General features: G+C 47.6%; 2 protein-coding genes and 6 non-coding genes across 8 annotated transcripts; 2 read left to right on the plus strand and 6 right to left on the minus strand.

Annotated features, from left to right (window-relative positions):
* Positions 1–1,493: 1,493 nt before the first annotated feature.
* Positions 1,494–15,153, minus strand: SNAPC2 (small nuclear RNA activating complex polypeptide 2). The gene is made up of 6 exons (XM_075855523.1): positions 15,106–15,153; positions 4,960–5,152; positions 4,475–4,594; positions 3,702–3,770; positions 3,136–3,403; positions 1,494–2,012 (listed from the first exon to the last, which is right to left on the minus strand). The coding sequence occupies exons 2-6, from the start codon at positions 5,140–5,142 to the stop codon at positions 1,759–1,761; spliced, it is 894 nt and encodes a 297-aa protein (XP_075711638.1). The 5' UTR covers positions 5,143–5,152; positions 15,106–15,153; the 3' UTR covers positions 1,494–1,758.
* A 211-nt stretch (positions 15,154–15,364) lies between these two features.
* Positions 15,365–15,446, minus strand: TRNAL-AAG (transfer RNA leucine (anticodon AAG)). The gene has a single exon. It is a non-coding gene; the product is annotated as a tRNA-Leu (tRNA).
* A 356-nt stretch (positions 15,447–15,802) lies between these two features.
* TRNAW-CCA (transfer RNA tryptophan (anticodon CCA)) lies at positions 15,803–15,874 on the minus strand. Its single transcript has one exon. It is a non-coding gene; the product is annotated as a tRNA-Trp (tRNA).
* A 3,404-nt stretch (positions 15,875–19,278) lies between these two features.
* TRNAW-CCA (transfer RNA tryptophan (anticodon CCA)) lies at positions 19,279–19,350 on the minus strand. The gene has a single exon. It is a non-coding gene; the product is annotated as a tRNA-Trp (tRNA).
* Positions 19,351–19,549: 199 nt separating this feature from the next.
* Positions 19,550–19,621, minus strand: TRNAP-CGG (transfer RNA proline (anticodon CGG)). The gene has a single exon. It is a non-coding gene; the product is annotated as a tRNA-Pro (tRNA).
* Positions 19,622–58,886: 39,265 nt separating this feature from the next.
* TRNAS-GCU (transfer RNA serine (anticodon GCU)) lies at positions 58,887–58,968 on the minus strand. Its single transcript has one exon. It is a non-coding gene; the product is annotated as a tRNA-Ser (tRNA).
* A 480-nt stretch (positions 58,969–59,448) lies between these two features.
* On the plus strand, positions 59,449–59,583 carry LOC142751351 (U8 small nucleolar RNA). The gene has a single exon (XR_012882898.1). It is a non-coding gene; the product is annotated as a U8 small nucleolar RNA (small nucleolar RNA).
* A 160-nt stretch (positions 59,584–59,743) lies between these two features.
* Positions 59,744–70,392, plus strand: AURKB (aurora kinase B). Its single transcript, XM_075859223.1, has 9 exons — positions 59,744–60,166; positions 62,104–62,140; positions 62,257–62,332; positions 63,765–63,810; positions 64,556–64,753; positions 65,512–65,650; positions 69,022–69,170; positions 69,247–69,421; positions 69,507–70,392. Exons 2-9 carry the CDS (start codon positions 62,105–62,107, stop codon positions 69,678–69,680), a joined length of 993 nt encoding a protein of 330 aa, XP_075715338.1. The 5' UTR covers positions 59,744–60,166; position 62,104; the 3' UTR covers positions 69,681–70,392.
* Positions 70,393–72,089: the final 1,697 nt, after the last annotated feature.

Genomic DNA, 72,089 nt, shown 5'->3' on the forward strand with positions numbered 1-72,089 from the left:
AATCCACAGAGGGCACTGCAGCAGCACCTCCGGAGGGCACTGCGGCAGCACCTCCGGAGGGCACTGCGGCACCTCCGGAGGGCACTGCGGCAGCACCTCATTTAGCACTGCATTTAGCGACACTTAAACTGGAAAGCTGGATGCGGCCCGTCAACTTCCCATTTTTTCTATATGCAGCCCACTTACCAGGCCGAGTTTGAGACCCCTGCCTTAGAGGAAAGTCGGCCAAACTGACGATTTCATCAGACTCATCCGTATGGGGGTGTCCGGACTCTCCACTGAAGCAGATATCGGGGGAAAGAAGGATCGGTATGTTGGATTTCAACAGGCCCGATTCCTTGTTTCCACAGGAGATAAGCCTTAGGCTATGTTCACACGCTAAACAAAATATGGCTGTAAAATACGGAGCTGTTTTGAGGGAAAACAGCCTCTGATTTTCACCCGTTTTTTTAAGAATCAACCGTTTTATGATGCGTTTTTTTGCGGATGTTTTTGTAGCAGCTGAGTAAAAAAAACGCACCATCGAAACGCAGTTTTTCCCATTGAAATCAATGGCCAGATGTTTGGAGGCGTTCAGCCTCCGTATTTTCAGGCATTCTCCGGGGCGTACATATGCATTCTTGGCCAAACCAAGTGTGCGCATGTATGTTGGAGTCGAGAAGAACAGATGTCAGCCGGACGAGCATTGGGCCATTGTAGGTGTATGGACGCCATAAAGGGGTTTGCCAGATTGTGTTGTAGACACTTTTTGCGCCTTACTAGACGGTTTTGAAAAGTGTCTAGAACAAGGGGCATGGCTTAAAAATGTGACAAAATATTGGTCTAAAGTAAGCCAACGAAGAGCTGGCGTAAGGAAAAGTGTAACCGGTCTAGCAAGATGCGCCAAATTTATCATACAGCCTGATCCACTGTGATAAATTTGGCGCATCTTCCGCCTGCCTGGTGTAGTTTTAAAAAGGACCTGTGACCTCTCCTGACAGGTCTATTTTAGTTAATAATTGTATTCCCCATCAAATAACAATTCCGGATCATATTTTCTTAGAACTCTGTGATGTTCCATTCCTCTGTTATTCCTCCTAGAAATGTATGAATTGATAACTGGGTGTTACCATTCCTTGTCAAAGGGGCGTGTCCCTACAGTCTGTCAGCACTGATTGGACATTGTCAGTCTGTGTGGGGACACACCCCCAACTGGTAACACCCAGTTGTCAATTTCTAAGCTATCTAGGAGGAATAACAGAGGAACAGCACACAGAGTTTTAAGAAAAGATGCTGCAGGATTGTTATTTCGTGGGGAATACAATGATTTACTGAAACAGACATGTCAGGAGATGTGACCGGTCCACTTAATGGGTACCACTGCCCGCCATGTAACCCGGATATTAATATATCGCAGGATTTTCAGTAATACAGGTGGAACACATGCATACAGCAACAGAACAGTGCCCCTAGTGGTCAAAGTCTGACATCCGTGCAATCCTAAATAAAAACACTTTTTCCTTTTGAAAATATTTTTATATTGTCCATAGACAATTAATAGAGAAAAATATATTTATACTGACAATGATTAACAATCGCTGCGGAGCGTCATAAATAAAATATTAGTAAATGCTGAGCGGTAAATTGTATTTCTTGTGACCTGGAACCAACGGTCCCGGGATGACTAGTACCAGAGCAATGGAGGGGTTCCTTCTTGCCTGTGATCTGTACGCAGATAGGGGGCAGTAAAGAGCTTAACATGGAGGGGTACATTATATATCACGGAGGCGTTGCTTGCTCTGCTTTTTGCCGCAACAGTTCCAGAGGCATCATGAAGGGGTTAAGGGGGCAGAACCCCAGTTCCTTCCAGCTTAGCGCTTGAGATTCGCTTTGTGCCTCCTCTGTGACCGGAGATTGGAGTTGTGTGGTCAGAAAAGTGTAAGTGTCGTAGAGATACAAGCCGATCTGTGGAGTGTCCAGGCAGCGGATCTGGTCCGGGATACAGTGGAGGAGGTGAAGGACGACTGCAGATTCTAAATACAGAAACAAATACAGGCATTACAGCGCAATTCTGGAAAATGCACTAATCCATACAGAGGCTCCGCCCACACTGAGCCCCACAGAGGCTCCGCCCACACTGAGCCCCACAGAGGCTCCGCCCACACTGAGCCCCACAGAGGCTCCGCCCACACTGAGCCCCACAGAGGCTCCGCCCACACTGAGCCCCACAGAGGCTCCGCCCACACTGATCACAATAGAGGCTCCACCCACACTGATCCCTATAGAGGCTCCACCCACACTGATCCCTATAGAGGCTCTGCTGATCATTTTATTTAAAAAAAAGTATATGTAATGTGAAGTAACTCTGTCATTACTTTGTTATGATGTCTTAAACTCCAATCACATCTAAAGCTGCATTCGTAGTTCGGCTAGTTTCCTGCGTTCCCAGTCTGCAGAACCTCACATCACACTGCCACTCAGGGTTTGTACAGAGTACGCTCTGCTGTGATGCACATAGGGAGATGTAGTGTTTATACCAGGCCCTGGTCAGTAATTTCATGAAAGAAAAAGTTACATCTCCTAAAACGCAACACAACTAGTGTATTATGCGATGTCAGCTAAGCAGCTACTGTGTGTGTGTCAGTCAGCAGTGCTTATGCATTCTAAAATCGGTAGCCAGAAACATTGTGAATGCAGCTCTGGATGTGACTGGAGTAGAACACATACTAATGCTTATATGAAGAATTAAACTAAAATAATGGAAGATAATGAAAACAATGGGACTGATATACCACCTCAAAAGAAACAAAGGCAAATTCTAGTATAGGAATATTAAATGCATAAGAATGAGAAAGCTAAATAAATAAGATAATAACTAAAAAATATATATAGATTGTACTCCCGTTTTCTGCAGACCCTAAATGTCAAATCTTTATTGGTTTACATGATTACACTCTCCCCCCACCCCCACCTGCTTCTACTATTCTACTACACTGTGTGTCAGTCTTCACTGAAATTCTGCATTTTATTCATGAACCAGGAAAGTGTTGTAGATCCCTCCTACACACGCGATTGGTCCAGAGCATGGAAATATGGGGACGACACAGAAAAGATGAACACGACGAACAGCCACCCAGTCCTTCCAAGACTACATACCCAAATCAGACAGCTTTGGAAGCTTCTCTCCCTTCACAGCTTTCGACAGATATTTATAAATGTTCTCAAAGTCCAAACTGTTCCACCCATCAGCTTGATTATTTGTAGTTGGCTCCTCCCCTGAAGCGTTAAGCTCCTCCTCTGAGGAGCCTTTGTGCGGATGGCTTTTTCCACCAGGGGAGGACGTTTGGGCAGATATTGCTGGAGGTTCCTTGCAGGGGATTGAGTGACGGAGAGTCACAGGTTCCGTTGCCGCAATGGTCAACATCTATAAACAGGGAAGGTCACTAAAAAAAAACAATAGACAATACAACCGACTACTGCTGCGAATAAGAGCAATTCTAAAATATATTTATTTGCAAAAGTTTGGGCACCCCTTGTCACAATGATCCAGCAGAAATACAGAGACGCTGGCTACAAGAAACGTACGAGGGTTGTAAGGAGGTGTTACAGAGTACTGACTGACAGGGTGCCAAAACTTTTGCACATGTCAAATTTTCATTCGACAAGGGGTGCCTAAACTTTTGCATACAGCTGTCTATCATTAAATCGGTTGTAAAATGTACCTGTGAAAAAGCTGCAGACATGGCTTCTTCCGTGGTGCTGCAAATCCTGCCCGCCAAGTCCGTCCACAGCTTTCCGGGATGAATAAGAAAAGAATGGAAGGTCAACCCCGGTCACGGTATAATAACCTCTATTCATTATAACATGCCGAAGGTCATGTATTTTAATATAGAAACCGACATAAACAAATTTTAAAGGGGGTTTCCGGTACTTTATGTTTCAGTTCCTCACCATTTTCAAAAAGTCTTGCTTGCTGTCAGTGAATGGGAACATTCTGGTTTATATCCAGAGGCTTAAAAAAAACACCCTCTTAATTTAGTACTTCTCACAGCTGATGGTTTGTTACAGTACTATCTAGTCTAGACAAAGCTCTGTGAGCTAAACACATCATCAGCACAAATCTCTCTCCTATCCTGTTTGCTACAATGTATCAGTACAGGTAAAATGTGTCGGCATAGCGGAGAGGATTATGGTCTACACCTGATATAAGTGTACAGGTTTTTGCCTCTGAATTACTGACAGCAAGCAGAGATCTTGAAAACGGTGAGAGGATGAGCCTCAATACATTCAAAGCTCCTCATCCATGTGCGGCCCCTACGTGAGGTACGCGGATGTAACCCCATCATCCTTTTCGGGTTTCTTCATGGTTGGAGCATTGAATAAACAATGGAGGATTTTGGACCAGTAAGAATTAGAAAATTAGAGACTTGTCGGCCAATAGGAACAGTAGGCGGGTCTGTGACAACTTTATGTACGGTCTTCCCTGTACATTTACCTCAATGGGTGCTGGATCCTGAATGTCTTGGATCTTTTTCTGACGAACCATCCTTCCATATTCAGTCTGCACCGCCTCTCGAGCGGCACGACCGCGGAGCCAAGAGAAGTAGGAAGACACCTGAAATACAGTACATGCCATTATAAACAACATGGATCCTAACTAAAAGGACCTTCAAGGGCAAGTTCAGGTCTAGTTTCAGCCACTGGATGTAAACAGGAATGTTGCCATTTACTGACAGCAAGCAGAGATCATGGAAACGGTGAAGTTGAAGTCGTTGCCCATGGCAACCAATTAGGTTTCTGCTTTCATTTTCCAAAAGGACCTCTGCAAAATGAAAGGTGGGATCTGATTGGTTGCTATGGGAACTGCTCCACTTTCCATTGCTGCTGCTTATGGCCGCCTGTATTCTGAGAGTGAAGGGAGACCGCATGCCTCAGGCCTTATAGGAAGCGTAGACGTCATGGCGACTGACAACTTCTTACCTCTACCACATTTCGCCCTTGAACGTTCACTACTGGGGCTTTTTCGCCGAGCTGGGACTTCATGCTCCTCAGCAGCTCCTTTTTTTCCCTGGTCGTCCACGCCTGACGAAGTTGCGAACCACTGGCGGCCTCCGGAGTCTCATAGCGTCGAGGAGCCGCGCGTCTTCGTGTGGGAGGCTTCATTATCCCCGGCCTGTGATATGGATGAAGATTATGAAGCGTCTGTGAATACGGCACCACACCTGGGAGTAGGGATGTCACGATACCAGAATTTGGACCTCGATGCCGATACTTCGTGTAGTATTTGCGATTTCGAGACCAAAACGATACTTTTGCCAACAATAATAAAAAAAAAAGTTCTTCCGTTTTCTGATGTGAGGCGCGAGGTGCGATGATGAATTTAACCTCCATGTTCCTCACATTAATAGTAATTAACCCCATCATGTTTCTCAGTCATAATGGGTTAATGTGTAAGGTACATGATGGGGTTAATTACTATTAATGTGAGGAACATGGAGGTTAAATTCATCATCGCACCTCGTGCCTCACAATAAGTGATAGAAAGCAGTTTTTTTACAGCGTACACATCATAAATGACGCAATAAAAATTGGGGTGCTGGTTATTACGGCCGCGCCAATACCGAATACGTGTATATTTTATGTATTGAGACTTATTTTAATGTTTATTGTAAAAAAAATTAAAAAAAAGGCGTATATGTGTATTTTTTTAAATTTAATATTACTTTATTTTTAAGCTTTAATGTACTGGCATACATCAGATATATGCCAGTACATTAGCCTGTGTACACAGCCAGTTGTTAGGACATACCTAAGTATACCCTAACAGGAAATATGGTAAGACAGCCCTGGGGTCCTTCAATAGACCATGGGCTGTCTGCCCATATATGGTATCGCCCTCGATCGCATCACAGGAGTTCCCTTTGATGCGATCCAGGGGCATCCCCCCCTTCTCACTTCCTCTTGAATACTGCGGTGGTGGTCAGCTTTGATCGCAGCATTCAGGAGAATAACGGCGGAGATGAGAGATTTCCTTGATCTCCGCCATTATAGAGCGGGGCTGCGGCTGTGTAATACAGCCATTGCCCCGCTCCTGACAGGAAGTGCACACGGTCAGCCTGAGGTGATGCGGCCAGCGCTGCATTAATAAGCGGCGGTTCAGGCACTGAGCAGAGAACATGGGGGTGTTTTGCAGTGCGCCCGCCATGTTCTGTCTTCAGTGCCGCCGCTCATTAGTGCAGCGTTGGCCGCATCGCATCATCCTGACGGCGCGCACTTGTCAGGATTCAGGAGCGGGGCAATGACTGTATCACACACCCGCAGCCCCGCACTCATACATTCATGTGTTACTATACTGAGGTGTCCGGCCACAGCCCCGCTCTCATACATTCATGTGTTACTATACTGAGGTGTGCGGCCGCAGCCCCGCACTCATACATTCATGTGTTACTATACTGCGGCCGCAGCCCCGCTCTCATACATTCATGTGTTACTATACTTCGGCCGCAGCCCCGCTCTCATACATTCATGTGTTACTATACTGAGGTGTGGGGCCGCAGCCCCGCTCTCATACATTCATGTGTTACTATACTGAGGTGTGCGGCCGCAGCCCCGCTCTCATACATTCATGTGTTACTATACTGCGACCGCAGCCCCGCACTCATACATTCATGTGTTACTATACTGAGGTGTGCGGCCGCAGCCCCGCACTCATACATTCATGTGTTACTATACTGAGGTGTGCGGCCCCAGCCCCGCTCTCATACATTCATGTGTTACTATACTGAGGTGTGCGGCCGCAGCCCCGCTCTCATACATTCATGTGTTACTATACTTCGGCCGCAGCCCCGCTCTCATACATTCATGTGTTACTATACTGAGGTGTGGGGCCGCAGCCCCGCTCTCATACATTCATGTGTTACTATACTGAGGTGTGCGGCCGCAGCCCCGCTCTCATACATTCATGTGTTACTATACTGCGACCGCAGCCCCGCACTCATACATTCATGTGTTACTATACTGAGGTGTGCGGCCGCAGCCCCGCACTCATACATTCATGTGTTACTATACTGAGGTGTGCGGCCCCAGCCCCGCTCTCATACATTCATGTGTTACTATACTGAGGTGTGCGGCCGCAGCCCCGCTCTCATACATTCATGTGTTACTATACTGCGGCCGCAGCCCCGCTCTCATACATTCATGTGTTACTATACTGAGGTGTGCGGCCGCAGCCCCGCTCTCATACATTCATGTGTTACTATACTGCGGCCGCAGCCCCGCTCTCATACATTCATGTGTTACTATACTGAGCTGAGCAGCCGCAGCCCCGCACTCATACATTCATGTATTGCTATACTGAGGTGTGCAGCCGCAGCCCTGCACTCATACATTCATGTGTTACTATACTGAGCTGTGCAACCGCAGCCCCGCTCTCATACATTCATGTGTTACTATAATGCGGCCGCAGCCCCGCTCTCATACATTCATGTGTTACAATACGGAGCTGTGCAGCCGCAGCCGCAGCCGCGCTCCCACACATTCATGTGTTACTATACTCAGCTGTGCAGCCGCAGCCCCGCACTCATACATTCATGTGTTACTATACTGAGCTGTGCGGCCGCAGCCCCGCTCTCATACATTCATGTGTTACTATACCGAGCTGTGCGGACGCAGCCCCGCTCTCATACATTCATGTGTTACTATACTGAGGTGTGCAGCCGCAGCCCCGCTCTCATACATTCATGTGTTACTATACTGAGCTGTGCAGCCGCAGCCCCGCTATCATACATTCATGTGTTACTATACTGAGCTGTGCAGCAGCAGCCCCGCTATCATACATTCATGTGTTACTATACCGAGCTGTGCAGCCGCAGCCACGCTCTCATACATTCATGTGTTACTATACTGAGGTGTGCAGCCGCAGCCCCGCTCTCATACATTCATGTGTTACTATACTGAGCTGTGCAGCCGCAGCCCCGCTCTCATACATTCATGTGTTACTATACGGAGCTGTGCAGCCGCAGCCCCGCTCTCATACATTCATGTGTTACTATACTGAGCTGTGCGGCCGCAGCCCCGCTCTCATACATTCATGTGTTACTATACTGCGGCCGCAGCCCCGCTCTCATACATTCATGTGTTACTATACTGCGGCCGCAGCCCCGCTCTCATACATTCATGTGTTACTATACTGAGCTGAGCAGCCGCAGCCCCGCACTCATACATTCATGTATTACTATAATGAGGTGTGCAGCCGCAGCCCTGCACTCATACATTCATGTGTTACTATACTGAGCTGTGCAACCGCAGCCCCGCTCTCATACATTCATGTGTTACTATAATGCGGCCGCAGCCCCGCTCTCATACATTCATGTGTTACTATAATGCGGCCGCAGCCCCGCTCTCATACATTCATGTGTTACAATACGGAGCTGTGCAGCCGCAGCCGCGCTCCCACACATTCATGTGTTACTATACTCAGCTGTGCAGCCGCAGCCCCGCACTCATACATTCATGTGTTACTATACTGAGCTGTGCGGCCGCAGCCCCGCTCTCATACATTCATGTGTTACTATACCGAGCTGTGCGGACGCAGCCCCGCTCTCATACATTCATGTGTTACTATACTGAGCTGTGCAGCCGCAGCCCCGCTCTCATACATTTATGTGTTACTATACTGAGCTGTGCAGCCGCAGCCCCGCTATCATACATTCATGTGTTACTATACTGAGCTGTGCAGCAGCAGCCCCGCTATCATACATTCATGTGTTACTATACCGAGCTGTGCAGCCGCAGCCACGCTCTCATACATTCATGTGTTACTATACTGAGGTGTGCAGCCGCAGCCCCGCTCTCATACATTCATGTGTTACTATACTGAGCTGTGCAGCCGCAGCCCCGCTCTCATACATTCATGTGTTACTATACGGAGCTGTGCAGCCGCAGCCCCGCTCTCATACATTCATGTGTTACTATACTGAGCTGTGCAGCCGCAGCCCCGCTCTCATACATTCATGTGTTACTATACTGAGCTGTGCAGCCGCAGCCCCGCTCTCATACATTCATGTGTTACTATACTGAGCTGGGCGGACGCAGCCTCGCTCTCATACATTCATGTGTTACTATACTGAGCTGTGCAGCCGCAGCCCCGCTCTCATATATTCATGTGTTACTATACAGAGGTGTGCAGCCGCAGCCTCGCTCTCATACATTCATGTGTTACTATACTGAGCTGTGCAGCCACAGCCCCGCTCTCATACATTCATGTGTTACTATACTGAGGTGTGCAGCCGCAGCCCCGCTCTTATATTCATGTGTTACTATACTGAGGTGTGCGACCGCAGCCCCGCTCTCATACATTCATGTGTTACTATACTGAGCTGTGCGGCCGCAGCCCCGCTCTCATACATTCATGTGTTACTATACTGAGGTGTGTGGCCGCAGCCCCGCTCTCATACATTCATGTTATTATACTGAGGTGTGCGGCCGCAGCCCCGCACTCATACATTCATGTGTTACTATACTGAGGTGTGCGGCCGCAGCCCCGCTCTCATACATTCATGTGTTACTATACTGAGGTGTGCGGCCGCAGCCCCGCTCTCATACATTCATGTGTTACTATACTGAGCTGTGCAGCCGCAGCCCCGCTATCATGCATTCATGTGTTACTATACTGAGCTGTGCAGCCGCAGCCCCGCTCTCATACATTCATGTGTTACTATACTGAGGTGTGCGGCCGCAGCCTCGCTCTCATACATTCATGTGTTACTATACTGAGGTGTGCGGCCGCAGCCCCGCTCTCATACATTCATGTGTTACTATACTGAGCTGTGCAGCCACAGCCCCGCTCTCATACATTCATGTGTTACTATACTGAGCTGTGCAGCCGCAGCCCCGCTCTCATACATTCATGTTACTATACTGAGGTGTGCAGCCGCAGCCCCGCTCTCATACATTCATGTTATTATACTGAGCTGTGCGGCCGCAGCCCCGCACTCATACATTCATGTGTTACTATACTGAGCTGTGCGGCCCAAGCCCCGCTCTCATACATTCATGTGTTACTATACTGAGGTGTGCGGCCGCAGCCCCGCTCTCATACATTCATGTTACTACACTGAGGTGTGCGGCCGCAGCCCCGCTCTCATACATTCATGTGTTACTATACTGAGCTGTGCAGCCGCAGCCCCCCTCACATACATTCATGCTTTACTATACTGAGGTGTGCAGCCGCAGCCCCGCTCTCATACATTCATGTTACAATACTGAGGTGTGCGGCCGCAGCCCCGCTCTCATACATTCATGTTACTATACTGAGGTGTGCAGCCGCAGCCCCGCACTCATACATTCATGTGTTACTATACTGAGCTGTGCAGCCGCAGCCCCGCTCTCATATATTCATGTGTTACTATACTGAGGTGTGCGGCCGCAGCCCCGCTCTCATACATTCATGTGTTACTATACTGAGCTGTGCAGCCGCAGCCTCGCTCTCATACATTCATGTGTTACTATACTGAGCTGTGCAGCCACAGCCCCGCTCTCATACATTCATGTGTTACTATACTGAGGTGTGCAGCCGCAGCCCCGCTCTTATATTCATGTGTTACTATACTGAGGTGTGCGACCGCAGCCCCGCTCTCATACATTCATGTGTTACTATACTGAGCTGTGCGGCCGCAGCCCCGCTCTCATACATTCATGTGTTACTATACTGAGGTGTGTGGCCGCAGCCCCGCTCTCATACATTCATGTTATTATACTGAGGTGTGCGGCCGCAGCCCCGCACTCATACATTCATGTGTTACTATACTGAGGTGTGCGGCCGCAGCCCCGCTCTCATACATTCATGTGTTACTATACTGAGGTGTGCGGCCGCAGCCCCGCTCTCATACATTCATGTGTTACTATACTGAGCTGTGCAGCCGCAGCCCCGCTATCATGCATTCATGTGTTACTATACTGAGCTGTGCAGCCGCAGCCCCGCTCTCATACATTCATGTGTTACTATACTGAGGTGTGCGGCCGCAGCCTCGCTCTCATACATTCATGTGTTACTATACTGAGGTGTGCGGCCGCAGCCCCGCTCTCATACATTCATGTGTTACTATACTGAGCTGTGCAGCCGCAGCCCCGCTCTCATACATTCATGTGTTACTATACTGAGCTGTGCAGCCGCAGCCCCGCTCTCATACATTCATGTTACTATACTGAGGTGTGCAGCCGCAGCCCCGCTCTCATACATTCATGTTATTATACTGAGCTGTGCGGCCGCAGCCCCGCACTCATACATTCATGTGTTACTATACTGAGCTGTGCGGCCCAAGCCCCGCTCTCATACATTCATGTGTTACTATACTGAGGTGTGCGGCCGCAGCCCCGCTCTCATACATTCATGTGTTACTATACTGAGCTGTGCAGCCGCAGCCCCCCTCACATACATTCATGCTTTACTATACTGAGGTGTGCAGCCGCAGCCCCGCTCTCATACATTCATGTTACAATACTGAGGTGTGCGGCCGCAGCCCCGCTCTCATACATTCATGTTACTATACTGAGGTGTGCAGCCGCAGCCCCGCACTCATACATTCATGTGTTACTACACTGAGCTGTGCGGCCGCAGCCCCGCTCTCATACATTCATGTGTTACTATACTGAGGTGTGCAGCCGCAGCCCCGCACTCATACATTCATGTGTTACTACACTGAGCTGTGCGGCCGCAGCCCCGCTCTCATACATTCATGTGTTACTATACTGAGCTGTGCAGCCGCAGCCCCGCTCTCATACATTCATGTGTTACTATACTGAGGTGTGCGGCCGCAGCCCCGCTCTCATACATTCATGTGTTACTATACTGAGCTGGGCGGCCGCAGCCTCGCTCTCATACATTCATGTGTTACTATACTGAGGTGTGCAGCCACAGCCCCGCTCTCATACATTCATGTGTTACTATACTGAGCTGTGCGGCCGCAGCCCTGCTCTCATACATTCATGTGTTACTATCCTGAGCTGTGCAGCCGCAGCCCCGCTCATACATTCATGTGTTACTATACTGAGGTGTGCGGCCGCAGCCCCGCTCTCATACATTCATGTGTTACTATACTGCGGCCGCAGCCCCGCTCTCATACATTCATGTGTTACTATACTGAGGTGTGCGACCGCAGCCCCGCTCTCATACATTCATGTTATTATACTGAGGTGTGCGGCCGCAGCCCCGCACTCATACATTCATGTGTTACTATACTGAGCTGTGCAGCCGCAGCCCCGCTCTCATACATTCATGTGTTACTATACTGAGGTGTGCGGCCGCAGCCCCGCTCTCATACATTCATGTTACTACACTGAGGTGTGCGGCCGCAGCCCCGCTCTCATACATTCATGTGTTACTATACTGAGCGGTGCGGCCGCAGCCCCGCTCTCATACATTCATGTGTTACTATACTGAGGTGTGCGGCCGCAGCCCCGCTCTCATACATTCATGTTACTACACTGAGGTGTGCGGCCGCAGCCCCGCTCTCATACATTCATGTGTTACTATACTGAGCTGTGCAGCCGCAGCCCCGCTCTCATACATTCATGTGTTACTATACAGAGGTGTGCGGCCGCAGCCCCGCTCCCATACATTCATGTGTTACTATACTGAGCTGTGCGGCCGCAGCCCCGCTCTCATACATTCATGTGTTACTATACTGAGCTGTGCAGCCGCAGCCCCGCACTCATACATTCATGTGTTACTATACTGCGGCTGCAGCCCCGCTCTCATACATTCATGTGTTACTATACTGAGCTGTGCAGCCGCAGCCCCGCTCTCATACATTCATGTGTTACTATACTGAGGTGTGCAGCCGCAGCCCCGCTCTCATACATTCATGTGTTACTATACTGAGGTGTGCGGACGCAGCCCCGCTCTCATACATTCATGTGTTACTATACTGAGCTGTGCGGCCGCAGCCCTGCTCTCATACATTCATGTGTTACTATACTGAGGTGTGCGACCGCAGCCCCGCTCTCATACATTCATGTGTTACTATACTGCGGCCGCAGCCCCGCTCTCATACATTCATGTGTTACTATACTGAGGTGTGCGGCCGCAGCCCCGCTCTCATACATTCATGTGTTACTATACTGAGGTGTGCGGCCGCAGCCCCGCTCTCATACATTCATGTGTTACTATACTGAGCTGTGCAGCCGCAGCCCCGCTCTCATACATTCATGTGTTACTATACGGAGCTGTGCAGCCGCAGCCGCAGCCCCGCTCTCATACATTCATGTTATTATACTGAGGTGTGCGGCCGCAGCCCCGCTCTCATACATTCATGTGTTACTATACTGAGCTGTGCGGCCGCAGCCCCGCTCTCATACATTCATGTGTTACTATACTGAGGTGTGCAGCCGCAGCCGCAGCCCCGCTCTCATACATTCATGTGTTAATATACTGAGGTGTGCAGCCGCAGCCCCGCTCTCATACATTCATGTGTTACTATACTGAGGTGTGCGGCCGCAGCCCCGCTCTCATACATTCATGTGTTACTATACTGCGGCCGCAGCCCCGCTCTCATACATTCATGCTTTACTATACTGAGGTGTGCGGCCGCGCAGCTTAGTATCTAAACACATGAAATAACGGTATCGAACCGTTTGGGGGTGCAGAGTATCGAAACAGTATTGAAGTTTCCATGCATCGTGCATCCCTACCTGAGAGTCTAATACTCTATTACGTTATAGTCCATTATAACACCACCGTACGCTGTAATCCTAGTTCACACGGCGTGTATTTTGGTGCGTTTTTACAATGCGTTTTTTTTATATGAGTGTATTTAAAGAACGCGTCTTGTATAAAAAAAAAAAGCGTCAGGACAATTTTCGCGGAAAACGAGCCGAAAACGCATCAAATGTTCCATAGTCAATGGGAGTCCTAATTTCGCGCCACAAAACACGCAAAGAGCGCACACAAAACGCCTGTATTTTAAAAAGCGCTTTACAAGACACGCGAGCGTTTACACGTCGTCTTTTTTTTAGCGCCGTGTGAACTCGTCCTTATACATAATTCTCCTTTACTGACAACAAGACTCGGTACACAGGGCGACGCCACAATGCCCGGTGCTTTACACCAGTCATGTGAACGAGCGCCACCACAGACTGGGAACCGATCTGTGCCCTAATCTTAACCCTTTAATGACCAGGTCACTTTTAGTTTATTCATTTTCGTGGAGGGGGGTGGAAAAAACACTTTCCAAATAATTTCTTCGGTTTCATTATTACGGCGTTCACCCGAAATGTTAACTTTACTCCGTGGTTGAATACGGTTACTGCAATACCAAATGATATCGGGGGTTTTTTTTTTATATTTTACTACTTTTTTTAAATAAAAGCATTTTAAGAAAAAAAAATGTTCACCAAAAAAAATTTGTCGCCGTGTTCTTCAACCCACAACGTTTTCTTTTTTTTTCCAGTGATGGAGCGGCGGGAGGACTCGTTTTTTTGCGGGGTGACCTCTAGTTTGGAGGTTTTGATCATTTTTTATTCCATAAGTGACCAAAAAACAAGCGGTTTTATATTGCAATATATCGTGATTTCAATAGAGGACTCCGTTCCATACAACCCCCCTCCCCCTATGACGTATCTCCTTGCTTGGTCCTAATTGGGTTAATAATAGTCGTCCTCTTCTGTTAACATGACAAAAATTCTCTTCCGGTGACATCTAATTCCAGGAAAACCGGTTGACAGTCAAAATGACCGCCATGATAGCTTCCAAAGACGTTGTCACCCAGCTTTCCCGGTCTCCTGAATGGCCATTCTGCCCAGTTAGGCTCGGATACATTAGCTGCTCCTGTATGGCCTCATAACTAGGCACATTTAACATTCTGGATTCTGGGAAAGCTGGGTGACAGTGCAGATCTGATATAAGCCATGCTATGTCATCAAGAAAAATCGCTACATCTGTACCATCATTGCTCCAGCCTAACCAGAGGCATGATGTTACTTCTAGTTCTAATATACAGCTGCTACAGGAGAACTACAAGTCCCAGAATCAAGAACTACAGGTCCCAGTTCCTGGCCATTCCAATATCTAAGCACATAACAGCTAAAGGTTCAGCGGACATATTGTCATAATCCACAAGCACATCTTACCACGTTCGCTCCTCATTCGCTACAAGGCTGCTTTCTCGCGGGATTTGAGATTTTTGGTCTTTCCGACGCTCCGTACATTGACGTCACGGAAGGGCAGAGAAGCCAGTGCTGCTGAGGGCGGATGTAAAAATTATCGTCATGTTTCATGTTCACAATATGGGGTCATTGTGAAAAAAGGCAATTACAGCGTTCTAAACTGCCGAGACTAAAGAAACAATATAGAAAGCATTTAAAAAAAAATTAACAAATGCAAAATTTATGGCAGCGGTGGGATTCGAACCCACGCCTCCGGAGAGACTGGAGCCTTAATCCAGCGCCTTAGACCGCTCGGCCACGCTACCTGTTGGAGGCCTATGGCTCCCTGAGTGTATATATAGTAATTACAGAGTGTCTGGCTGCAACTACAGTACAAAATATGCCTTAACGAGCTCTAGCATGCTAGGAGTTGTAGTTCCACATCATCTGAAGAACCACAGGTGACAGAATATGTTATGTGTCATGATGAAACATAATATATTCTCTATTAGCAGTGGAAGTACAAGGCTGGAGGCTTTTGTATAGAGTGTATCATGTGACCTGTGTAGGAATTGATTTCTATAGGCGTCAGCAAAAAATTAAAACAAATAAACAAACAAACAAACAAACAAACGTAACAACATGAAAATAGATCTCCAATTAAAAATAAAACAAAGGATCTTGACCCCGACGTGATTTGAACACGCAACCTTCTGATCTGGAGTCAGACGCGCTACCGTTGCGCCACGAGGTCTGTCATACCTTTCTTTGTGATTCCTCCAACCACCCTCTGGAGTCTCATAGGAAAACTGAGATGTATGTGTTATCAAGGCGGTAAATGCCCTTGTAATGCCAGGCAGCAGGTCAGGGCATCCGGTGTGATGTTACAGTACAATATATCATTATATCATTTCACCTTCACCCGGAATGCAGGGTGACTCCTGATAACACCCGCCATGGCTCAATCGAATGGAAAGTGGCGCCAATTCTCACCCACATTCTGACCGTCATAGTTTGTTTTTTTAAAAACTCCTCAGTCCCATTGCCAAATCTGTACCTGGGCCATTTGCCATTTCTATTTTCAAAAAGTTTTCATTAATTTATGTAAGAATAAAGGTATACATTCCATTTCATCTGGTCAAAGAATATATATCCGGTCATCCAAACCATCGCCCACACCGAGGCGGTATACATAATACATACACAGGAAACTCCTCGAAATACATAGACACAAATAAAGGAAACATATAGCGCAATAAGATCCGTCCTTCAGGGGCTGAGGGGAAAGTGTCTTTTCCGAGTTCAGGAAGTTCATTTCTTGGGGGATGTTCTTTCTCCTCATGATTTTCGTGTGGACTCCGCTAAGGTTCAGGCGCTTCTTGATTGGGTCCAACCCATTTCACTAAAAGCTCTGCAGAGGTTCTTGGGTTTTGCTAATTATTACCGAAAATGAATTTATAATTTTTCCTCCATTGACGGATCTTACGGAAGTGGGTTCCGATCTTGTAAATTGGAAATCTAGTGAGGTCTCCGCCTTTGAAACCTTAAAACAATGTTTTACGGAAGCGCCTCTCTAGCCACTTTACTGTGAGGTTGATGCCTCAGAATTAGGTGTGGGGGCCGTGTTATCTCAAGGGTCTTCTGTATTTACTAATTTGCGTCCCTGTGCTTTTTTTTCCCCGCAAATTTCCTGTCACTGAAAAAACGATGGTATAGGTAATCGCGCGCTTCTTGCTATTAAGTGGGCGTTTGAAGAGTGGCGCCACTTTCTAGAGGGGCCAGACATCAAATGACTGTCCTGACTGACCATAAAAAACGGACTTTTTTAGAATCCGCCAAAAGACTCATCCCCAGACAGGCCAGGGGGGGCCTTGTTCTTTACCAGATTTGACTTTATTGTTATCTACTAATAATGTCAGGGCCGACACCTGTTTCTGTTCCTCACAGGTCCCCGATGGTCATCTAAGGGGATAGTGATTTCTCACAGCTCTACTCGTGGCCGTCTTTGTCTCGTGATGTGAGTTCCTATGTCTCTGGTGGTGAGTTTTTTGGCGCGTTTTTCCGACGCGGTTTCCGCGTCAAAAAACGTGTCAAAATACTCCGTGTGAACTGGCTCTAAGTGCGAGCACAGTCATCACAAGCAGAGACATAGGAACTCACATCCCATTGATTTCAATGGGAGGAGGAGGCGTTTTTTTTCCCGCGAGCGTAAAAACCGGCTCGTGGCAAAAAGAAGGGACATGCCCTAACTTCGGGCGTTTAAGCCTGTGACCTGCTATTGACATCAATGGGAGGCAGAGAAAGCGTATTTCGCTGCGTTTTATGACCGTGGGCGAAAAACACTGCGAAAATCGGCGTGCAGGCAGAACAAAATCTGCCTCAAAATTCCAAACGGAATTTTGAGGCAGATTTTCCTCCTGCAAAAAAAACTCAGTGTGAACCCGGCCTAAGTCTCCTTGAGTTCGTCCTATGTGTGAACTACCACCATTGTCTGTTCCGCAGAAACCTCGGTCTCATCTGTCTATGGATTTTATCACCGATTTGCCTCCCTCCGAAGAGAAAACTGTCATTTGGGTTGTGGTGGATCGGCTCAGTAAAATGTGTCATTTTATTCCGTTGCCTCAACTCCCTGATTCCGAAACTCTGTCTGGACTATTTATTGATCAGGTGGTCCATCTGCATGGTATTCCGGAAAATATTGTCTCTGATAGAGGCGTACAATTTGTGGCCAACTTCTGGGGAACTTTCTGTAGGAAACTTGGTGTACAGTTATCTTTCTCTTCTGCTTTTCATCCTGGGACTAATGGTCAAACCGAGCGCTCTAATCAGACCTTGGAACAGTATCTTAGATGTTATATTGCGGATAGCCAGGCTGAATGGGTCTTGTATCTTCCATTAGCGGAATTTTCCATAAATAATCGTCACCATGTGTCTCTTGATACCTCGCCGTTTTACTGTAATTATGTTTTTCATCCTCATTTTGGTTCATTTTCTACCTCTTCTAGTGATAACCCTGAGGTGGAAGTTGAATCAAATAAACTGTTTTTTCTGTTTAAGTTTCCTTATCTTTTTTATTTTTATTTTTCCTTGAAGGGGGAGGGACAACTCGTGACATTACATTATGAATTACTTTAAATTTCTGTATTGTCTTGTATTGATGACGATCTTCTAAATATCCTCATTAGGTAAAAGTTGGTATATATATACACATATATATATATATATATATATATATATATAGGCACTATCTACATGGGCACTATGTACATGGGCACTGTGGCACTATCTACAAAGATGCTGGAACTTTATAGGCGGGCACTGGCACTAGGTGCAGCTTTGGGGGCATTAAACGGTATGGGGCAGCTATGGGGGTATTATGCTGTATTGGGCAACTTTGGGGGCATTAAGCTGAATGGAGGCATGGTTTAAAAGAAAACAAAAGTTGTCCCTCTTTGGCTGTGTTCACACTGAGTTTTTTGCAGGAGGAAAATTCCTCCTGCAAAAACTGCTCCAGACGGCTTTTGCACAGTAGTTTGACAAAAACTCGTCAAAACACTCGTCGAGACGTTTTTTTCTCTTTCTGACTGATTGAAATGAGGTTTTGGAGGCAGAAACCGCCTCAAGATGGGTCATGACGCTTCTTACCGTGACGCGTTTTTTTTACTTGCAGTAGAAAAACTCGTCCAACTCCCATTGAAATCACTGGGAGGCATTTTCGTGCGGTTTTTGAGGAGTTTTGCGGCGCGGTTTTCGCGTCAAAAGCCTTGTCAAAAACTCTGTGTGAACAGGGCCTTTGTGATACTTGAAAGTTGGGAGGTATGGATTTGTTTTGCTGTGCAAGTGCATCATGCGACTGGTGTTCAGCTAGTAGGGCCCAACCAAAATGTTGTGCAAGTTTCATTGACTTCAGTTAGTTGCGATTTCTATATGATTTCCGATGATAAAAAAAAATGTGTTCTCATCAAATGGGGACCTTCTGATGACTTCATTAAATGTGTGACCTATTACAGTGAAGTCGCAGAAGACCCACTCTCCTTTATCCGATAGAGGATCAAATAAATTGCATGAGAATGTTATAATAGGTGAAGAAGCGGCAGTTTTAATTGTTCTACATAAAATATAATCATCTGCTAATTTTTACATAATAAAAAAAATTAATGACCCCGACGTGATTTGAACACGCAACCTTCTGATCTGGAGTCAGACGCGCTACCGTTGCGCCACGAGGTCTCCTACTTCTACTCCTGCTCAATGTATCTATAGCTTCTGGCCTTAGTCCTGTTACATTCAATTTCCTTATTATATGTATACAATGTATCAACAATGAATGTTGTTTCCAACAGAGAAACGGCGACACATAATACAGTGAGACCTCTATAAAAGACCTCGTAACAAAATTCTAAAAAACACAATGTAAAAAAAGAAAGTTGGGCTCGTCCGGGATTTGAACCCGGGACCTCTCGCACCCGAAGCGAGAATCATACCCCTAGACCAACGAGCCATGTGACTATCAAGGCTGTCACCTGACTTCATAGCTGCCACGTCACAGCTGCGCTCGCTTGTTACCATGTATCAGCTTTAGAACGTTGGGATTATGACGCAGGAGACGCTCTGAGCGCGCTCCCTGCTTTTCCTCTTCTTAATAGGACTCTGTGCGGCTGCTGTCCTGTATATCCCTGCAGCAGTGATGGTATATACAGTGTATACAGTGTATACAGTGTACATATATGGAGCAGTGATGGTATATACAGTGTATACAGTGTACATATATGGAGCAGTGATGGTATATACAGTGTATACAGTGCACACATATGGAGGATTCGCTTTTTAGATTTCATCATACTTTTCGTGGTTTATGGCTATTTCAAGATTTAAAAGGTTCACACAGAGTATTTTGACGAGCTTTTTGGAGTGGAAAACCGCTCCGCAAAACTCGTCAAAAACCGGCCGAAAATGCCTCCCATTGATTTCAATGGGAGGCGGGGGCGGTTTTCTCCCGAGAGCGGTAAAACCGCCTCGCAGGAGAAAGAAGGGACATGCTCAATGGGTGCGAGCGAAAAACGCGGCAAACGGCTTGCAGGAAGGACAAAATCTGCCTCAAAATCCGAAACGGAATTTTGAGGAAGAATTTTCCTCCTGCAAAAAAACTCAGTGTGAACACAGTCTAATAACCCCTTCCCGCCGCAGCCCTTTTTCATATTTTCATTTTCACCGTGAGCCCGCTCCATACTTCCCCTACCCGACTTTGGCGTATGGATATGTCAAATGTCGGGAAGGGGTTAAAAGGGGTCAACCAGTGAGAATAAATTGATGGCCTATAATACCTGATCGGTGGGGGTCTGACTCTCGGTACCCCCCCCCCCCCCCATCAATGCCGTATTTAGAGTTGATGCTGCCTATGGCACTTTTAGTGCTGACCCCCCCCCCATAACTCCGGAAGTTACAGAAACAGCCCAGCTCGCCGACATTGCGGCTCCAGCGCTGGACCCAGGAAAGGTAAGTATAATAATTGTTTTGCTTTTTTATGTGTTAATGTTTTTGTGTGTTTGTGTATTTTTACAGGTTCGGTTATTGGACTACTTCGGATTCCAGGACTACTTCAATGGCGGCGTTATTTATTTTCAATAAAATGGTTAACAAGTGTGTGTTTTTTTTATTTCAATACATTTTTTCTATGTGTTTGTGTTTCTTTTTAACATTATTACTACCGCCTTAGTAATGGCCGCTCTCTGATAAACAGCATCCATTACTAAGGCGGGGCTTAGTGTTAGCCGGTGAAAGGGTTAATTATTCCCCCGATACCCACCTCCACCAGGGGTAGCGGGAAGAGCCGGGTGCGTTCTAGTAAGAGCCGGGTGTGATCTGGGTACGATCCAGTCGATTGCGCTATTGATTCCGTCAAATCAACGGTGACAAACAGAAACCATTAGCGTCACCATTGAGATCAATGGTAATGTGAACGGAAGCTGAGGTTTCCGTTTTCCTTTCCGTTGAGGGTTTAACCCGACGGAAACCTCAGACGAAACCCCTCAACGTAAAGCCAACGCTGATGTGAAGAGGCCCTTACCTGCAGTCCCATGTAACGCCACAAATAACATCGTACCCGGCTCTTCCCGGTACCCCCGGTGGCGCTGGGTACCATGGTAATAATGGGGGGTTAGTTGCAGCCTTTTTATTGGCACACACTAAGCCGCACTTTAGTAATGGACGCGGTCAATCAGACAAATGGCATTACCAAGGCGCTAAAAAAATATAAAAAAAACACAAAGAGACATAAGAAAATATCTTTTATTGAAGTAAGAACTCCCCCACACAACCCTCTTTGACCGTTTAAAGGGAATGTGTCGCTAGAAATTTTTTTTATTTTTTTTAGTTAAACAGTTAGTGTATACATGATTAGACTTTGTTCTAATTTTTTTAATTTTTTCAACAGGTCAGGAAATATTATAAATTAGATTCTAATTTATAACATTTCCCAGTGCTGGTCACTAGAGGGAGCAATTCCCAAAATTGCAGCATTGCATGTGGTAAAGCAACCACATTGCTTTATGCTGCAAAATTTGAGAAGACACACTCGCTCTAGTGTCCTCACAGAATCCCCCCTCCTTTATCCTGGCTAGTGCCAGGAGAAAGGAGGGGATTGAATGTTCAAACCTCCTACACTGTGTTCCGCCATTTTTTGAGCTAACACACAGTGTAGTAGGCTTACATACAGTGGTAATCACACACTAAAACACGAACATACACAGACCTAACTTACCTGCTCCTGCCGCCGCCGCTCCCTCTGGTCCGTCTGCTCCTAGTGCTTGCTTCTAATCACATGTCCGGAAGCCGCGACCGGAAGTAGTCATCTTACTGTCTGGCTTCAGGTCCACAAGAAAATGGCGCCGGATGTCACTCGGCCGAAGACCTTCCATTTGGACTGTGTGGGAGCGGCGCATGTTATACGGTTGGTGGGGGGCGTCAGCACTAAAAGTGGGGGGTGCGTCAGCACTAAAAGTGCCATGGGCAGCATCAACTCTAAATACGGCCTTGATGGGGGAGGGGGGGTACCGAGAGTCAGACCCCCACCGATCAGGTATTATAGGCCATCAATTTATTCTCACTGGATGACCCCTTTTAACCCCTTCCCGACATTTGACATATCCATACGCCAAAGTTCCCACACAGACGGCGTACGCCATAGTGAATGGAACGGCTCCCGTTCGCATTCTCTATGGGGTTGTATGTGCCTTATTCCACCTCTGTATGTGTCGTTAATCGACACATACAGAGATGAAAAAAAAAAATGGCAGCCCCATAGAGAAGAAAAAGTTAGAAAAAAAAAAAGTAAAACACAAACACACAAATAAATATTATTTATTTTAATAAAACACAAAAGCAAATTGATATAAAAATTTTGCAAAACAAAAAAATTAAGTTAGTAACATGAAGACAAAAAAAGCTTCTCCTCACCTCCAGCGACTTCTGTCTCCCCTGCGCTGCAATAGAAGCTAGATATCCATGAAAAATAATTCCCCTTCATGTAACTCTGCTACCTGTCAGCGGAAAAGTCATCATGTCTGATTCCCAGGTGTTTCTTTGTGGTACTCCACCACGGGGAAACATTTTTCCCTCTGGTGGACGATATTTCCATTGACAGGTAGCAGAGTTACACAACAGGAAAAAAAAATCCCCATCATGTAACTCTGCTACCTGTCAATGGAAAAGTCATCCACCACATGGTCTCCCTCTTGACTTTCATCGTTCACAGCCTTTTGGTTTGTCCTGCAGCTGCTGCCGCCGTGATGAGCAAATGTTATACCCAAGATAGGAAAAGTAACATAAAGACGATATAACCGGATCCATAATATCTGTGATATCCAGACAGTCCAGAGATCCGCAGTGAGAATGTGCGCGCGTTATTTGCAGAAGATCTGGCCGTGATTTGATGTGTTTATGCCGGATATTGGGCGTGGTTAGGGGCGTGGCTTAAAATGTCCCTCTTTCCCAAATTCCAAAATTGGTAGGTATGTTGTGCTAACTCTCTGAGTACAGATAATGTAATTGTAAAGGATCTGCCAGGCACAGCTTCGGGGTTAACTCCCATAGGTAATCAGTCTTCACCTGAGTCTATCTCTCTGAGACTGACTCCATCTTCCACCACTCAGGATGGCAGGCTTAGGAGTGGGAGAGCCTATCACAGCTGGCCAGACTCAGCTAGCTCCCGCCCTCTGTCTATTTATACCTGCCTTTCCTGTTCCTCCTTTGCTTGTGATTCTTCTCTGTTGGTTTCCTGGCCCAGCTACTGCTCCTAACTATTTGATCCTGCTCCATTCTGACCCTGGCTTTCTGACTACTCTCCTGCTCTGCGTTTGGTACCTCGTGCTCTCCTGGTTTGACTTGGCTCGTTCACCACTCTGTTGCTCACGGTGTTGCCGTGGGCAGCTGCCCCTTTCCCTTTGCTTTGTATTCCCTTGTATGTTTGTCTCGTGCACTTACTGAGCGTAGGGACCGCTGCCCAGTTGTACCCCGTCGCCTAGGGCGGGTCGTTGCAAGTAGGCAGGGACAGAGTGGCGGGTAGATTAGGGCTCACTTGTTCGTTTCCCTACCCCCGTCGTTACAGTAATATATGTTACCTGCAGTCCTATGTAATACCACAGATAACACACAGTGATAACTCTCTGATCACAGATAATGTAGACATTACCTGCAGTCCTATGTAACACTACAGATAACACACAGTGATAACCCTCCGAGTATAGATAATGTAGTAGATGTTACCTGCAGTCCTATGTAATACCACAGATAACACACAGTGATAACTCTCTGAGTACAGATAATGTAGATGTTACCTGCAGTCCTATGTAACACTACAGATAACACACAGTGATAACTCTCTGGGTACAGATAATGCAGTAGATGTTTCCTGCAGTCCTATCTAACACCACAGATAAAACAGTGATGACTCTCTGGGTACAGATAATGCAGTAGATGTTGCCTGCAGTCCCATGTAACACCACAGATAACACACAGTGATAACTCCCTGAGTACAGATAATGTATATGTTACCTGCAGTCCTATGTAACACCACAGACAGGGCCGGCCTTAGGATAGATGGCGCCCTGTGCAAAATGATCTTTCGGTGCCCCACCCCCATTATTTAAAAAAATGCCCCATAAAAAAATTATAATGCCCCTTTAGCGCCCCCATACAGTATAATAATAATATTTAATAATATAATATATTACAACCACTTCAAGGACACAGTATTTTCTCCTCTAATTGTGCCCACAGTATTATGCCACCTGTATAAAGTCCGCACACAGTATAATGTCCGCTTAGTGGCCCCCACACAGTATAATGTCCGCTTAGTGGCCCCCACACAGTATAATGTCCGCTTAGTGGTCCCCACACTGTATACTGTCCGCTTAGTGGCCCCAACACAGTATAATGTCCGCTTAGTGGCCCCCACACAGTATAATGTCCGCTTAGTGGCCCCCACACAGTATAATGTCCGCTTAGTGGCCCCCACACTGTATAATGTCCGCTTAGTGGCCCCAACACAGTATAGTGCCTCCCTGTAGATTTTGCCATACAGCCTCCCTATAGACAGTGCCATAATTCCCCACCTCATTTTTGTAGCTCGTGCCATATAGTCCCCCACCTCCCCCTTGTAGACATAACAAACTGAGCTGTTCCATGACGGGATCCTGTAGCCTAGAACAGAGTTTCCCAAGCTTTTCGGACTCGAGGCAGCATTGGAAAAATAAAATTTCCTCAGGGCCCCCCCTACCAAAAATTGTTTTGAGAAAGACAGAAAACGGCTAAGAACAAGCACTGCACTCGTAGGGTATGTTCACACACGTTTTTTGTAAGACAAAAAAAATCTGCCTCAAAATTCCTTCAGCACCTGACAGCGTGTGTGACCTTTTATTGTGTTTTTTCTTAAGCCGTTGAAGCGAATGCAAAAGACGCAGGAAAAAAAGCTCCAAACGAGCGCCGCAGGTATCTTCTGCCTCCTATTAATTTCAGTTGGAGGTCAGAGGCGGAAACCACTTGAAGACCATCAGCCCCCCCCCCCACTCACAGTAAAATGACCATCAGCCCCCCACTCACAGTAATGACCATCAGCCCCCCACTCACAGTAATGACCATCAGCCCCCCACTCACAGTAATGACCATCAGCCCCCCACTCACAGTAACATGACCATCTTCCCCCCACTCACAGTAAAATGACCATCAGCCCCCCACTCACAGTAAAATAACCATCAGCCCCCCACTCACAGTAAAATGACCATCAGCCCCCCACTCACAGTAAAATGACCATCAGCCCCCCACTCACAGTAAAATGACCATCAGCCCCCCACTCACAGTAATGACCATCAGCCCCCCACTCACAGTAATGACCATCAGCCCCCCACTCACAGTAATGACCATCAGCCCCCCACTCACAGTAAAATAACCATCAGCCCCCCACTCACAGTAAAATGACCATCAGCCCCCCACTCACAGTAATGACCATCAGCCCCCACTCACAGTAAAATGACCATCATCCCCCCACTCACAGTAAAATGACCATCAGCCCCCCACTCACAGTAATGACCATCAGCCCCCACTCACAGTAAAATGACCATCAGCCCCCCACTCACAGTAAAATGACCATCATCCCCCCACTCACAGTAAAATGACCATCAGCCCCCCACTCACAGTAATGACCATCAGCCCCCCACTCACAGTAAAATGACCATCAGCCCCCCACTCACAGTAAAATGACCATCAGCCCCCCACTCACAGTAATGACCATCAGCCCCCCACTCACAGTAAAATAACCATCAGCCCCGCACTCACAGTAAAATGACCATCAGCCCACCACTCACAGTAAAATGACCATCAGCCCACCACTCACAGTAAAATAACCATCAGCCCCCCACTCACAGTAAAATGACCATGAGCCCCCCACTCATAGTAAAATTACCATCAGCCCCCAACTCACAGTAAAATAACCATCAGCCCCCAACTCACAGTAAAATGACCATCAGCCCCCCACTCACAGTAAAATGACCATCAGCCCACCACTCACAGTAAAATAACCATCAGCCCCCCACTCACAGTAAAATGACCATCAGCCCCCCACTCACAGTAAAATGACCATCAGCCCCCACTCACAGTAAATTGACCATCAGCCCCCCACTCACAGTAAAATGACCATCAGCCCACCACTCACAGTAAAATAACCATCAGCCCCCCACTCACAGTAAAATGACCATCAGCCCCCACTCACAGTAACATGACCATCATCCCCCCACTCACAGTAAAATGACCATCAGCCCCCAACTCACAGAAAAATGACCATCAGCCCCCCACTCACAGTAATGACCATCAGCCCCCCACTCACAGTAATGACCATCAGCCCCCCACTCACAGTAAAATGACCATCAGCCCCCCACTCACAGTAAAATTACCATCAGCCCCCAACTCACAGTAAAATAACCATCAGCCCTCAACTCACAGTAAAATGACCATCAGCCCCCCACTCACAGTAAAATGACCATCAGCCCACCACTCACAGTAGTGACCATCAGCCCCCCACTCAAAGAAAAATGACCATCAGCCCCCCACTCACAGTAAAATGACCATCAGCCCCCCACTCACAGTAATGACCATCAGCCCCCCACTCACAGTAAAATGACCATCAGCCCCCACTCACAGTAACATGACCATCATCCCCCCACTCACAGTAAAATGACCATCAGCCCCCAACTCACAGAAAAATGACCATCAGCCCCCCACTCACAGTAATGACCATCAGCCCCCACTCACAGTAAAATGACCATCAGCCCCCCACTCACAGTAAAATTACCATCAGCCCCCCACTCACAGTAATGACCATCAGCCCCCAACTCACAGTAAAATAACCATCAGCCCCCCACTCACAGTAAAATGACCATCAGCCCACCACTCACAGTAAAATAACCATCAGCCCCCCACTCACAGTAAAATAACCATCAGCCCCCCACTCACAGTAAAATGACCATCAGCCCCCCACTCACAGTAAAATGACCATCAGCCCCCCACTCACAGTAATGACCATCAGCCCCCCACTCACAGTAATGACCATCAGCCCCCCACTCACAGTAAAATGACCATCAGCCCCCCACTCACAGTAAAATTACCATCAGCCCCCAACTCACAGTAAAATAACCATCAGCCCCCAACTCACAGTAAAATGACCATCAGCCCCCCACTCACAGTAAAATGACCATCAGCCCACCACTCACAGCAATGACCATCAGCCCCCCACTCAAAGAAAAATGACCATCAGCCCCCCACTCACAGTAAAATGACCATCAGCCCCCCACTCACAGTAATGACCATCAGCCCCCCACTCACAGTAAAATGACCATCAGCCCCCACTCACAGTAACATGACCATCATCCCCCCACTCACAGTAAAATGACCATCAGCCCCCAACTCACAGAAAAATGACCATCAGCCCCCCACTCACAGTAATGACCATCAGCCCCCACTCACAGTAAAATGACCATCAGCCCCCCACTCACAGTAAAATGACCATCAGCCCCCCACTCACAGTAATGACCATCAGCCCCCCACTCACAGTAAAATAACCATCAGCCCCCCACTCACAGTAAAATGACCATCAGCCCACCACTCACAGTAAAATAACCATCAGCCCCCCACTCACAGTAAAATGACCATCAGCCCCCCACTCACAGTAAAATGACCATCAGCCCCCCACTCACAGTAATGACCATCAGCCCCCCACTCACAGTAATGACCATCAGCCCCCCACTCACAGTAAAATGACCATCAGCCCCCCACTCACAGTAAAATTACCATCAGCCCCCAACTCACAGTAAAATGACCATCAGCCCCCCACTCACAGTAAAATGACCATCAGCCCCCCACTCACAGTAAAATTACCATCAGCCCCCAACTCACAGTAAAATAACCATCAGCCCCCAACTCACAGTAAAATGACCATCAGCCCCCCACTTACAGTAAAATGACCATCAGCCCCCCACTCACAGTAAAATTACCATCAGCCCCCAACTCACAGTAAAATAACCATCAGCCCCCAACTCACAGTAAAATGACCATCAGCCCCCCACTTACAGTAAAATGACCATCAGCCCACCACTCACAGTAATGACCATCAGCCCCCCACTCACAGAAAAATGACCATCAACCCCCCACTCACAGTAAAATGACCATCAGCCCCCCACTCACAGTAATGACCATCAGCCCCCCACTCACAGTAATGACCATCAGCCCCCCACTCACAGTAATGACCATCAGCCCCCCACTCACAGTAATGACCATCAGCCCCCCACTCACAGTAAAATGACCATCAGCCCCCCACTCACAGTAAAATTACCATCAGCCCCCAACTCACAGTAAAATAACCATCAGCCCCCAACTCACAGTAAAATCACCATCAGCCCCCCACTTACAGTAAAATGACCATCAGCCCCCCACTCACAGTAAAATTACCATCAGCCCCCAACTCACAGTAAAATAACCATCAGCCCCCAACTCACAGTAAAATGACCATCAGCCCCCCACTTACAGTAAAATGACCATCAGCCCACCACTCACAGTAATGACCATCAGCCCCCCACTCACAGAAAAATAACCATCAACCCCCCACTCACAGTAAAATGACCATCAGCCCCCCACTCACAGTAATGACCATCAGCCCCCCACTCACAGTAATGACCATCAGCCCCCCACTCACAGTAACATGACCATCAGCCCCCCACTCACAGTAACATGACCATCAGTCCCCCACTCACAGTAATGACCATCAGCCCCCCCACTCACAGTAATGACCATCAGCCCCCGACTCACAGTAAAATGACCATCAACCCCCCACTCACAGTAATGACCATCAGCCCCCCACTCACAGTAATGACCATCAGCCCCCCACTCACAATAAAATTACCATCAGCCCCCAACTCACAGTAAAATGACCATCAGCCCCCCACTCACAGTAAAATAACCATCAGCCCCCAACTCACAGTAAAATAACCATCAGCCCCCAACTCACAGTAAAATGACCATCAGCCCCCCCACTCACAGAAAAATGACCATCAACCCCCCACTCACAGAAAAATGACCATCAGCCCCCCACTCACAGTAAAATGACCATCAGCCCACCACTCACAGTAGTGACCATCAGCCCCCCACTCAAAGAAAAATCACCATCAGCCCCCCACTCACAGTAAAATGACCATCAGCCCCCCACTCACAGTAATGACCATCAGCCCCCCACTCACAGTAAAATGACCATCAGCCCCCACTCACAGTAACATGACCATCATCCCCCCACTCACAGTAAAATGACCATCAGCCCCCCACTCACAGTAATGACCATCAGCCCCCAACTCACAGTAAAATAACCATCAGCCCCCCACTCACAGTAAAATGACCATCAGCCCACCACTCACAGTAAAATGACCATCAGCCCCCCACTCACAGTAATGACCATCAGCCCCCCACTCACAGTAATGACCATCAGCCCCCCACTCACAGTAAAATGACCATCAGCCCCCCACTCACAGTAAAATTACCATCAGCCCCCAACTCACAGTAAAATAACCATCAGCCCCAACTCACAGTAAAATGTCCATCAGCCCCCCACTCACAGTAAAATGACCATCAGCCCACCACTCACAGTAGTGACCATCAGCCCCCCACTCAAAGAAAAATGACCATCAGCCCCCCACTCACAGTAAAATGACCATCAGCCCCCCACTCACAGTAATGACCATCAGCCCCCCACTCACAGTAAAATGACCATCAGCCCCCACTCACAGTAACATGACCATCATCCCCCCACTCACAGTAAAATGACCATCTGCCCCCAACTCACAGAAAAATGACCATCAGCCCCCCACTCACAGTAATGACCATCAGCCCCCACTCACAGTAAAATGACCATCAGCCCCCCACTCACAGTAAAATGACCATCAGCCCCCCACTCACAGTAATGACCATCAGCCCCCAACTCACAGTAAAATGACCATCAGCCCCCCACTCACAGTAATGACCATCAGCCCCCAACTCACAGTAAAATAACCATCAGCCCCCCACTCACAGTAAAATGACCATCAGCCCACCACTCACAGTAAAATAACCATCAGCCCCCCACTCACAGTAAAATGACCATCAGCCCCCCACTCACAGTAAAATGACCATCAGCCCCCCACTCACAGTAATGACCATCAGCCCCCCACTCACAGTAATGACCATCAGCCCCCCACTCACAGTAAAATGACCATCAGCCCCCCACTCACAGTAAAATTACCATCAGCCCCCAACTCACAGTAAAATAACCATCAGCCCCCAACTCACAGTAAAATGACCATCAGCCCCCCACTCACAGTAAAATGACCATCAGCCCACCACTCACAGCAATGACCATCAGCCCCCCACTCAAAGAAAAATGACCATCAGCCCCCCACTCACAGTAAAATGACCATCAGCCCCCCACTCACAGTAATGACCATCAGCCCCCCACTCACAGTAAAATGACCATCAGCCCCCACTCACAGTAACATGACCATCATCCCCCCACTCACAGTAAAATGACCATCAGCCCCCAACTCACAGAAAAATGACCATCAGCCCCCCACTCACAGTAATGACCATCAGCCCCCACTCACAGTAAAATGACCATCAGCCCCCCACTCACAGTAAAATGACCATCAGCCCCCCACTCACAGTAATGACCATCAGCCCCCCACTCACAGTAAAGTAACCATCAGCCCCCCACTCACAGTAAAATGACCATCAGCCCACCACTCACAGTAAAATAACCATCAGCCCCCCACTCACAGTAAAATGACCATCAGCCCACCACTCACAGTAGTGACCATCAGCCCCCCACTCAAAGAAAAATGACCATCAGCCCCCCACTCACAGTAAAATGACCATCAGCCCCCCACTCACAGTAATGACCATCAGCCCCCCACTCACAGTAAAATGACCATCAGCCCCCACTCACAGTAACATGACCATCATCCCCCCACTCACAGTAAAATGACCATCAGCCCCCCACTCACAGTAAAATGACCATCAGCCCCCCACTCACAGTAAAATGACCATCAGCCCCCCACTCACAGTAATGACCATCAGCCCCCAACTCACAGTAAAATAACCATCAGCCCCCCACTCACAGTAAAATGACCATCAGCCCACCACTCACAGTAAAATGACCATCAGCCCCCCACTCACAGTAATGACCATCAGCCCCCCACTCACAGTAATGACCATCAGCCCCCCACTCACAGTAAAATGACCATCAGCCCCCCACTCACAGTAAAATTACCATCAGCCCCCAACTCACAGTAAAATAACCATCAGCCCCCAACTCACAGTAAAATGACCATCAGCCCCCCACTCACAGTAAAATGACCATCAGCCCCCCACTCACAGTAATGACCATCAGCCCCCCACTCACAGTAATGACCATCAGCCCCCCACTCACAGTAAAATGACCATCAGCCCCCCACTCACAGTAAAATTACCATCAGCCCCCAACTCACAGTAAAATAACCATCAGCCCCCAACTCACAGTAAAATGACCATCAGCCCCCCACTCACAGTAAAATGACCATCAGCCCACCACTCACAGTAGTGACCATCAGCCCCCCACTCAAAGAAAAATGACCATCAGCCCCCCACTCACAGTAAAATGACCATCAGCCCCCCACTCACAGTAATGACCATCAGCCCCCCACTCACAGTAAAATGACCATCAGCCCCCACTCACAGTAACATGACCATCATCCCCCCACTCACAGTAAAATGACCATCAGCCCCCAACTCACAGAAAAATGACCATCAGCCCCCCACTCACAGTAATGACCATCAGCCCCCACTCACAGTAAAATGACCATCAGCCCCCCACTCACAGTAAAATGACCATCAGCCCCCCACTCACAGTAATGACCATCAGCCCCCAACTCACAGTAAAATAACCATCAGCCCCCCACTCACAGTAAAATGACCATCAGCCCCCCACTCACAGTAAAATAACCATCAGCCCCCCACTCACAGTAAAATGACCATCAGCCCCCCACTCACAGTAAAATGACCATCAGCCCCCCACTCACAGTAATGACCATCAGCCCCCCACTCACAGTAATGACCATCAGCCCCCCACTCACAGTAAAATGACCATCAGCCCCCCACTCACAGTAAAATTACCATCAGCCCCCAACTCACAGTAAAATAACCATCAGCCCCCAACTCACAGTAAAATGACCATCAGCCCCCCACTCACAGTAAAATGACCATCAGCCCACCACTCACAGCAATGACCATCAGCCCCCCACTCAAAGAAAAATGACCATCAGCCCCCCACTCACAGTAAAATGACCATCAGCCCCCCACTCACAGTAATGACCATCAGCCCCCCACTCACAGTAAAATGACCATCAGCCCCCACTCACAGTAACATGACCATCATCCCCCCACTCACAGTAAAATGACCATCAGTCCCCAACTCACAGAAAAATGACCATCAGCCCCCCACTCACAGTAATGACCATCAGCCCCCACTCACAGTAAAATGACCATCAGCCCCCCACTCACAGTAACATGACCATCATCCCCCCACTCACAGTAAAATGACCATCAGCCCCCCACTCACAGTAATGACCATCAGCCCCCCACTCACAGTAAAATGACCATCAGCCCCCCACTCACAGTAAAATGACCATCAGCCCCCCACTCACAGTAATGACCATCAGCCCCTCACTCACAGTAAAATAACCATCAGCCCCGCACTCACAGTAAAATGACCATCAGCCCCGCACTCACAGTAAAATGACCATCAGCCCACCACTCACAGTAAAATAACCATCAGCCCCCCACTCATAGTAAAATGACCATGAGCCCCCCACTCATAGTAAAATTACCATCAGCCCCCAACTCACAGTAAAATAACCATCAGCCCCCAACTCACAGTAAAATGACCATCAGCCCCCCACTCACAGTAAAATGACCATCAGCCCACCACTCACAGTAAAATAACCATCAGCCCCCCACTCACAGTAAAATGACCATCAGCCCCCCACTCACAGTAAAATGACCATCAGCCCCCACTCACAGTAAAATGACCATCAGCCCCCCACTCACAGTAAAATGACCATCAGCCCACCACTCACAGTAAAATAACCATCAGCCCCCCACTCACAGTAAAATTACCATCAGCCCCCCACTCACAGTAAAATGACCATCAGCCCCCACTCACAGTAACATGACCATCATCCCCCCACTCACAGTAAAATGACCATCAGCCCCCAACTCACAGTAAAATGACCATCAGCCCCCAACTCACAGAAAAATGACCATCAGCCCCCCACTCACAGTAATGACCATCAGCCCCCCACTCACAGTAATGACCATCAGCCCCCCACTCACAGTAAAATGACCATCAGCCCCCCACTCACAGTAAAATTACCATCAGCCCCCAACTCACAGTAAAATACCCATCAGCCCTCAACTCACAGTAAAATGACCATCAGCCCCCCACTCACAGTAAAATGACCATCAGCCCACCACTCACAGTAGTGACCATCAGCCCCCCACTCAAAGAAAAATGACCATCAGCCCCCCACTCACAGTAAAATGACCATCAGCCCCCCACTCACAGTAATGACCATCAGCCCCCCACTCACAGTAAAATGACCATCAGCCCCCACTCACAGTAACATGACCATCATCCCCCCACTCACAGTAAAATGACCATCAGCCCCCAACTCACAGAAAAATGACCATCAGCCCCCTACTCACAGTAATGACCATCAGCCCCCACTCACAGTAAAATGACCATCAGCCCCCCACTCACAGTAAAATTACCATCAGCCCCCCACTCACAGTAATGACCATCAGCCCCCAACTCACAGTAAAATAACCATCAGCCCCCCACTCACAGTAAAATGACCATCAGCCCACCACTCACAGTAAAATAACCATCAGCCCCCCACTCACAGTAAAATGACCATCAGCCCCCCACTCACAGTAAAATGACCATCAGCCCCCCACTCACAGTAATGACCATCAGCCCCCCACTCACAGTAATGACCATCAGCCCCCCACTCACAGTAAAATGACCATCAGCCCCCCACTCACAGTAAAATTACCATCAGCCCCCAACTCACAGTAAAATAACCATCAGCCCCCAACTCACAGTAAAATGACCATCAGCCCCCCACTCACAGTAAAATGACCATCAGCCCACCACTCACAGCAATGACCATCAGCCCCCCACTCAAAGAAAAATGACCATCAGCCCCCCACTCACAGTAAAATGACCATCAGCCCCCCACTCACAGTAATGACCATCAGCCCCCCACTCACAGTAAAATGACCATCAGCCCCCACTCACAGTAACATGACCATCATCCCCCCACTCACAGTAAAATGACCATCAGCCCCCAACTCACAGAAAAATGACCATCAGCCCCCCACTCACAGTAATGACCATCAGCCCCCACTCACAGTAAAATGACCATCAGCCCCCCACTCACAGTAAAATGACCATCAGCCCCCCACTCACAGTAATGACCATCAGCCCCCCACTCACAGTAAAATAACCATCAGCCCCCCACTCACAGTAAAATGACCATCAGCCCACCACTCACAGTAAAATAACCATCAGCCCCCCACTCACAGTAAAATGACCATCAGCCCCCCACTCACAGTAAAATGACCATCAGCCCCCCACTCACAGTAATGACCATCAGCCCCCCACTCACAGTAATGACCATCAGCCCCCCACTCACAGTAAAATGACCATCAGCCCCCCACTCACAGTAAAATTACCATCAGCCCCCAACTCACAGTAAAATAACCATCAGCCCCCAACTCACAGTAAAATGACCATCAGCCCCCCACTTACAGTAAAATGACCATCAGCCCCCCACTCACAGTAAAATTACCATCAGCCCCCAACTCACAGTAAAATAACCATCAGCCCCCAACTCACAGTAAAATGACCATCAGCCCCCCACTCACAGTAAAATGACCATCAGCCCACCACTCACAGCAATGACCATCAGCCCCCCACTCAAAGAAAAATGACCATCAGCCCCCCACTCACAGTAAAATGACCATCAGCCCCCCACTCACAGTAATGACCATCAGCCCCCCACTCACAGTAAAATGACCATCAGCCCCCACTCACAGTAACATGACCATCATCCCCCCACTCACAGTAAAATGACCATCAGTCCCCAACTCACAGAAAAATGACCATCAGCCCCCCACTCACAGTAATGACCATCAGCCCCCACTCACAGTAAAATGACCATCAGCCCCCCACTCACAGTAACATGACCATCATCCCCCCACTCACAGTAAAATGACCATCAGCCCCCCACTCACAGTAATGACCATCAGCCCCCCACTCACAGTAAAATGACCATCAGCCCCCCACTCACAGTAAAATGACCATCAGCCCCCCACTCACAGTAATGACCATCAGCCCCTCACTCACAGTAAAATAACCATCAGCCCCGCACTCACAGTAAAATGACCATCAGCCCACCACTCACAGTAAAATGACCATCAGCCCACCACTCACAGTAAAATAACCATCAGCCCCCCACTCATAGTAAAATGACCATGAGCCCCCCACTCATAGTAAAATTACCATCAGCCCCCAACTCACAGTAAAATAACCATCAGCCCCCAACTCACAGTAAAATGACCATCAGCCCCCCACTCACAGTAAAATGACCATCAGCCCACCACTCACAGTAAAATAACCATCAGCCCCCCACTCACAGTAAAATGACCATCAGCCCCCCACTCACAGTAAAATGACCATCAGCCCCCACTCACAGTAAAATGACCATCAGCCCCCCACTCACAGTAAAATGACCATCAGCCCACCACTCACAGTAAAATAACCATCAGCCCCCCACTCACAGTAAAATTACCATCAGCCCCCCACTCACAGTAAAATGACCATCATCCCCCCACTCACAGTAAAATGACCATCAGCCCCCAACTCACAGAAAAATGACCATCAGCCCCCCACTCACAGTAATGACCATCAGCCCCCCACTCACAGTAATGACCATCAGCCCCCCACTCACAGTAAAATGACCATCAGCCCCCCACTCACAGTAAAATTACCATCAGCCCCCAACTCACAGTAAAATACCCATCAGCCCTCAACTCACAGTAAAATGACCATCAGCCCCCCACTCACAGTAAAATGACCATCAGCCCACCACTCACAGTAGTGACCATCAGCCCCCCACTCAAAGAAAAATGACCATCAGCCCCCCACTCACAGTAAAATGACCATCAGCCCCCCACTCACAGTAATGACCATCAGCCCCCCACTCACAGTAAAATGACCATCAGCCCCCACTCACAGTAACATGACCATCATCCCCCCACTCACAGTAAAATGACCATCAGCCCCCAACTCACAGAAAAATGACCATCAGCCCCCTACTCACAGTAATGACCATCAGCCCCCACTCACAGTAAAATGACCATCAGCCCCCCACTCACAGTAAAATTACCATCAGCCCCCCACTCACAGTAATGACCATCAGCCCCCAACTCACAGTAAAATAACCATCAGCCCCCCACTCACAGTAAAATGACCATCAGCCCACCACTCACAGTAAAATAACCATCAGCCCCCCACTCACAGTAAAATGACCATCAGCCCCCCACTCACAGTAAAATGACCATCAGCCCCCCACTCACAGTAATGACCATCAGCCCCCCACTCACAGTAATGACCATCAGCCCCCCACTCACAGTAAAATGACCATCAGCCCCCCACTCACAGTAAAATTACCATCAGCCCCCAACTCACAGTAAAATAACCATCAGCCCCCAACTCACAGTAAAATGACCATCAGCCCCCCACTCACAGTAAAATGACCATCAGCCCACCACTCACAGCAATGACCATCAGCCCCCCACTCAAAGAAAAATGACCATCAGCCCCCCACTCACAGTAAAATGACCATCAGCCCCCCACTCACAGTAATGACCATCAGCCCCCCACTCACAGTAAAATGACCATCAGCCCCCACTCACAGTAACATGACCATCATCCCCCCACTCACAGTAAAATGACCATCAGCCCCCAACTCACAGAAAAATGACCATCAGCCCCCCACTCACAGTAATGACCATCAGCCCCCACTCACAGTAAAATGACCATCAGCCCCCCACTCACAGTAAAATGACCATCAGCCCCCCACTCACAGTAATGACCATCAGCCCCCCACTCACAGTAAAATAACCATCAGCCCCCCACTCACAGTAAAATGACCATCAGCCCACCACTCACAGTAAAATAACCATCAGCCCCCCACTCACAGTAAAATGACCATCAGCCCCCCACTCACAGTAAAATGACCATCAGCCCCCCACTCACAGTAATGACCATCAGCCCCCCACTCACAGTAATGACCATCAGCCCCCCACTCACAGTAAAATGACCATCAGCCCCCCACTCACAGTAAAATTACCATCAGCCCCCAACTCACAGTAAAATAACCATCAGCCCCCAACTCACAGTAAAATGACCATCAGCCCCCCACTTACAGTAAAATGACCATCAGCCCCCCACTCACAGTAAAATTACCATCAGCCCCCAACTCACAGTAAAATAACCATCAGCCCCCAACTCACAGTAAAATGACCATCAGCCCCCCACTTACAGTAAAATGACCATCAGCCCACCACTCACAGTAATGACCATCAGCCCCCCACTCACAGAAAAATGACCATCAACCCCCCACTCACAGTAAAATGACCATCAGCCCCCCACTCACAGTAATGACCATCAGCCCCCCACTCACAGTAATGACCATCAGCCCCCCACTCACAGTAATGACCATCAGCCCCCCACTCACAGTAATGACCATCAGCCCCCCACTCACAGTAAAATGACCATCAGCCCCCCACTCACAGTAAAATTACCATCAGCCCCCAACTCACAGTAAAATAACCATCAGCCCCCAACTCACAGTAAAATCACCATCAGCCCCCCACTTACAGTAAAATGACCATCAGCCCCCCACTCACAGTAAAATGACCATCAGCCCCCCACTCACAGTAATGACCATCAGCCCCCCACTCACAGTAATGACCATCAGCCCCCCACTCACAGTAACATGACCATCAGCCCCCCACTCACAGTAAAATGACCATCAGCCCCCCACTTACAGTAAAATGACCATCAGCCCACCACTCACAGTAATGACCATCAGCCCCCCACTCACAGAAAAATAACCATCAACCCCCCACTCACAGTAAAATGACCATCAGCCCCCCACTCACAGTAATGACCATCAGCCCCCCACTCACAGTAATGACCATCAGCCCCCCACTCACAGTAACATGACCATCAGCCCCCCACTCACAGTAACATGACCATCAGTCCCCCACTCACAGTAATGACCATCAGCCCCCCCACTCACAGTAATGACCATCAGCCCCCGACTCACAGTAAAATGACTATCAACCCCCCACTCACAGTAATGACCATCAGCCCCCCACTCACAGTAATGACCATCAGCCCCCCACTCACAATAAAATGACCATCAGCCCCCAACTCACAGTAAAATGACCATCAGCCCCCCACTCACAGTAAAATAACCATCAGCCCCCAACTCACAGTAAAATAACCATCAGCCCCCAACTCACAGTAAAATGACCATCAGCCCCCCCACTCACAGAAAAATGACGATCAACCCCCCACTCACAGAAAAATGACCATCAGCCCCCCACTCACAGTAAAATGACCATCAGCCCACCACTCACAGTAGTGACCATCAGCCCCCCACTCAAAGAAAAATCACCATCAGCCCCCCACTCACAGTAAAATGACCATCAGCCCCCCACTCACATTAATGACCATCAGCCCCCCACTCACAGTAAAATGACCATCAGCCCCCACTCACAGTAACATGACCATCTTCCCCCCACTCACAGTAAAATGACCATCAGCCCCCCACTCACAGTAAAATGACCATCAGCCCCCCACTCACAGTAAAATGACCATCAGCCCCCCACTCACAGTAATGACCATCAGCCCCCAACTCACAGTAAAATAACCATCAGCCCCCCACTCACAGTAAAATGACCATCAGCCCACCACTCACAGTAAAATGACCATCAGCCCCCCACTCACAGTAATGACCATCAGCCCCCCACTCACAGTAATGACCATCAGCCCCCCACTCACAGTAAAATGACCATCAGCCCCCCACTCACAGTAAAATTACCATCAGCCCCCCACTCACAGTAAAATTACCATCAGCCCCCAACTCACAGTAAAATAACCATCAGCCCCAACTCACAGTAAAATGACCATCAGCCCCCCACTCACAGTAAAATGACCATCAGCCCACCACTCACAGTAGTGACCATCAGCCCCCCACTCAAAGAAAAATGACCATCAGCCCCCCACTCACAGTAAAATGACCATCAGCCCCCCACTCACAGTAATGACCATCAGCCCCCCACTCACAGTAAAATGACCATCAGCCCCCACTCACAGTAACATGACCATCATCCCCCCACTCACAGTAAAATGACCATCTGCCCCCAACTCACAGAAAAATGACCATCAGCCCCCCACTCACAGTAATGACCATCAGCCCCCACTCACAGTAAAATGACCATCAGCCCCCCACTCACAGTAAAATGACCATCAGCCCCCCACTCACAGTAATGACCATCAGCCCCCAACTCACAGTAAAATAACCATCAGCCCCCCACTCACAGTAAAATGACCATCAGCCCACCACTCACAGTAAAATAACCATCAGCCCCCCACTCACAGTAAAATGACCATCAGCCCCCCACTCACAGTAAAATGACCATCAGCCCCCCACTCACAGTAATGACCATCAGCCCCCCACTCACAGTAATGACCATCAGCCCCCCACTCACAGTAAAATGACCATCAGCCCCCCACTCACAGTAAAATTACCATCAGCCCCCAACTCACAGTAAAATAACCATCAGCCCCCAACTCACAGTAAAATGACCATCAGCCCCCCACTCACAGTAAAATGACCATCAGCCCACCACTCACAGCAATGACCATCAGCCCCCCACTCAAAGAAAAATGACCATCAGCCCCCCACTCACAGTAAAATGACCATCAGCCCCCCACTCACAGTAATGACCATCAGCCCCCCACTCACAGTAAAATGACCATCAGCCCCCACTCACAGTAACATGACCATCATCCCCCCACTCACAGTAAAATGACCATCAGCCCCCAACTCACAGAAAAATGACCATCAGCCCCCCACTCACAGTAATGACCATCAGCCCCCACTCACAGTAAAATGACCATCAGCCCCCCACTCACAGTAAAATGACCATCAGCCCCCCACTCACAGTAATGACCATCAGCCCCCCACTCACAGTAAAGTAACCATCAGCCCCCCACTCACAGTAAAATGACCATCAGCCCACCACTCACAGTAAAATAACCATCAGCCCCCCACTCACAGTAAAATGACCATCAGCCCACCACTCACAGTAGTGACCATCAGCCCCCCACTCAAAGAAAAATGACCATCAGCCCCCCACTCACAGTAAAATGACCATCAGCCCCCCACTCACAGTAATGACCATCAGCCCCCCACTCACAGTAAAATGACCATCAGCCCCCACTCACAGTAACATGACCATCATCCCCCCACTCACAGTAAAATGACCATCAGCCCCCCACTCACAGTAAAATGACCATCAGCCCCCCACTCACAGTAAAATGACCATCAGCCCCCCACTCACAGTAATGACCATCAGCCCCCAACTCACAGTAAAATAACCATCAGCCCCCCACTCACAGTAAAATGACCATCAGCCCACCACTCACAGTAAAATGACCATCAGCCCCCCACTCACAGTAATGACCATCAGCCCCCCACTCACAGTAATGACCATCAGCCCCCCACTCACAGTAAAATGACCATCAGCCCCCCACTCACAGTAAAATTACCATCAGCCCCCAACTCACAGTAAAATAACCATCAGCCCCCAACTCACAGTAAAATGACCATCAGCCCCCCACTCACAGTAAAATGACCATCAGCCCCCCACTCACAGTAATGACCATCAGCCCCCCACTCACAGTAATGACCATCAGCCCCCCACTCACAGTAAAATGACCATCAGCCCCCCACTCACAGTAAAATTACCATCAGCCCCCAACTCACAGTAAAATAACCATCAGCCCCCAACTCACAGTAAAATGACCATCAGCCCCCCACTCACAGTAAAATGACCATCAGCCCACCACTCACAGTAGTGACCATCAGCCCCCCACTCAAAGAAAAATGACCATCAGCCCCCCACTCACAGTAAAATGACCATCAGCCCCCCACTCACAGTAATGACCATCAGCCCCCCACTCACAGTAAAATGACCATCAGCCCCCACTCACAGTAACATGACCATCATCCCCCCACTCACAGTAAAATGACCATCAGCCCCCAACTCACAGAAAAATGACCATCAGCCCCCCACTCACAGTAATGACCATCAGCCCCCACTCACAGTAAAATGACCATCAGCCCCCCACTCACAGTAAAATTACCATCAGCCCCCCACTCACAGTAATGACCATCAGCCCCCAACTCACAGTAAAATAACCATCAGCCCCCCACTCACAGTAAAATGACCATCAGCCCACCACTCACAGTAAAATAACCATCAGCCCCCCACTCACAGTAAAATGACCATCAGCCCCCCACTCACAGTAAAATGACCATCAGCCCCCCACTCACAGTAATGACCATCAGCCCCCCACTCACAGTAATGACCATCAGCCCCCCACTCACAGTAAAATGACCATCAGCCCCCCACTCACAGTAAAATGACCATCAGCCCCCAACTCACAGTAAAATAACCATCAGCCCCCAACTCACAGTAAAATGACCATCAGCCCCCCACTCACAGTAAAATGACCATCAGCCCACCACTCACAGCAATGACCATCAGCCCCCCACTCAAAGAAAAATGACCATCAGCCCCCCACTCACAGTAAAATGACCATCAGCCCCCCACTCACAGTAATGACCATCAGCCCCCCACTCACAGTAAAATGACCATCAGCCCCCACTCACAGTAACATGACCATCATCCCCCCACTCACAGTAAAATGACCATCAGTCCCCAACTCACAGAAAAATGACCATCAGCCCCCCACTCACAGTAATGACCATCAGCCCCCACTCACAGTAAAATGACCATCAGCCCCCCACTCACAGTAAAATGACCATCAGCCCCCCACTCACAGTAATGACCATCAGCCCCCCACTCACAGTAAAATAACCATCAGCCCCCCACTCACAGTAAAATGACCATCAGCCCACCACTCACAGTAAAATAACCATCAGCCCCCCACTCACAGTAAAATGACCATCAGCCCCCCTCTCACAGTAAAATGACCATCAGCCCCCCACTCACAGTAATGACCATCAGCCCCCCACTCACAGTAATGACCATCAGCCCCCCACTCACAGTAAAATGACCATCAGCCCACCACTCACAGCAATGACCATCAGCCCCCCACTCAAAGAAAAATGACCATCAGCCCCCCACTCACAGTAAAATGACCATCAGCCCCCCACTCACAGTAATGACCATCAGCCCCCCACTCACAGTAATGACCATCAGCCCCCAACTCACAGTAAAATAACCATCAGCCCCCCACTCACAGTAAAATGACCATCAGCCCACCACTCACAGTAAAATAACCATCAGCCCCCCACTCACAGTAAAATGACCATCAGCCCCCCACTCACAGTAAAATGACCATCAGCCCCCCACTCACAGTAATGACCATCAGCCCCCCACTCACAGTAATGACCATCAGCCCCCCACTCACAGTAAAATGACCATCAGCCCCCCACTCACAGTAAAATTACCATCAGCCCCCAACTCACAGTAAAATAACCATCAGCCCCCAACTCACAGTAAAATGACCATCAGCCCCCCACTCACAGTAAAATGACCATCAGCCCACCACTCACAGCAATGACCATCAGCCCCCCACTCAAAGAAAAATGACCATCAACCCCCCACTCACAGTAAAATGACCATCAGCCCCCCACTCACAGTAATGACCATCAGCCCCCCACTCACAGTAAAATGACCATCAGCCCCCACTCACAGTAACATGACCATCATCCCCCCACTCACAGTAAAATGACCATCAGCCCCCAACTCACAGAAAAATGACCATCAGCCCCCCACTCACAGTAATGACCATCAGCCCCCACTCACAGTAAAATGACCATCAGCCCCCCACTCACAGTAAAATGACCATCAGCCCCCCACTCACAGTAATGGCCATCAGCCCCCCACTCACAGTAAAATAACCATCAGCCCCCCACTCACAGTAAAATGACCATCAGCCCACCACTCACAGTAAAATAACCATCAGCCCCCCACTCACAGTAAAATGACCATCAGCCCCCCTCTCACAGTAAAATGACCATCAGCCCCCCACTCACAGTAATGACCATCAGCCCCCCACTCACAGTAATGACCATCAGCCCCCCACTCACAGTAAAATGACCATCAGCCCCCCACTCACAGTAAAATTACCATCAGCCCCCAACTCACAGTAAAATAACCATCAGCCCCCAACTCACAGTAAAATGACCATCAGCCCCCCACTTACAGTAAAATGACCATCAGCCCCCCACTCACAGTAAAATTACCATCAGCCCCCAACTCACAGTAAAATAACCATCAGCCCCCAACTCACAGTAAAATGACCATCAGCCCCCCACTTACAGTAAAATGACCATCAGCCCACCACTCACAGTAATGACCATCAGCCCCCCACTCACAGAAAAATGACCATCAACCCCCCACTCACAGTAAAATGACCATCAGCCCCCCACTCACAGTAATGACCATCAGCCCCCCACTCACAGTAATGACCATCAGCCCCCCACTCACAGTAACATGACCATCAGCCCCCCACTCACAGTAACATGACCATCAGTCCCCCACTCACAGTAATGACCATCAGCCCCCCCACTCACAGTAATGACCATCAGCCCCCGACTCACAGTAAAATGACCATCAGCCCCCCACTCACAGTAAAATAACCATCAGCCCCCAACTCACAGTAAAATAACCATCAGCCCCCAACTCACAGTAAAATGACCATCAGCCCCCCCACTCACAGAAAAATGACCATCAACCCCCCACTCACAGAAAAATGACCATCGACCCCCCCCCCCCACTCACAGAAATGACCATCAGCCCCCCACTCACAGAAAAATGACCATCAATCCCCCACTCACAGTAAAATGACCATCAACCCCCCACTCACAGTAAAATGACCATCAGCCCCCCACTCACAGTAATGACCATCAGCCCCCCACTCACAGTAACATGACCATCAGCCCCCCACTCACAGTAACATGACCATCAGCCCCCCACTCACAGTAATGACCATCAGCCCCCCAACTCACAGTAATGACCATCAGCCCCCCACTCACAGTAATGACCATCAGCCCCCACTCACAGTAATGACCATCAGCCTCCCACTCACAGTAAAATGACCATCAACCCCCCACTCACAGTAATGACCATCAGCCCCCCACTCACAGTAATGACCATCAGCCCCCCACTCACAGTAAAATGACCATCAACCCCCACTCACAGATTCCCCCTGTAGGTAGCGCCATCCCCCTGTAGGTAGCGCCACACAGCCCTTTGTAGGTAGCGCCACACACAGTCCCTCTGTAGATAGCGCCACACACAGTCCCCCTGTAGATAGTGCCACACACAGCCCCCCTGTAGATAGCACCACACACAGCCCCCCTGTAGATAGCGCCACACACAGCCCCCCTGTAGATAGCTCCACACACAGCCCCGTTGTGGGTAGCACCACAGAGCCCCTTGTGGGTAGCACCACAGAGCCCCTTGTAGGTAGCGCCACACACAGCCCCCCTGTAGATAGCGCCACACACAGCCCCCCTGTAGATAGCGCCACACACAGCCCCCTGTAGATAGCGCCACACACAGCCCCGTTGTGGGTAGCACCACAGAGCCCCTTGGTTTCAACTGTGTTTTTATTGAAAATTTTCAAAATATACATATGGCTTAGAGATGCATGGGAGGCCATGCAGTTCACATGACAAAACAGTAAATTTCAATGGACAAACAAGACATCAGGGAAAAGACACAGGGGATAAAGGGGGGGGAGGGATAGTCGGAGCTCAACCAACAACCTAATCTTGGGATACCCGTAGCCAATACTTGTCCCATGGGTCCCACACCACTTTGAACCTGTCCAGTTCATTGTCAATAGAGGCCGTCATATGTTCCATTGTACGTATTTCCCTAATTCTAGTTACTAAGTCGATGTGAGAGGGAGGGGCTGTCTGTCTCCATTTCCAAGCTATCAACGTCTTAGCGGCAGTGAGAAAGTGTCGAAAAAGTCGGGCTAATGATTTCCCCAAAGACCTAGGGGGGACGTTCAGGAGGTAATGAAGAGGGTCTAGGGGAATATCCTGCTGCAACACCGCCAATGCCAAATTCCTAACCTCCAACCAATACTGTTGTACCAAAGAGCAGCTCCAGAAAATATGGAACAGGTCCCCTCTCTGATTTCTACATCGCCAGCAATCCGACGGAATACCCGGATTGAAGCCATGCAGAAAGGCAGGGGTATGGTACCAAAACATAAGAATTTTATATTGGTTCTCTTTATATGCAGTGCAGATGGAGGTTTTAGCTGCTTGCGACCAGATAATCTGCCACAATGAGAGGGATAGATTTATTCAGCAAGGCCTCCCACTTCAACATGTACCTATGCCCAGGCGGAGGGGAACCCTCCGGGGATAGCAGTATTGCATAAATGGCGGAAATAAGCCCCCTAGTGGTGGTAGCATACAGACACAACCTTTCGAAGCTTGTAGGTGTAGTGACCCGTGTGGATCTGAAAGTTTGCTGCATGTAATGTCTGATCTGAAGATAGTGAAAAAATGCTGAGGAGGGGACATTATGATGTCTTTGAAAGTATGAGAACAGGTGAAGCTCTAGCGTGCGGGGATCAACCATGTCAGCCAAGTGAAATATCTAAATTCCCGCCCACAATTGGACCATTCGGGGGGTAGTGCCGCCCGGAATAGTGGGAGTGTAGAGTACTGAAGTCAAGGGCGGGCAACCCGACGCCAAATGAAAGTGTTTTTTTACAGATTTCCCACACCTCCTTTTGAAATCTCATGGGACCCAATAGAGATGCAGACGGCATTACCAGTGGGTCGCCCCATAACAAGGAGTTTGGGTGAACCGGTGCCATCCATAGCTTCTCTATTTCGGTCCACTTGTTGTAAGCCCTTAAAGACACCCAACTGGGTATGCGACGGAGGTGTGCCGCCCAGTAGTACTTCACCACATCAGGGACTGATAGCCCACCCGCAAATCGACCAGATAATAAGACTGATTTCGGAATTCGATGTCTGCCGGAGTGCCATATGAACCTGAGGATGGAAGACTGCATGGCCCGCAATTCCCTGATAGGTACCGCTACTGGCAAAGTCTCAAAGTAGTACAGTAATTTAGGAAGCAAGGTCATTTTGACCGCCGCTATGCGCCCAAAAAATGACATGGGAAGAGGATCCCACCTGGTCATTAGCTGACGTAATTCCACAAACAGAGAGGGGAAATTAGCTTTGTAGACCGATGCATAAGAGGGAGTGAGCGGAACTCCTAAGTAGGTCAGGGAGGTTTCCTTCCAGTTGTAGGTGTAGTTATGTTTGAGGAGCAGGAGCTCCTGGTGTGGGACATTAAGAGGGAGCGCTTCTGTTTTAGATGTATTAGTTTTATACCCTGACAGCCTCCCATACCTACGGAGAACAGTAGTAAGGTTAGGAAGGGAGGTATGAGATTTAGTCATAGTCAGGAGGACGTCATCTGCAAACAGGGAGACCTTAAACTCTTTATCTTGTATCTGGACCCCCGCTATATCGATGGATTTCCGAATTTGAGCTGCTAAGGGTTCAATGCATAGCACAAATAAAAGAGGGGACAGGGGACACCCCTGACGTGTACCATTCCAGATTTGAAAAAGGGGGGAGGTGGAGTGTGGGAGTTTAATTGCCGCTCTCGGGTTGGAGTAGAGACCACACAGCGCCGTCAAGAAAGGGCCCGAAATCCCAAATGAATTTAGAGTTTCAAACATAAATGGCCATCCCAAGCGATCAAACGCCTTCTCTGCATCTAGGCTAAGAAGGATCGCCGATTCCTTTTGCTTGTGGAGGGCATCAATAAGATCTAGGGTCCTTCGTGTGTTGTCTCCTCCTTGTCTGAGAGGCACAAAGCCCACTTGGTCCTTGTGGATCAAAGAAGGGAGCCAAACATTGAGTCTATTAGCTAAAAGACGAGTGAAAATTTTTAGATCAGAATTCAGAAGAGCTATGGGTCTGTAATTGGAGCATTCTGCGTGGTCCTTACCCGGTTTAGGGATCAGCGTAATGTGAGAATGCAGAAATGTTTGAGGAATGGGAGAACCCTGCAGGAATTCATTAAATAACGAAGCCATCCATGGAACCAAGATCTCCGCAAAGGTCTTATAATACCCATATGTAAAGCCGTCTGGTCCAGGGGCCTTACCACTAGGGAGGTCCTTCAGTATATCAGACAATTCCTCCGCAGATATCGGGGCATTCAGGGATGAAAGCTCCTCATCTTTCAGTCTAGGGAGAGCACAGGAAGAGAGATAGGCTTGCAGCGTTTCCCTCCGGCGAGCTGGATCAGGTGGTAAGGTAGTCGGCAGGTGGTATAAGGATTTATAATAGTCATGGAAGAGTGTGGCTATTGTGTCTGGATGATGCTAGAGAATGCCCGTGTTGTCCCGAACCGCCTGTGGAGTTCGAGCAGTCGCCTAGTCCCGCAACAGCCTGGCCAGAAGCGAGTGCGCCTTATTACTTTTATCATAATTTTTCCTTTTCGTATATAGTAGTGACTTTTCTACCCCCTTCATAGCTAAGTCCTTGAGTTGTGCTCTAGCCTCTATCAGTTTCCGTAGTGTCGGGACCGCCGGTTTAATCCCCATTTCCCTCTCCAGTTTAGCAATTGTCCGATGGAGAGCCACCCGCTTGGCCCTAGAGTCTCTTTTCAATCTAGATCCCATTACTATGCATTGCCCCCTCATCACTGCCTTATGCGCCTCCCAAAGAGTGGATACAGAAGGAACCGATCCCTCATTAAGAGCATAAAGTTCCCGCATAAGTCCGGCCAGGCTGTCCCTAAAAGCAGGGGACTTAATCAAAGTTTCGTTTAAGCGCCAATGACATACTCTCGTGTTTGGTTTCCTTATTTGCAGGGTCACAGAGACTGGCGTATGATCTGACCAAGAAATGGGATCTACATCCGCTATTGAAAAATAAAAAATAAAAAATGATCCAGGAATATAGCTAGGCACTCTTGGGTTGGATAAAATTCAACATAATATTTTATTTTTGAATCCAGATAATACCGGCAATATTAATTTATACAACAACAATTTAAAACAAAGAAAAATAATATTTTTCTCCTGGCCAGGAAAAGAGACATATAATAGCACCTCTATGCATCTATAATATCACCTCATGAGTATGCAACATATCATATATGCATGGAACAAATTTGAGAAGATAACAATTTTCAAAGCAAAATCGCTGGGTTGTGTTCACACTTGCGGTTTTCAACCATATATGTTGTTTTTATCACAGAGTGGCCAGAGTTCCTATGTAGAGTGGTTGGTAATGGTGTTTTGAAGAAATTATTTTTATAAAAAATGTAAATCTCAAAATAGGAAGATAGTCCCGTGTGTTAAGGGGATATAATTTGCAGCGTATTTTTTTCCCCTCTCATAAGCGGATCCTTGATTTTTATATAAATCTTATGGTGATAGAGAGTCCTTTCACAGACCTTTAAGGTCAATATGTAAGATATAAACCTTGTGGTGATAGGTAGTCTTTTCACAGACCTTTGGGGTCAATATGTAGCCCTCGTAATCTTGAGCTTTAAAGCAGTGCACTTTTGTAACTCGTATAGGTTTTTGCCTTGAACAGCCAGCGAGTGCCAGGAATCCTTGCATGGAGGCAGTCAGTCCAACAGATGGAAAGTAAAGATCTTCACAAAAGGCAAAATTCACCTGTATGGCCATACATTTCATTTAAGCCTCCAAATCTCCATCATCATATCAATTGAAGCTCTCCTCCCTCAGTCCCCGCGGGCATTCGCCACTGCACTCCGAGAAAACCCTGCCCTGTGAATTCCTGTCCAGTGTTGGAGATACCACGTGGAAGGAGACATACTATAGAATTTTAAACTTACCTGGCTGCCAGCGTGTGATCCTGCCTTGTCGGGTCCGTGTATTTTTTTTTTTAGTTAAACAATTAGTGTGTAGGTGATTAAACATTGTTCTAATTTTTTTTATTTTTTTCACGAGTCAGGAAATATTATAAATTAGATTCTAATTTATAACATTTCCCAGTGCTGGTCACTAGATGGAGCAATTCCCAAAATTGCAGCATTGCATGTGGTAAAGCAACCACATTGCTTTATGCTGCAAAATTTGGGAATACTCACTCTCACTCGCTCTAGTGAGCTCTCAGCATCCCCCCCTCCTTTATCCTGGCTAGTGCCGGGAGAAACGAGGGGATTGAATGGTCAAACCTCCTACACTGTGTGCCGCCATTTTTTGAGCTAACACACAGTGTAGAAGGTTTACATACAGTAGTAAACACACACAAACACGAACATACATAGAAATCTCTTACCTGCTCCTGCCGCCGCGGCTCCCTCCGGTCCATCCGCTCCGTCTGCTGCCGCTGGTCCAAGTGCACAAGTCCGGAAGCCGCAACCGGAAGTAGTAATCTCACAGTCCGGCTGCGACTTCTGGTCCAAAGGAAAATGGCGCCGGACGGCGCTCAGTTCAACTTGGACTGTGTGGGAGCCGCGCATGCGCCGTTCCCACACAGACGGCGTACACCATAGTGGATGGAACGGGCCCCGTTCGCATTCACTATGGGACTGTAAGCTGCCGTATTCCATCTCTGTATGTGTCGTTAATCGACACATACAGAAATGGAGTAAAAAATGGCAGCCCCCATAGGGAAGAAAAAGTGTAAAAATAAAAAAAAGTAAAACACAAACACACAAATAAATATAAAAGTTTTTAATAAAAGACTAAAATTAAACTGATGTTAAAAAAAAAAAAAATCGTGACACTGTTCCTTTAAAGGGGTTGTCCCAAGTTGATAAATGGAGCTATAAAGCTCCCCCATGTAAAAATAAGAAGAATTCTAATTACCTGTCCGTCGTCCAGCGATGTCGTTTTCTTGATATCGTTGATTGAAGTTGCGGTCGGTCCCTCTTTGTATCCTGATCGTTGCCTAGGTTCCCGGCCACCGCTATTTACCTTTAGCGGTGGCCGCGCATGCGTAATGACATCCTCTGCGTCCGGAGCAGAGGATGTCATTTACTCATGAACGCGCATCTCGGCGCATCTCGGCGCATGCGCAGGAGATGCAAGGAGATGAAGTGGAAGGCACCCGTCGCGAGAAGTCTGCGCTCCGCTAAAGGTAAGTGTGTGTGTGTGTGTGTGTGTGTGTGTCTGTGTATATATGGGTGTGTTTGTGTGTATATGTTTGTGTATATTTTTGTGTTTGTGTATATTTGTGTGTGTGTATATATGGGTGTGTTTGTGTATATGTTTGTGTGTGTGTGTTTTTGTATATGTGTGGGTTTGTGTATGTGTTTGTGTATATATGGGTGTGTTTGTGTACATATGTTTGTGTGTATATGTGTATATGTTTGTGTGTATATGTGTGTGTGCTTTTTTGGTGTGTTTATGTGTGTGTGTTTGTGTATATATGGGTGTGTTTGTGTATATGTGTGTGTGTGTATATATGGGTGTGTTTGTGTATATATGTATATGTTTGTGTATATGTGGGTTTGTTTGTGTACATGTGTTTGTGTATATGTTTGTGTATATATGTGTGTTTGTGTATATGTTTGTGTGTGTGTTTGTGTGTTTATGTGTGTATGTGGGTGTGTTTGTGCATATGTTTGTGTGTATATGTTTGTGTGTTTTTGTATATGTATATATGTGTGTGTATATGTGTGTGTTTGTGTATATATGGGTGTGTTTGTGCATATGTGTATATGTATGCATATGTGTGTGTGTGTATATGTGTGTGTGTGTTTGTGTATATATGGGTGTGTTTGTGCATATGTGTATAGGTTTGTGTGTATATGTTTGTGTGTGTTTTTGTATACGTGTGTGTTTGTGTATATGTGTGTGTGTTTGTGTGTATATATGTGTGTGTGTGTGTGTGTGTATATATGTTTGTGTACATGTGTTTGTGTATATGTGTGTGTGTATATGTGTGTGTGTATATGTGTGTCTGTATATGTGTGTGTTTGTGTAATATATGGGTGTGTGTTTATATGTGTTTGTGTATATGTTTGTGTGTGGTTGTTTGTGTGTGTGTAGGTGAGTATAAGTATCGGTATTGTTCACATTGCTAACTTTTTTTAATGTTGTTGCAGATTTTGATGTACCGATTGGACTACGTCTTTCGATTCATTGGACTTCTGCGTAGATCTACGTTTTTTGAAAATTTTAATAAAATGGTTAACGAGGGTTTTGTTGGGGATTTCTTATTTCAATAAAAAAAAATTGTCTTTGTGTTTTTTTTTCAAACTTTATTAGTGCCTAGATAATGTCAGTTGGCTGATTGACAGCGTCCATTATTAAGGCGGTACTTAGTGTTAGCCGGTGCAGAGGCTAGCACTAACCACCCATTATTACCCCGGTACCCACCACCACCAGGGGTGCCGGGAAGAGCTTGGTACGATCCAGTACCCGACCATCTGTTGTGATGGTCGGGTACTGGGGCGGCCGTAGGCTGGTATTATGAGGCTGGGAAGGGCCAAAAACAGTGGACCTTCCCACCCTTGTAATGCTAGGCTGCTGCTGTGTTGTATCGGGCTGGTTATAAAAATGGGGGGGACCCCCACGTCGTTTTTTTGTAAAATTTAACAATAGACGTTGGGTCCCCCACATTTTTAATAACCAGCCATATACAAGGCCGCAGCAGTCTGGCATTACACGGGTGGGAAGGGCCATTGGTTTTGTCCATTCCCAGGCTAATACGGTAACACTGTGTTGTTTGTGGCTGGTTATGATAAATTGGGTGGAACCCCATGTCTTTTTAATAAAAATAATAAATAAATAATAAAAAAAAATGACGTGGGGTCCCCCCCATTTTTATAACCAGCCAGATACAACACAGCAGCAGCAGCAGCAGCCTAGCATTACAAGGGTGGGAAGGGCCACTGTTTTTGGCCCTTCCCAGCCTCATAATACCAGCCTGCGGCCGCCCCAGAGCCCTACCATCACAACAGATGGTCGGGTACTGGATCGTACCAAGCTCTTCCCGGCACCCCTGGTGGTGGTGGGTACCGGGGTAATAATGGTGGTTAGTGTTAGCCTCTGCACCGGCTAACACTAAGTACCACCTTAATAATGGATGTTGTCACTCAGACAGTGGCCATTACTAAAGTGGTAGTAATAAAACTTGAAAAGAAAAGACAAAGATATAGATAAAATATTTTATTGAAATAAAGCACCCCCAACACAACCCTCATTAACCATTTTATTGATGGAAAAAAAAAGCGTCATCTAAGTAGTCCTCGAAACCGACGTAGTCCAAACACCAAACTTGTAAAAAATCAAAAATATAAAAAAAAAAATGAAATAAAACATGTCGTAGGCTTACTTTCACTTTCATGTGTGATACTGACTGTTATACCATGTATAGAAGCCTGCGGCAAAGTTGGCTTAGATACAGGGCGCCAGCAGACAGTATCATACATGGCCATACAGACATATATACAAACATACATACATACATGCAAACATACATGCACGTATACACATACAAACATGAATACATACATACATGCAAACATACCTACATGAAAACACATACATGAAAACATACACACATACAAACATGACAACATACATACATGCAAACATACATACATGAAAACATACATACATGCATGAAAACACACAAACATGAAAACATACAAACATGACAACATACATACAAGAAAACATACATACAAGAAAACATACATACAAGAAAACATACATACAAGAAAACATACATACAAGAAAACATACATACAAGAAAACATACATACAAGAAAACATACATACAAGAAAACATACATACATGCAAACATACATACATGCAAACATACATACATGAAAACATACATACATGCAAACATACATACATGCAAACATACATGCACATATACACATACATGCACATACATACATACATACATACATACATACAAGCAAACATACATACAAGCAAACATACAAGCAAACATACATACATGCAAACATACATACATACAAGCAAGCAAGCATACATACATACAAGCAAACATACATACAAGCAAACATACATGCACATATACACATACATGCACATATACACATACATACAAACATACATACATACATACAAGCAAACATACATACAAGCAAACATACGTATATGCAAACATACATACATGCAAACATACATACAAGCAAACATACATACAAGCAAACATACAAGCAAACATACAAGCAAACATACATATATGCAAACATACATACATGCAAACATACATGCATGAAAACATATACATACATACATACATACATACAAGCAAACATACATACCTACAAGCAAACATACATACATGCAAACATACATACATGCAAGCAAGCATACATACATACATACATACAAGCAAACATACATACAAGCAAACATACAAGCAAACATACATACATGCAAACATACATACATACAAGCAAGCAAGCATACATACAAGCAAACATACATACAAGCAAACATACGTATATGCAAACATACATACATGCAAACATACATACAAGCAAACATACATACAAGCAAACATACAAGCAAACATACATACAAGCAAACATACATATATGCAAACATACATACATGCAAACATACATGCATGAAAACATATACATACATACATACCTACAAGCAAACATACATACCTACAAGCAAACATACATACAAGCAAACATACATACAAGCAAACATACATACAAGCAAACATACATACAAGCAAACATACATACATGCAAACATACATACATACAAGCATACATACATACAAGCAAACATACATACAAGCAAAAATACATGCACATATACACATACATGCACATATACACATACAAATATGCAAACATACATACAAGCAAACATACATACATACAAGCAAACATACAAGCAAACATACATACAAGCAAACATACATATATGCAAACATGCATACATACATGCAAACATACATACTTGCAAACATACATACATGAAAACATACATACATGCAAACATACATGCACATATACACATACAAACATGACAACATACATACAAGAAAACATATACATACATACATACATACATACATACATACATACATACATACATACAAAAATAAACTCACCTAAGACGTTCCCACGAAGAGCTGAACGGTCCCGTCACTTTTCTTCTCCCATTCACAATAACAGAGCGGTGGGCGCAGATGAAGTAATCACGTGGGCCTGATATGATTACGTCATCTGCGCCACAACGCATTGTTACTATGAATGTGAGCGGCGCCAAGAAGAAGGAAGATGGCAAGTGACGGGACCGTTCAGACGCCGTTAGAACGTCTTAGGTGATTATTATTTTATTTTATATATTTTTAGTTGTTCGCCGGGTGCTGATGCAGCACCGGTGCGGCGGGTACAAAAATGTAGTGACAGGGTTGGGGAGGGAAAAGTGGCTTGCCGAAACGGGGTGAATGTAGTGTAGTGTAGTGTAGTTGACATTCACGGTAAGTTCGTCTCAATCGGGCTTACCATGCCCGCTTGAGACGAACATTCTCCCGATGTTGCTAGAACTACAGTATCTAGCAACATCGGGAGCGCGCACACTGCAGAGCGGAGCGGCTTGATTGACATCGAGCCGCTCACGCCCCTTTTTAGAAAAGATAACCAGCACTTGCTGAGTTATCAAGTGTAAAAAAAAGGCACTTAGGAAATGAATTTTACATTTTTTTTTAACACCAAATGTTTTAAAATTCATTTCCTGCTTAGAATGTATAAAAAAAAAAATTTTAGTCAACTTGGGACAACCCCTTTAAGTGTGACAAATTTAACCATGGTCAAAGATGTAGGAAAGAGCAAAGAAGGATGTGGAAAGTGCGGATGTATACAGCTCACAGTTATGTCGGGGCCAGTCCCAGGCCTGTTTCAAAGCAAGCAGTGTTCTACGGCGTCCTTCTACCTTGGAGGTTCTTGGAGGATTCAATGTCGTCTCGGTTGTTATCTCGGGTGAAAGTAGGAGGGAAGGGAGAGACACTGGGGTGAAGACGTACCAGGGAGACAATACACATATCTGCAGTGAGAACAAAGAGAAATGCATGAGATCAGTGTACTTCAAACAAACTCAGAAATTACTACCAGGGAGAATATTATACCCCGGGGCGGGTGATATTAAAGCAAATGAAAACTGGTAATACAATATTACCCTTTGCAACTCTCTCTAAAAACAGAGGGAGAACTGCAAAAAAGTTACCCCTATCAAAAGAGGAGGTCGGGTCTCAACAGTCGAGGAACCTAGTACAAAAGTACATATAAATACGTACAGGCCGAAAAACAAAAAGGGGGTGAATGAGCCAAGTGTATCCAGGCCAATCGCGCCCTGCCACAATTCACGTTAACGAATTAAAGAGGAGCGATAAAAAAGAACAAAAAATATAATCCTAAGTGCATTTTTAGCCTAGGATAGTGCAACTGGCGAAGGGAGCATCTGGTATAGGTGACCAGAATCCTTCACATATATTACAGAGGTGCCGTGTAACAGCGCAGCGTCCATCAATTCAAATCAGGTCTCGGTGAACTTCGGCTTGACTGTCGTCTTGGGGAGAGCCTCCGCTTGTTTCGGACCGACTGCCAGACTGGAGGTGGAGACGAAACCACAGAGCCCCTTGTAGGTAGCGCCACACAGCCCCTTGTGGGTAGCACCACACAGCCCCTTGTAGGTAGCGCCAGACAGCCCCCTTGTAGGTAGCGCCACACAGCCCCTTGTGGGTAGCACCACATAACGCCTTGTAGGTAGCACCACAAAGCCCTCTTGTGGGTAGCGCAAAACAGCCCCCTTGTAGGTAGCGCCACACAGCCCCCATGTAGATAGTGCCACACAGCCCCCTGTAGAGTGTGCCACACAGCCCCCTATAGGAAGGGCCACACAGCCCCCTGTAGGGAGGGCCACACAGCCCCCTGGTAGGAAGTGTCACAAAGAACCCTGGTAGGGAGTGCCACACAGCCCCCTGGTTGGTAGTGCCCCACAGCCCACAGCCCTCTTGTAGGTAGTGCAAGGACTGCGAAATCACCCTGATAACTGGCGGGCAACAGACATTCAAAAAAGGACGACTGTGCAGAACACAAAACACCCAGCTTTCCCGGATATCAAATAAATGTGTGGAAATAAACAAAGTTATAACTTTTATTTAGTCTGAGTAAAGGATTAATCCTTTTAGCTAGATTAAATAAAAGTTATATCTTAGTTTATTTCCACACATTTATTTGATAGCCGGGAAAGCTGGGTGTTTTGTGTTCTCCTGCACAGTCGTCCTTTTTTGTAGGTAGTGCCACACAGCCCACAGCTCGCCTGTAGATAGCAACCCCCCCACCCCCCCTCCAGTATAGATAGCGCCACTGTAGCTTACTGAAGGAGCGGAATCCCGGTGTGGCCGGGGATTCCGCTCCTGGAGCGCTGCTTGATGTCTCTGTCCATATATGGACAGTGACATCAGGGAAAATTCCTGAGGCGGAATCCCCGTCCACAGCGTTGCAGACTCTATGACCGTCAATTCCACTCCAGGAGAAGCTCCTGTCGTCTGTATCCATGACATCATTGGCTTCTCCTGGAGTGGAATCCCCGGTCATAGAGTCTGCAACGCTGTGACCGGGGATTCCGCTTCAGGAATTTCCCCTGATGTCACTGTCCATATATGGACAGAAACATCAAGCAGCGCTCCAGGAGCGGAATCCCCGGCCACACCGGGATTCCGCTCCTTCAGGGAGCCACAGTGGCGCTAGTAGACAGCAGAGCAGGGAGATACCTCCCTGCTCTGCTATAGTGCCGTCGCTACCGCTATAGCAGTCACAGCAGCTGCTAGCGGTGCCACCGCCCTCATGTCCAGTGTCACCGCTAGCAGCCGCTATGGCTGCTACAGCGGTAGCGACGGCCACTAAGTGAAGAAGCGCCCGGGCGGAAAGGCGACTGCAGTTAGTGTATGTATCCCCGCTGGTAGTTGCAACGGCGCGGGGATACACACATCCGCTGTCGCCCCTCTTGCCTTGTGGCGGCTGGTGCCCTGTGCGACCGCACTGGTCGAACATAGCTAAGGCCGGCCATGACCACAGATAACACACAGTGATAACTCTCTGAGTACACAGTACTACAGCCTTCACCCATTCACTTGAATACTGAGGAACGTAGAGCATGCTGCCAGTGGCATTGTCATAGGCGTCGAAACGGTCGCAATTGCGTGACCGGGCCCTGAAAACAGGGGGGCCTATAGCCGCAGTTATCGTAGTAACTGGGGCCTATGTAATAAACGACAGGGGCCCCTGTTACTACAGTATACTTACCCTGCTCACTCCTGAGTCAGGACCCGCACTGTGTCCAGAACCGAAGAGGGACCGTTTCAGGAGCTAAGAGGGTAAGTATAAGAATACTGTCTGCTGGGTCCTGTATCTAAGCCCATCATGTGTGATACTGTCTGCTGGGTCCTGTATCTAATCCTATCATGTGTGATACTGTCTGCTGGGCCTTGTATCTAAGCCTATCATTGTGATACTGTCTGCTGGAGCCTGTATCTAAGCCCAGCATGTGTGATACTGTCTGCTGGGCCACTGTATCTAATCCTATCATGTGTGATACTGTCTGCTCAGCCACTGTATCTAATCCTAACATGTGTGATACTGTCTGCTGGAGCCTGTATCTAAGCCTATCATTGTGATACTGTCTGCTGAAGCCTGTATCTAAAACTATCATGTGTGATACTGTCTGCTGGAGCCTGTATCTAAGCCTATCATTGTGATACTGTCTGCTGGAGCCTGTATCTAAGCCTATCATTGTGATAATGTCTGCTGGAGCCTGTATCTAAGCCTATCTTGTGTGATACTGTCTGCTGGAGCCTGTATCTAAGCCTATCATTGTGATACTGTCTGCTGGAGCCTGTATCTAAGCCTATCATTGTGATACTGTCTGCTGGAGCCTGTATCTAAGCCTATCATTGTGATACTGTCTGCTGGAGCCTGTATCTAAGCCTATCATTGTGATACTGTCTGCTGGAGCCTGTATCTAAGCCCATCATGTGTGATGCCACGTGAGATTTTTCCGGTGTATGTGTCAAATGGAGACTGAAATCGTGAGGTGGACATTGGCTAAAAATGTGAGTATTCAACCAGGCGCAAAGGACGTCTGTCCAACTGATGCAGTAGAACGGTTGTGGTTAGGAGAGAAGCACGAAGACAGCGGGAGGAACCTGACATATTACCAGCAACTCTTCATACTGATGATATAATCAGAAAAATAAAAAAAATTAAAATTAAAATGATCCCACGACGAGGATGGGATTCGAACCCACGCGTGCAGAGCACAATGGATTAGCAGTCCATCGCCTTAACCACTCGGCCACCTCGTCTCCATATAAGGTAAGCCTCGCTTCCTGCCCTGATGTCATTAGTGATACGCGGGTCTATAATCTGATCGTACACAGTCTGCGTCTACGACAAGATGGCGGCAGGACGAATTCGGTATAACGCAGAACATTAAATAGAACGCCATTTTGGTTTTCTTAGGGGGCAATGCAATGTTATCCACGGCCATCTTTAAAGATGGCGAACTTGTGAAGGGGGCGTGTTTATTTAAATAGACAGTATGTCGTCCAATCATTTAACAAGTATAGAGTCTATGCTAATGAGCAGGTCGGGACGAAAATCACTAAACAATGATAGAGTATAGTTAAATATTCTTCCTTTCAATCAACGTAATTAGCGCCAATGCAATGCGATCATAACACGACGGTAATTAGCATGTGTATGTCAATAGTTATTTTCCGCTCTCCCTGAGCTAATGAGGGTGAGGTCGCGGTGTGGCCGCCGGTGGTGACCATCAATCGGTATCGTCAGTGAGGTCAATCCTTACCTGTTCCTCCTCTGGGAGAAACAGACATGATGAATGGAGGAGGCTGAGTGTCTGATTACACAAAACTCCCGCCCGCCCCTGACTGACAACTCAGGGTGTGTGGCATTCTGATGCTCGATCTACTGACGATCAAAGTTTGTAAAAAAAATAAGATAAATAAAGCTTGATATTTTTCAATAAGTCTGACGTAAGAACAATGCATGATGGGATATATAGTTAGTAGTGCTATATTTGAGCAGCGTTTAATTTAACGGTCTGCTCAGTCGCAGCGCTGACATTTCAGAATCCATCATCGAGTGGATACGTAAACGCCGCACGACTCGCCCTCCCTCTCGTCTCGCAACCTCCATTTCATTTAGTAACAAAATGGCGGCCAGCCTATAACAACAGCGGCATCACAGCCCTGACAACCAAGCACGAAAGAAGATGCGTCTCCCAATCCTCACTCCCCTTTCACACGGCAAAATACTACCAGCCAATCAGATGTCTTGACGTCACGTCCAATAAGGCTCTGAGAAATTAAGAAGTCGGCTTTTAAACTGACGTCAACCAATCCGAGGGATCCTTTCTGGCCAATCAGCATCGGGAAGACGGGTCAGGTGACCGGCCGGAGGCAGTGGCGGTTTGGATTTGAATTGAGAGGGAGAGTTTATTCTGCGAGTGGAGACTGAAGTGAGCGGGACTGCGGAGGACAGGTAACCGGGCGGGACGCGCGCTGTTCGCTGGCGTAGTGGAGGATTGTAGTGACTATGGCTGCTCTCCGGGGCTGAAGATAATGTTCTCCTGAATGTGTCCGTGAGAGCCCCACGTAGGGCGCTATGGTGATGACTATGGCCGCCGGCCTCTTCACCGTTTGCTGTACGGACTGTATGATCACGTGATCCCTTTAGTCGTCGCGATGTGTTGGATGCGGGTTCATGTTTGCGCTGTGGAATGTCATTGTCGCCTTATTTGCGCAGCCCCGATTCCTGCTATGACTGTCGCCCCGTAGATGCGTCGCTGGCCACATAGATTGTAAGCTTTTATGTCCAGGCGCCTATTTAAAGGGCTACTCCCATCTTAGACGTTCGGGATATCCACCGCTCTAGTCACGGGTTACAACTGACTGCTCCCGAACGGCCGGGATCGGAGAAGACTTTCATTCTGGGTGATTTAAATATCGCGGTCAATAGCAGCTTTACGAGGGGACCTCTCTGTCACCCCTTTGGCTGCACTGGCATCGCAGGGAGCTGATTGATGTTCTGGCAGCCCCAAGTCCGCCATCTTTGTGCTCCTATTAAACCTTACCCGGGGTTTGTCTGGCTCTTGTTTTTTTTTATAGATGGCCTACCTTTAGGATCGGTCATTAATATCCGATCTGCAGGCACCCTTACCAATCCCTTACCAATCCCTTAGGCCTCATGCACACGACCGTAAAAACTCCCGTTATTACGGGTCGTAATTACGACCCGTAATAACGGGCTCATAGACTTCTATTGGCGACGGGTGACTTCCCGTTTTCTCACGGGAAGGTGCCCGTGCCGTTGAAAAAGATAGAACATGTCCTATTTCATGCCGTAATAACGGCACGGACAGTCCATAGAAGTCTATGGAGCTCTCGTAATGACGGGTGGCTACATGTGTGCACCCGTCATTACGGCAGCGTTGCTAAGCGACGTCAGTAAATAGTCACTGTCCAGGGAGCTGAAAGAGTTAACTGATCGACAGTGACTACCGATCAGTATAAACCTGTAAAAAATAAAAGACGTTCATACTTACCGACAACTTCCTGCTTCCTCCAGTCCGGTCTCCCGCCCGTTGCCTTGGTGACGCGTCCCTCTCGACATCCGGCCCGACGTCCTGGATGACGTTTCAGGCCATGTGACCGCTGCAGCCAATCACAGGTCAATCACAGGCTGCAGCGGTCACATGGACTGCCGCGTCATCCAGGGATGTCGGGCTGGATGTGAAGAGAGGGACGCGTCACCAAGACAACGGCCGGGTAAGTATGAATTTCTTTAACTTTTATTACAGAAAAGGCTGTCCGTTCTCTCTATTCTGCACTGATAGAGAGAAGGGGCTGCCGATTACTGCAGTGTAATTTTGCCGCCAAAAACGTGCCCGTAAATACGGGTGGAATACGTGTGACACCGGACCCGTATTTACGGGTGGGAAAAAATACGGTCGTGTGCATGAGGCCTTACCAATTGGCTGGGTGAAGAGGCCGTGGTGTGTGTCCGGCGCGGTGCCGTACTCCTCCGTGGCCGCGGTGTCTGGGATTGCAGCTCTCTACCATTGACTTGAAGTCCATGTACAGCGTTGTGCCTGACAAGTCAGATGATTGGCGGGGGTCCCGGATGTCGGACCCCCACTGATCTGATATTGATGACGTATAGTAAGGATAGGCCGTCGATTTAAAAAAAAAAAAAAATCCAGAATTGCAGCACTGGCTTTTGGAAGGGGGGGGGGAGAAATGGCTGCAATGGGAAGGGGTTAACTCTGTTGCGGTCCCTGGGGTTAACTCTGTTGCGGTCCCTGGGGTTAACTCTGTTGCGGTCCCTGGGGTTAACTCTGTTGCGGTCCCTGTTCCGGGATCCCCGGCTTTCTCCTCTGTTGTATGACGTTATATTGATTGTCCTTCTGTCTTTTACAGGATGTCGTCCAAGGAGAACCTCAACCCTTACTCCAGGGTGGGTATCGTGGGGAGGCATTACCGTTTCTTGTCTTCTGATCACGTGACATTCGCCCGTGTCTTGATCCTTCCTATTAACCCCCCCCCCCCCCCCTGTCTCTTTTTTTTCTACAGTTTGCCACCCCGACAAGTGCTTCGGGGCCCCAGCGTGTTATGAGGAAGGAGGCCTGCTCTGCAACCTCCAGCTCAGGTGTGTATGAGGCCAGAGCTGCCGTTTTGAGGCTACGGGACCCCCTGTGGTCACCGGCCCGGCATAAAACGACTCATCCCTGCGCGCTCGTCCTGCCTGTCTGAGGGGTTGGGGTTCTATCAAAGCGTAACGAAAAGTTCTGCTACTTTCTAATCTACTTTGTTTCAAGATCTCTGCTTACTGTCAGTGAATAGGAACACATTAGCAGCACAAATGTCTAGACTGGATAAAATTGTAGCAAATTCTGTGAGTAGAACAGTTTTTCTTTAAAGAGGCTCTGTCACCAGATTTTGCAACCCCTATCTGCTATTGCAGCAGATCGGCGCTGCAATGTAGATTACAGTAACGTTTTTATTTTTAAAAAACAAGCATTTTTAGCCAAGTTATGACCATTTTTGTATTTATGCAAATGAGGCTTGCAAAAGTACAACTGGGCGTGTTTAAAAGTAAAAGTCCAAGTGGGCGTGTATTATGTGTGTACATCGGGGCGTTTTTACTACTTTTACTAGCTGGGCGCTCTGATGAGAAGTATCATCCACTTCTCTTCACAACGCCCAGCTTCTGGCAGTGCAGACACAGAGCGTGTTCTCCAGAGATCACGCTGTGACGTCACTCACAGGTCCTGCATCGTGTCGGCACCAGAGGCTACAGATGATTCTGCAGCAGCATCAGCGTTTGCAGGTAAGTCCATGTAGCTACTTACCTGCAAACGCTGATGCTGCTGCAGAATCAACTGTAGCCTCTGGTGCCGATGTGTCCTCGCTCGTCTGACACGATGCAGGACCTGTGAGTGACGTCAGAGCGTGATCTGTCAGAAGCTGGGCGTTCTGAAGAGAAGTGGATGATACTTCTATACACAACGCCCAGCTAGTAAAAGTAGTAAACACGCCCCGATGTACGCACATAATACACGCCCAGTTGGACTTTTACTTTAAACACGCCCACTTGGACTTTTGCAAGCCTCATTTGCATAACTACAAAAATGGTCATAACTTGGCCAAAAATGCTTGTTTTTTAAAAATAAAAACGTTACTGTAATCTACATTGCAGCGCCGATCTGCTGCAATAGCAGATAGGGGCTGCAAAATCTGGTGACAGAGCCTCTTTAAGTTGGGGGTACACCTGCTACCCCTGCCACCGATATACTCAGTATGCAGACTATTACTGATCCTGTTGGGGGGGGGGGAGGTCTGGTTACCCTCTCTGCTTGCAGTCACCTAATACACCAGTAGAGGATGCTTGCTCACAGGACCCCTGCAAGTCCTGCCCGGGAGGTGGTCTATAGGGATGTGACCTGTTCCATTAAAGGGGAATTCTGACCGTCCACATGAGGCATTCATGTCTGATAGGTGAGGGTCCCCCCTCTGGAGAAGTGGGGTCCAGACACTCAATGTTATGGTGTCCGTAATAGATCCTGTTCTCTCTTGTGCAGTGACGGCGGGCCGCGTGGCGCTGACTGATAACCCGGCAATGGACTGGTAAGTGGCACAACCATAGATTACATGTGAGTCCTTATCTGCTTTGTGGGGCGGGGGGGGGGGGGGGGATGGGGCATCTATTAGCTAGACTGGACAAGATTGTATTGGACCATGGGGGAGGGGTTTTTACATACGAGAGACCTGTAAAGTCGTCTTCACTCAAGCTTATTGTTCTGTTTTGGCTCTAATATTTGTCAGAACCAAAGTTAATTCTTTTGTGGGGTTCTGCTGTTGAGCCCCCACATTTGGTAGAGTAATGAATATGCTGACGTTTCCCTGCAGAAATGGATATGGGGTCCTCATTATATTCAATGGATACCGAACGTCCTCTAGGAATGGGCTGTACTTGGCAAATGGAAGGGTCCCCACTGTTTGAGAAGGGGGTTGTCTATAGTCCGCTGCCCCCCCCCCCCCCCCCCCACTTCTTGCTTTGTGACTTATTCACTAATTACAATTGGTCACACAACGCGATGAACACAATTACGCTTGTTGTTGAAGTGCGCACCCCTCCCCCGACCTGAAGATCTAACATCAGACCTGTCCGGTATAAGGGGGCCGCATTGTGTCCTGCAGGTTACGTCTTGTGTGGGCTCCTCTTACCTGGATATTCTCTTCAGAAAAATAATCCTGGCTTTTCGCGGCTTTATTAATCAGATTTTTGGAGAATGTCTTAAACCTTCTTGTAAATGACGTTTTCATGTCGTGCGCCGGCCACTGTTTCATCCACACCTTTCTTGTCTGACAGCCCCAAGAGAAAATTCACCATCGGGGACTTTGACATCGGGCGTCCTCTCGGTAAAGGGAAGTTCGGCAATGTCTACCTGGCCCGGGACAAACAGAACAAGTTCATCATGGCCCTGAAAGTCCTGTTCAAGTCCCAGCTGGAGAAGGAAAGCGTGGAGCACCAGCTCAGGAGGGAGATCGAGATCCAGTCTCACCTGCGGTAGGTGCCTCCTGTGGTCGGACGCTGTAGTGCAGCCATGACTGATCAAACTGATTCGTCATGATCCGTTATGGCCGATCCATTTTAAGTTAATGGAGAGGAAAATATGGATCGGGTATCTGTTTTTTTGGGGGGGTACAATACTGGAGCATGTTACGCTGTTCTGATCGTCATGAAGCCTGATGGGGGGGGGGGGGGCAGAGGTGTGAACATAGCCTGAGAAATCCATTGTGTTGAGGCCTGCAGTGACAGTTGGCCCTTGTTTTATTTCAGATGTCTGATTGGGAGAGCGGTGGTGTTGGACCCTTTAAGGGTAGTCCCATATTAGCAATCTATGGCTTATCTATAGGCTGTTATAAATGTTTGATTGTGGGTCCCAGCTCCGGGGCCCGCACCTTTTTCGAGATCGGGGACCCCGCCTGGGTTGATGACTGCCGGCTGCCGCATTCAGACGAGGAATCGGTGCAGAGGCGCTCTGGGTTCTTTAGATTCTTCCCTCAACTCCCATAAAAGTGGACGTCCGTTACAGAAACGGCGAGCAATGCTTTTTCTGTAATTTGGACTTCCGTAAAAAGGAGTTCCAGCCGCCTTGTCACTGAGTCTTCACCCGAATGTGGCGACCAGTTGAGAAACCCCAATCTCTAGATAGACGCAGGTCCCTGCTCCGGGACTCACACGATCAGACGTTTCTGGCGTTTTCTATAAATGTCAGGTGGGAATACTCCTATTTATATAATTATTTTTTTTTCCTGCCACAGACACCCGAACATCCTGCGCATGTACAACTACTTCCATGATCGCAAGCGCATTTACTTGATGCTGGAATTTGCCCCCCGGGGGGAACTGTACAAGGAGCTACAGAAATTTGGCCGATTTGATGAACAGAGAAGCGCCACGGTAAGTGTTTCACCAGGGGAGAGAAACTGGTGCCGCCGGGACCAGGACTCTGCAGGTTACAGCACCTGTGTTACCAGTGCCAGTCTGGAAGCCCAAACCGCACATGCCATACGTCATTAAAGGGGTTTTCCAGAGTATGGCATCAATGATCGATCTTTAGAATGTGATCGCTGGGAGTCGCACACTGATGGCCGATCAGACCGAAGGGTTACAGCGCTCCGTCACTCGACCGTGCTGTACTAAAGCTGCGCTGCTGTGCCTTCGGTCTGATCAGGTTGGGGGTGGTGTAGACCATTAATATGTTATCCTGCAAGCCCCTTTAAAGGCGTTATCTGGGCACAGCTGATGGGTGCGAGGTCTGGGTGTCAGACCCCCACCGATTATGTACTGATGACCTATCCTGTGGAAAAAACCACCCCGTGCCTGGACTACCCCTTTCCATAATGGTGGCCGGCCCTCCCTCCCGTCCAGTAGCGGTCACCGTGGCTTGTTTCTCTGACACTTCATACTACAAATGTTTGATCACAAACTAGAAGCATCTGCCCCCTAGAAGCGAGTCACCTGGTTATCTGAGCCGTGTCATTGAGGTCTTGTTCTGGTATCTGATGACGAGTTGTGGTGCCATCGTTGTACAGATTATAGGAAGTTGTTCGCTGCCTTTCCCCGTCCTTATTTATTTTTATTTTTTTATAATTCTTTTGCCTTCACATTATAAACTACAGTCCTGGACGAAATTGTTAGAATCTTTAAACCCACAATGGTCCCTAAAATAACTCGAAACTGACAAGTAATAATACATTATAAGTGCCCTGTCACCTACATAAGGAGATCGGCGCTGTAATGTAGGTGACACTAATGCTTTTTATTTAATAAAACGATCTATTTTTACCACTTAGCGTTTTTAGATTTATGCTAATGAGTTTCTTAATGCCCAAGTGGGCGTGTTTTTACTTTAGACCAAGTGGGCGTTGTACAGAGGAGTGTATGACGCTGACCAATCGGCATCATGCACTCCTCTCCATTCATTTACACTGCACATAGGGATCCTGCTAGATCCTTATGTGCTGTCTTATACTGACATTAACAATACTGAAGTGTTTAGACAGTGAATAGACGTTCCACGGGATGTCTATTCACAATCGCGGCACTTCGTTACCGTTTCTATGGTAGTTGCAGCAAAGGAAGCGTAATCTCGCTGTAACCTGTCATTTACAGCGAGATCTCGCGAGATCACGCTTCCTCTGCTGTAACTACCACAGACAGAGTAACGAAGTGCAGGGATGGTGAATAGACATCCCGTGGAACGTCTATTCACTGTCTAAACACTTCAGTATTGTTAATGTGTTCGTATAAGACAGCACATAAGGATCTAGCAGGATCCCTATGCGCTGTGTAAATGAATGGAGAGGAGTGCATGACTCTGATTGGTCAGCGTCATACACTCCTCTGTACAACGCCCACTTGGTCTAAAGTAAAAATACACCCACTTGGGCATTGAGCAACTCATTCGCATAAACCTAAAATCGCTAATAAAGTGGTAAAAATAGATTGTTTTATTATATAAAAAGCTCTGCTGTCACCTATATTACAGCGCCGATCTCCTTATATAGGAGACAGGGCACTTATAATGTGGGGACAGCCTCTAAGGCCTCATGCACACGACCGTGTTTTTGCGTCCGCAATTCCCCCGAAAATCCACGGGAGAATTGCGGCCCCATTCTTTTCTATGGGGCCGTGCACACGACCGTAGTTTTTGCGGTCCGTGCACGGCCCGGGAGCCCGGACCGCAGAAAGAACGGGCATGTCTTATTACGGCCCGGTTCTGCGGTCCGGGCTCATTGAAAACAATGGCCGCGGCCATGTGCATGTGCGGGCGGCCTGCGGCTGACAGTCCGCAGCCGTGCACACGGCTACGGTCGTGTGCATGAGGCCTTAATGTAAATCAGACATTGCTTATGGATTGTGGTCCAACAGAAGAAAAAAACAAACCATGAAACTGGCCTGGACAACCTTTTGAGGTAATCGCTGCAAACAAACTATTTGTGTAACTCTCAATGGGACTTCTGCCCCTGTCCGCAGGTATTTTGGGCCAGTCCTCGTGAGGACGCTGCTCCGCGGTCTCCGGTGAGAAGGAGTCTTCTCCGGAGGGCAGGTTTCAGCTCCTTCCACAGATGTTCTATAGGATTTAGATCGGGGCTCATAGAAGCCACTTTTAGCTGTGTTTTGGGTCATTATTCTGTTGGGTGACCTGCGGCTGAGACCGATCTTCCTGACACTGAGCAGCACGTCTCGCTCCAGAATGCCAAAACATAACCGAGATGGATAATTTGAATGGTAACCAAAGAGCCCAGAACAACTACCAAAGAAATTGGAGGAACTCCATGGTCAAGGTAAATCGGTGTCAGATCGCACCATCCGTCGCGGTCTCTGCCAAAGTGGACTTAATGGAAGACGACCCAGGGGAGAGCACTGCCGAAAGCAAAGCATAAAAAAGAGACTGGAATTTGCCAAAATGTATATTGACGAGCCACAAAGCTGCTGGGAGAATGTCTTTTGGCAGATGAGACAAAACTGGAGCTTTTTGGCTGGTCCCGTCAGCTCTGTGTTCCCAGACACAAAAATGAAGCCTACAAAGAAAAGTTTGTACCTACTGTGAGACATGGAGGGGGCTCGGGCATGTGTGGGGGCTGCTTTGCTGCATCTGGCACAGGGGGTCTTGGATCTGTGCAGGGTAAAATGATATCAAGACTATCAAGGCATTCTGGAGCGAGACGAGCTGCTCAGTGTCAGGAAACTTGGACTCAGCCGCAGGTCACGGGTCCTCCAACAGGATAATGACCCAAAATACACAGGTAAAAACATCCAAGAAGAGCGAAGCATGGGAAGTGGCTTCTCTGAGCCCTGATCTAAATCCTATAGAACATCTGCAGAAGGAGCTGAAACCTGCAGTCTGGAGAAGACTCCTTCTCACCGGAGACCGCGGAGCAGCGTCCTCACGAGGACTGGCCCAAAATACCTGCGGACAGGGGCAGAAGTCCCATTGAGGGTTACACAAATTGCTTGTCTGCAGCGATTGCCTCAAAAGGTTGTGCGGCAAAATTTTAAGTTAAGGGACCATCATTATTGTCCAGGCCAGTTTCATTATTTTTGTGTTGAACCACAATTCAAAAGCCATGTCTGATTTGCATTAGTTGATCTTCAGTGACCATTGTGGGTTTTATTTTTTTTAGTTGTGTGTAACGGGAGGATACCAACAATTTTGTCCAACTCTGTGTGTGTGTATATATAGACAGCAGTGTATAATCGTCAATCGCTAAGGCTCAGAACATTTGATTATTGGATGATCTTTCTGTAACCGGTTCCCTCCACAGTTCATTGAGGAGCTGGCGGACGCCCTCCACTACTGCCACGAGAGGAAGGTTATCCACCGAGACATCAAGCCCGAGAACCTGCTGATGGGATATAAAGGGGAGCTGAAGATTGCGGACTTTGGCTGGTCTGTCCATGCCCCGTCCCTCAGGTATGTGCAGCTGATGGGTGAGGATGGTTGGCCCCCTCGTGTACCAGTACTGATGCCATGTGTTTGTGGGTTCTAGGCGTCGGACAATGTGCGGGACCCTGGACTACCTGCCTCCAGAGATGATCGAGGGGAAGACCCATGATGAGAAGGTGGATCTATGGTGCGCAGGGGTCCTCTGTTACGAGTTCCTCGTGGGCGTGCCACCTTTTGAAAGCCCGTCCCACACGGAGACCCACCGCAGGATAGTGAAGGTATTTTTTTACTTCTATTCCCCGGCATATATTTGAATGTCGTCGTCTGTATTCAAGGTGGTGATTAATTCAATTCTTCTTTCAGGTCGATCTTCAGTTCCCATCCTTCATGTCAGAAGGATCCAAAGATCTCATTTGCAAACTGTTGCGTTACGTTCCAGCGCAGCGCCTCCCACTCAAGAGTGTTATGGAGCACCCATGGGTGAAAGCCAACTCTCGCCGCATCTTGCCTCCTGCCTACAGCTCCAGCCTCAAGTAGTCACAAGTCTGGCCTCCGTCTACAGCAACTTATTGAAGAGTATTTCCTCCTAAAATACCTAGTCTTCTATCAAAGCAAAATATTCAATTCTGGCAGTACTGGGTGGCAACCACTAGGGCCGCTGTCGCATCTGGACACTTCACATAGACTCCTGCAAAGTAAACTCCACCTAGTTGTGCCGCGGTTGTGGAGCTGCAGCGTATCAGGTCGGGGTTGTCACTCTGCCTTCTCAGACTCTTAAATAACAAGCCCTATGGGAGCTGTGACGGCAGCCATATTGGTTGTCACCCGACTTTCCCAGAAGGGCTTGGAAGTTGAATATTTGGCGGTTTCACGGATGACACCGGGTCTTTACTGGTCTGGTCTTGGTTTCGGGGGTGGATACTCCTTACTGTATGGTTTCCGGTGGTGGACTGACACAATTAGTGTGGGTGTTGTATGTGATGTATGAGCGGTTGTCTGTAGCACCTGAGTCTCCGCCTGGAGAGGCATGCTGGGAGTTGTAGTACAGCTGCAAAGGTGGGGGTGTAAATTTGCCGTATTAGATAAATGTCTCGTTTCTATTGGGCTGTCTATTTATACAAAGTCTCTCTCTTTATCCAGCCTTCTCTACTTGATGTCCACTCGTGTTTAGTGTGATACAGTTTTTGTTCTTTTTACAGTCACTTATATTTTGTTTTGTTTTTGTAAATAAATTGTATATTTTTTAAAATGTTTGGTTTTCTGCATCTTCATTCAAAATGAAATCCTGGACGGCGCTTAATTTGTGGAAGTTTCATCTTACAGCAGGTCGATGATCCAAATTATACAAGACCCATGTAGATAAGCAGCGGGTGTCCCGTCCAATAGAGCGGCAGAGAAGTTACCAGATCTCCATTTTCTATACGTTTCATAAAAGTGAGGTGTTTTTTTTGGGGGGGTTTGGAAAACTTCCTGTTTTGGAATGTAATGTACATCTATGCACTGATGGCGACTAGACCTGTTTTTATTGTAGACCCTAGGGCTCACCCAGAGATATTCTAGATGACAAAAGTAATGAATTTAGGCATTTCATCCACTGCAACAGGAGCATAAAATCAAGCACACAGTCATGTAACCTCAATAGACAAATCTTGCTAGTCGTATGGGTCATCCTGACGGGCTCAGTGACTTTACGTGTGGTACTGTCATAGGACGCCATCTTTACCACAAGTCAGTTTCTGATCTACCCGGTCACCTGTAAGGCTGTGATCACCGCTGCCGCCATCACCCACCAGATGCCAAGGTACTTTTTTTTTTTTTTTATTTGAACGTGCTGGGCTGACCTGCATATCTTGTTATTAGCAGTATGGAATTATGTAGTTGCTATGCTATTCCATACATAAGTATATAGAACAGGGGTGGGCAAACTTTTTGACTCGCGGGCCACAATGGGTTCTAAAATTTGACAGAGGGGCCGGGCCAGGAGCATTTGGAGGGAGTGTTTGGGCCGGATATACTAAAGCATTAAATGTAGTGTGTGCAAACCTCATAGCACAGTAAGAACACTACAACCCAATTTATTAACTGTCTTTCAAATGTGAAAAATAGCCCTTATCAGTTAATAAATTTGTCTCAAGGAATATGCAAGATATGGCATTTACATACTATTTCGCAGATACTGGGAGGAGGAAATGTAAATAGATTAAAATAACATACGCACTGTGATTTATCAAGAAAAAAGTTCTGTTGACTCTGTAAATGAGCTGCCAACCTCTGAGCAGTGGCCGCCCGTTCTTGTGTTGACTGCTTGCTAGCATAGTTTGCATGCTTCGTGGCAAAGTGACGGCTGATATTGTACTCTTTGAAAACCGAAGGGCTTAATGGTGACGTGAAACGAAGTGAAAATTAAAGTGAAATAAAGAGAAATACGCGCCACATTAACCCCTTAATGACCGGGCCATTTTGCACGTTAATGACCAAGGATTATTTTTCGTTTTTTCACGGTCGCATTCCAAGAGTCGTAACTTTTTTTTTATTCCGTCGACATAGCCGTATAAGGGCTTGTTTTTTCCGGGACGAGTTGTATTTTGTAATTGTACCATTTTTAGATGCTTATAATATATTGATTAACTTTTATTAACTTTATTTTAGGAGAGAATTGAAAATAAGCCGCTATTCCAGCATTAATTTTCACGTTATAAATTTACGCCGTTTACTATGCAGCGTAAATAACATGTTCACTTTATTCTATGGGTCGGCACGATTACAGGGATACCAAATGTGTAAAGGTTTTATATCTTTTTTCTACGTTTGCACAATAAAAACACTTTTAGAAAAAAATTACTTGTTTTTCCATCGCCGCGTTCCAAGAGGCGTAATTTTTTTATTTTTCCGTCGATGTGGCCGTACGTGGGATTGATTTTTGCGGGACAATGTGTAGTTTTCATT

The sequence above is a fragment of the Rhinoderma darwinii genome, chromosome 3, assembly GCF_050947455.1.
Source record: "Rhinoderma darwinii isolate aRhiDar2 chromosome 3, aRhiDar2.hap1, whole genome shotgun sequence".
Taxonomy (NCBI): Eukaryota; Metazoa; Chordata; class Amphibia; order Anura; family Rhinodermatidae; genus Rhinoderma; species Rhinoderma darwinii.

What these genes read in the sequence shown, in the direction of transcription:
- SNAPC2 (XM_075855523.1), bottom strand. Translation starts at nt 5,142, where the DNA reads ATGAAGCCTCCCACACGAAGACGCGCGGCTCCTCGACGCTATGAGACT. An exon ending in TGTCTGCAGCTTTTTCACAG is followed by an intron (nt 3,404 to 3,701) that starts GTACATTTTACA and finishes CCCTGTTTATAG; the next exon opens with ATGTTGACCATTGCGGCAAC. An exon ending in TCCAAAGCTGTCTGATTTGG is followed by an intron (nt 2,013 to 3,135) that starts GTATGTAGTCTT and finishes TTCTGTATTTAG; the next exon opens with AATCTGCAGTCGTCCTTCAC.
- AURKB (XM_075859223.1), top strand. Translation starts at nt 62,105, where the DNA reads ATGTCGTCCAAGGAGAACCTCAACCCTTACTCCAGG. An exon ending in CTCTGCAACCTCCAGCTCAG is followed by an intron (nt 62,333 to 63,764) that starts GTGTGTATGAGG and finishes TCTCTTGTGCAG; the next exon opens with TGACGGCGGGCCGCGTGGCG. An exon ending in GTCCATGCCCCGTCCCTCAG is followed by an intron (nt 69,171 to 69,246) that starts GTATGTGCAGCT and finishes TGTGGGTTCTAG; the next exon opens with GCGTCGGACAATGTGCGGGA.